The 63,913-nt window shown below is 42.5% G+C and overlaps 1 protein-coding gene across 1 annotated transcript; it reads right to left on the reverse strand.

Annotated features, from left to right (window-relative positions):
* Positions 1-14,680: 14,680 nt before the first annotated feature.
* Positions 14,681-38,126, reverse strand: kpna5 (karyopherin alpha 5 (importin alpha 6)). The gene is made up of 14 exons (XM_026293378.1): positions 37,976-38,126; positions 36,288-36,421; positions 36,087-36,188; positions 34,212-34,311; positions 33,914-34,008; positions 33,506-33,637; positions 21,006-21,094; positions 19,265-19,364; positions 18,928-19,091; positions 17,600-17,678; positions 17,350-17,475; positions 17,150-17,277; positions 16,825-17,003; positions 14,681-16,598 (listed from the first exon to the last, which is right to left on the reverse strand). The coding sequence occupies exons 2-14, from the start codon at positions 36,414-36,416 to the stop codon at positions 16,411-16,413; spliced, it is 1,611 nt and encodes a 536-aa protein (XP_026149163.1). The 5' UTR covers positions 36,417-36,421; positions 37,976-38,126; the 3' UTR covers positions 14,681-16,410.
* Between the last annotated feature and the right edge of the window lie 25,787 nt (positions 38,127-63,913).

A 63,913-nucleotide genomic window follows, 5' to 3' on the forward strand; every position in this document is an offset into this window, starting at 1 on the left:
CGAAATTACCTTTTCTAGTTATTATTATTATTATTCCGTATGTTTTTCGGTCGCTATCTTCTTCAGCATACTTTGTGCTAGAAAGACCGTTCAGGTATCAAAATGTTCAGCTTTTTAAGGACATTCCAGCTTGTATTCAGCTTTTTGATATCTTTCATATTTTTAAAGATATTCAGCTTTTTTCAAATTTTTTGTCCCATAGAAATGAATGGAGAGAATGTTCAAATCCTCTAAAACTTTGTCCTCTTTCAGCTTTAACTACTTCAGCATACTTTCAGCTAGAAACACCATTCGACTTTTAAACGGGTCAGAAGGCATTAATCTATTAGTCTTGTATTCAGCTTTTTGATATCTGTTATGGTTTTTATTTAATGGCAGTTTAAGTTTTATGGTTTTTTTAGGAAATTTCTGAATTTTACATTGGTGTGTATGGGAGAGAGCTAGAGCGCGTGACGTCACGGCTAGAGCGGGAGAAGCTGTTAAGTTTATTGAAAATTTTTCTCTCTAACTCGCCGTCACGGCCACAATTTTGACTCTTCATACACCATTTTCTCAAATGTAGTAGAGATTTTTGTCTTCTTTCAGGCAATGCTTTTCTTATTTTCATAGGACCTACGGTTTTTCCGCAACGTGGCCAAACAGGCAGAGAGTGACGGTTCAATCTCTCATTCACTCCCATTCTAAAACAGCCGTAGCGTTTTGGGGGAAAACGCAAATGAAGGCTGTTTCTAACTCGCTACGAATCCTTCATTTTTTGGAATATCTTCACAAAAAGCGGATCAGTCTCTTCGTTGAAGCCTCCTGGTTCTGTTAGTGAAAGAATTATTTCGATAGGTCTTATAGTTTTTCTGTAGTTCTCCGTTTTGTGAGGTGAAGTTTTGTTAACTTCTGCTTCACTCAGAGTGTGCTAACAGCTGCGTCAGTCCCCCTCCCACTCTGGGCTTTGATCACCATAGTAACGGCTCAAAACAAAGCTCCGTAGCAGCTGTCTGGTTCGTGAGACATTGTGTGTGTGTGTGTGTGTGTGTGTGCGTGTGTGTTCACAGATACTTGACGTGAACATCGGAGCACATTGACTGGCGTATTGTGAATTTTCATTAGCCGAATGAGAAACGTTATATTTCCTTTAATCTCATCCCGTATTGCCAGCGCTAGCTTGCAGCACTTGCTTCCTGCACGAGAGCGAGAGAGCTAGCGATTGCTGTAGGGACAAATTTAGACTATATGCACCTTATTATTTTGGTTTGTGTGAAGATAACATACCAGAAGGGATTGGAATTATCATTTGTCATTAACAAATAAAAGAAAATTCAGTTTTATGTTTACATTAAAGATCGATTTTTTTTCAAAGAAAACAACTGGCTTGTTATGGGTAATGCAGTCAGGTAGTGTCATTTTGACCTCACTTTCTCAAATGAACCTAGTTGTTTTCTGTGAAAAAAAAAAATCTATCTTTAATGTAAACATAAAACTGAATTTTCTTTTATTTGTTAATGACAAATGATAATTCCAATCCCTTCTGGTATATTATCTTCACACAAACTAGGGATGCTCACACTGTTAACTAGTGTTAACTGAACTATTCCCCCCCGGATGCCTGCCCCTGTCCCCCGCTCTCTCCCCCCCGATGCACACTTCCAGGACCTTCCAGAGAGCCCTGCTTCCCCCCGGAGGCCCGCAGCTCACTGCCCCAGGCCCAACTCTACTCTTCCAAGACCCTCCGGAGCCCACAGCTTCCCTCTGGAGGCTTGCTGCTCTCCCATGCTCTCTCCCACACCTCCGCTGAACACCTCCAGGACCCTCCAGGGCCCACTGCTTCCCCCTGGAGCCCCGCAGCTCACTGCCCCAGGCCCCACTCTACTCTTCCAGGACCCTCCAGGGCCAACTGCTTCCCCCTGGAGCCCCGCAGCTCATTGCCCCAGGCCCCACTCTACTCTTCCAGGACCCTCCGGAGCCCACAGCTTCCCTCTGGAGGCTAGCTGCTTTCCCATGCTCTCTCCCACACCTCCGCTTCAGACTTCCAGGACCCTCCAATTTTCTTTGGGCAATTTTCTGTATTTTACTCAACATGTGATGTATGTGTGTATGTTTTTTCAGGCCTTCGCCGCTTCATATTCTCTAAGAAAACCGTCCTTCAAATATTTGTGCTTCGCTTACACAGACTTTACCTTCTTTATTTTTCAGCAATATTTATTAGTTTTTAAACTATACATTGTTTCTGTCTATACAGTCTTTCTACAAGTTCACTTTTTTGCTGTTTCATTCTTCCCTTTTTTAACTCATATATTCAAATCCTTTAGTTCTTCCATCGTTCACTACACTGTGTCTTCTTTCATGTTAGTTTAACTTCTTTCTTTAGCAATTTCTACATCATATGATTTTCTTTCCAGCCTTTTCAGCAGTGTTGAGTAGGTTTTTAGTTAAGTTAAGCTTCCAACTTCAGTTTCACATTTCAGCTTCCAGGATTCTTCAGCATTGCATTTCAGCCTTCAGCTTATTCAGCATTGCATTTCAGCCTTCAGCTTATACAGCAATACATTTCAGCCATTTTCAGCAATGTTCAAAAGTTTTTTTTAGCTAAACGGGTTAAGCTTCGAACTCCACTTTTACATTTCAGCTTCCAGGATTCTTCAGCATTGCATTTCAGCCTTCAGCTTATTCAGCAATACATTTCAGCCATTTTCATCAACGTTCAAAACTTTTTTTAGCTAAACAGGTTAAGCTTCCAACTCCACTTTTACATTTCAGCTTCCACGATTCTTCAGCATTGCATTTCAGCCTTCAGCTTGTTCAGCAATGCGTTTCAGCCATTTTCAGCATCGTCGGGCAGCTTCATTCAGCTTTCAGCATTCACACGCATCTTCCGCAGGAAATGCATTTTCTAGTTATTATTATTTTTCCCCCCCCCTTTTTCGGTCGCTAACTCCTTCCGCATACTTTGTGCTAGAAAGACCGTTCAGGTATCAAAACGTTCAGCTTCTTAAGGACATTCCTGCTTGTATTCAGCTTTTTGATATCTTTTATACTTTTTGAAATATTCAGCTTTTTTCAAATTTTTTGGCCCATAGAAATGAATGGAGAGAATGTTCACATCCTCTTCAACTTTGTCCTCTTTCAGCTTTAACTACTTCAGCATACTTTCAGCTAGAAACACCATTCGACCTCTAAACGGGTCAGAAGGCAATGCGTTTCTGCCATTTTCAGCATTGTTGGGCAGCTTCATTCAGCTTTCAGCATTCACACGCATTTTCCGCAGGAAATGCAATTTTCTAGTTGTTACTGTTCTTTTCTCTCTCCTGTATCCACTCACCCCTACTGGTCAAGGCAGGTGGCCACCTAAACTGAGCATAGCAGGAAGCCCTGAGGCCCTGAGCCCTGAGACATAACTTGTCTTCAATCTACCAGGCTGCCCTTTCATCTGTTCCCAGGAAATAAAGGAGCACATCAAATGTCTTCCAGGGAGGACACACTCTGGGGCCAGTTGGTGAATCAGAGGGGTCACATGAGTCTACCATTAGATCCTAACAACCCTCCCCTGAGCTCACTGCTATTGTTTACCTAAGGAGCCTATTTGGGTTGGGGTGGAGTGAAACCACCCTGAAGGATAAATTTGAGATTCCGTACCAGCTTTATCTTAGACTGATGAAGCTACTCTGATGAGTGTGAAATGTTTCAGCTTATACTTTCTATACAAGTCCAGTTGCCATGACTCAAGCTGAAGATAACTTCACGTGGACGACTGAGAATCTTTACAGGCATATTTCTGCAGTAATTGCCCTCTAGAAACTTGCCAGGTACTTTCTCAGTCACAAATATATACCAAGATAAGAAGATGCTACAGTACAGCCACAGTGAGACTGAACTCTCGGCAGAAGATGGTTAGTTCATCAGTGAGCTTCTCATCAGGGCCTTACAGGTGAAGCAAATGGGCCATGGCTTCTTTGATATCAGTGTAGACACAAAGCAGCTGTGTTCTCTGAGGACCTGCTACTTCCACCATTAGTAGGTGGTCAGTAGTGTGGCCTCTAGTACAGCTGGATACAGGGGAAAGCTTTCTGACCCCAGAAAGAATGTCTATTGTCCTGTCAGTCTGGTTGATGTCCAGTTGCTCTTACAGTGGGTACGGAAAGTATTCAGACCCCTTTAAATTTTTCACTCTTTGTGTCATTGCAGCCACTTGCCAAAATCAAAAAAGTTCATTTTATTTCTCATTAATGTACACTCAGCACCCCATCTTGACAGAAAAAAAACAGAAATGTAGAAATTTTTGCAAATTTATTAAAAAAGAAAAACTGAAATATCACATGGTCATAAGTATTCAGACCCTGTGCTCAGTATTGAGTAGAAGCACCCTTTTGAGCTAGTACAGCCATGAGTCTTCTTGGGAATGATGCAACAAGTTTTTCACACCTGGATTTGGGGATCCTCTGCCATTCTTCCTTGCAGATCCTCTCCAGTTCTGTCAGGTTGGATGGTGAACGTTGGTGGACAGCCATTTTCAGGTCTCTCCAGAGATGCTCAACTGGGTTTAGGTCAGGGCTCTGGCTGGGCCAGTCAAGAACGGTCACAGAGTTGTTCCGAAGCCACTCCTTTGTTATTTTAGCTGTGTGCTTAGGGTCATTGTCCTGTTGAAAGATGAACCTTCGGCCCAGTCTGAGGTCTTGAGCAGAGGTTTTCTTCCAGGATATCTCTGTACTTGGCCGCATTCATCTTTCCTTCAATTGCAGCCAGTCGTCCTGTCCCTACAGCTGAAAAACACCCCCACACCATGATGCTCCATCACCATGTTTCACTGTAGGGATTGTATTGGGCAGGTGATGAGAAGTGCCTGGTTTTCTCCACACATACCGCTTAGAATTAACGCCAAAAAGTTCAATCTTGGTCTCATCAGACCAGAGAATCTTATTTCTCATAGTATGGGAGTCCTTCATGTGTTTTTTGGCAAACTCTATGCGGGCTTTCATGTGTCTTGCACTGAGGAGAGGTCTCCGTCGGGCCACTCTGCCATAATGCCCCGACTGGTGGAGGGCTGCAGTGATAGTTGACTTTGTGGAACTTTCTCCCATCTCCCTACTGCATCTCTGGAGCTCAGCCACAGTGATCTTTGGGTTCTTCTTTACCTCTCACCAAGGCTCCTCTCCCACGATTGCTCAGTTTGGCTGGACGGCCAGGTCTAGGAAGAGTTCTGGTCGTCTCAAACTTTTTCCATTTGAGGATTATGGAGGCCAATGTGCTCTTAGGAACCTTGAGTGCTGCAGAAATTCTTTTGTAACCTTGGCCAGATCTGTGCCTTGCCACAATTCTGTCTCTGAGCTCCTTGGGCAGTTCCTTCGACCTCATGATTCTCATTTGCTCTAACATGCACTGTGAGCTGTAAGGTCTTATATAGACAGGTGTGTGCCTTTCCTAATCAAGTCCAATCAGTTTAATTAAACATAGCTGGACTCCAATGAAGAAGCAGAACCATCTCAAGAAGGATCAGAAGAAATGGACAGCATGTGAGTTAAATATGAGTGTCACTGCAAAGGGTCTGAATACTTATGACCATGTGATATTTCAGTTTTTCTTTTTTAATAAATTTGCAAAAATTTCTACATTTCTGGTTTTTTCTGTCAAGATGGGGTGCTGAGTGTACATTAATGAGAAATAAAATGAACTTTTTTGATTTTGGCAAATGGCTGCAATGACACAAAGAGTGAAAAATTTAAAGGGGTCTGAATACTTTCCGTACCCACTGTATGTCGGAGATGATAGAGGTGATGACATAGTAGAGTCAGCCTGATATGTTGGAGTGATGCTGGAGCTGCTGGTGCTGGAGGGACACAGTTGAGGTCATGGTCAAAAAGCAGCTTTGTCTATTCTTTGTTTTCTTTACTTTTCTCTAATTCTGTTTTCAATTCAATTCAATTCAATTCAATTTTATTTGTATAGCGCCAAATCACAATACAAATCATCTCAAGGCACTTTACAAAAACTAAAACTAAAAACCCAACAATTCCCTTATGAGCAAGCACTTGGCGACAGTGGAGAGGAAAAAAAAAACCTCCAGCAGAACCGGGCTCAGTTTGGGCGGCCATCTGCCTCGACCGGTTGGGGTGAGTGGATAGAGCAGAGAGAAAAGAACAGCAACAATAAACAACAAATAGACACTGCAAGTTGGTGGGGCCAGTAACTGCACATCAGCGATAAACAGCTCCAGGACCAGGGACACCTGCAGAAGGTACAGAGAGAGAGAGAGAGAGAGAGAGGGAGGGAGGGAGAGAGCACAAACTAGGGTAGAGAGAGAGCACAAGGTTAGTAACATTCAATGGTGGAATATACATGAGGTGGGAGAGAAGGGGGGGGGTTAGGGTAGGGGAGCTCAGTGCATCGATGGTCCTCGGGCAGTCTACGCCTATAGCAGCATAACTAACTAAGGGATGGTTCAGGGTTGCCTGAAGCCAGCCCTAACTATATGCTTTGTCAAAGAGGAAGGTTTTAAGTCTAGCCTTAAAAGTACAGAGAGTGTCTGCCTCCTGAACCCAGGCTGAGAGCTGGTTCCACAGGAGAGGAGCTTGATAGCTAAAGGCTCTGCCTCCCATTCTGCTTTTGAGAACTCTGGGAACCACAAGTAGGCCTGCACTCTGAGAGCGAAGTGGTCTATTGGGATAATATGGTACTATGAGGTCTTTAAGGTATGAAGGAGCTTGATTATGAAGGGATTTGTATGTGAGAAGAAGGATTTTAAATTCTATTCTATATTTTACAGGGAGCCAATGAAGAGAAGCCAATATAGGAGAAATATGATCTCTCTTGCTAGTTCCTGTCAGGACTCTGGCTGCGAAATTCTGGATTAACTGGAGGCTTTTTATTAAGATATTAGGACATCCAGATAGTAATGAGTTACAGTAATCTAGCCTTGAGGAAACAAATGCATGGACTAGTTTTTCTGCATCATTTTGAGACAGGATGTTCCTAATTTTGGAAATGTTGCGCAGGTGAAAGAATGCAGTTCTAGAAATTTGTTTTATGTGTGAGTTAAAGGACATGTCCTGGTCAAAAATAACTCCAAGGTTTTTTACAGTAGTGCTGGAGGCCAGGGCTATGCCATCTAGAGTGGCTATAATTTTAGAAAAGTTATTTCTGAGATTTTTTGGCCCAAATATAATGACTTCTGTTTTCTCCGAGTTTAAAAGTAAAAAGTTACTGGTCATCCAGGCCTTTATGTCAGTTAGACAGGCTTGAAGTCTGGTTAACTGGTTTGTGTTAACAGGTTTAATAGATAGATATAACTGAGTGTCATCCGCATAGCAGTGGTAATTAATAGAGTGCTTCCTAATGATATATCCTAAAGGAAGCATGTACAGGGTGAACAGAATCGGTCCTAGCACAGAACCTTGTGGAATTCCATAACTAACTTTTGTTCGTGTGGAAGGTTCATCATGGACATGAACAAACTGGAATCTGTCCGATAAATAGGATTGGAACCACTTTAACGCTGTTCCTCTGATACCAATCACATGCTCCAGTCTCTGTAATAAGATGTTGTGGTCAATGGTGTCGAATGCTGCACTAAGGTCTAGGAGGACAAGTATCGAAACAAGTCCATTATCTGAGGCTAAGAGAAGATCGTTGGTAACTTTCAACAGTGCTGTTTCTGTACTATGATGTGCTCTAAATCCTGATTGGAAATCTTCAAATAGTTCATTCCTGCGTAAGTGGTCTGATAGCTGCTTAGCAACAGCTTTTTCTAGGATTTTAGAAATAAATGGCAGGTTGGATATTGGTCTATAATTAGCCAAGACACCTGGATCAAGGTTTGATTACTGCAGTCTTAAAGGCCTGTGGTACGTAGCCTGATACTAGAAATAAATTTACCAAGTCCAATAAAGATGATGTTTTGTTTAGACTTTCTTCTATCTCTGCATTCTGCTTCACTTTTCCATAAAGCCAGTGCTTTACAATGGATTTCCATTTCTGAAATTTTTTTTTTTTTTTATGTTGGTTTATGAATTATGAATATCATAAACCGGTGCATAGTGAATCAGGCAGTGGTCGAGGACGGGGACCTCGGCGACCCGATCCCTGGATGCTGAAACTGGCTCTAGGGACATGGAATGTCACCTCACTGGGGGGAAGGAGCCTGAGCTTGTGCGGGAGGTCGAGCGGTACCGACTAGAGCTAGTCGGGCTCACCTCCCCGCACAGCCTGGGCTCTGGAACCCAACTCCTTGAGAGGGGCTGGACTCTCTTCTACTCTGGAGTTGCTCGCGGTGAGCGGCGGCAAGCTGGTGTGGGCTTGCTCATAGCTCCCCAGCTCAGCCGCCACGTGTTGGAGTTTTCCCCCTGCGCGTCGTTTCCCTGCGCCTTCGGGTCGGGGATAGGTCTCTCACTGTTGTTTTGGCCTATGGGCCGAACAACAGTGCAGAGTACCCGGCCTTTTTGGAGTCTCTCGGAAGGGTGCTGAAAGGTGCTCCTACCGGGGACTCTATAATTCTGTTGGGGGACTTCAACGCTCACGTGCGCAGCGACAGTGAAACCTGGAGGGGCGTGATTGGGAGGAACGGCCTCCCCGATACAAACCCGAGCGTTTTCTGTTGCTGGCCTTCTGTGCTAGTCACAGTTTGTCCACAACGAACACCATATTCAAGAATAAGGGTGTCATGGCACATGGCACCAGGACACCCTAGGCCGGAGGTCAATGATCGACTTTGTAGTCGTGTCATCTGACCTTCGGCCGTATGTCTTGGACACTCGGGTGAAGAGAGGGGCAGAGCTGTCAACTGATCACCACCTGGTGGTGAGTTGGATCCGCTGGCGGAGGAGGAAGCGGGACAGACTTGGCAGGCCCAAACGTACTGTGAGGGTCCGTTGGGAATGTTTGGCCGAACCCACTGTCAGAGAGGTCTTTAACTCACACCTCCAAGAGAGCTTCTACCAGATCCCGGGGGAGGCTGGGGACATTGAGTCCGAATGGACCATGTTTTCCACCTCCATTGTCGACGCGGCGGCTAGGAGCTGTGGCCGTAAGGTTTCGGGTGCCTGTCGTGGCGGCAATCCCCAAATCCGGTGGTGGACACCAGAGGTAAGGGATGCCGTCAAGCTGAAGAAGGAGTCCTACCAAGCTTGGCTGGCTTGTGGGACTTCCGAAGCAGCTGACAGGTACCGCAGGGCCAAGCGTGTTGCAGCCCAGGCGGTGACAGCAGCAAAAACTCGGGTATGGGAGGAGTTTGGTGAGGCCATGGAGAAGGACTACCTGTCGGCCCCGAAGAAATTCTGGCAAACCGTCCGGCGCCTCAGGAGGGGGAAGCAGTGCTCTACCAACACTGTTTACAGTGGAAGTGGGGAGCTGCTGACCTCGACTGGGGATATTGTCGGACGGTGGAAGGAATACTTCGATGATCTCTTCAATCCCGTCAACACGTCTTCCATAAGGGAAGCAGGGGCTGGGGATTTGGGGGCTGATCCATCCATCACCCAAGTCGAAGTCACTGAGGTAGTTCGGCAGCTCCTCGGTGGCAAAGCACCGGGGGTGGATGAGAACCGTCCCGAGTACCTCAAGTCTCTGGATGTAGTTGTGCTGTCATGGCTGACACGCCTGTGCACTCCTGGATTGGCAGACCGGGGTGGTGGTTCCTCTTTTTAAGAAGGGGGACCGGAGACTGTGTTCCAACTACAGAGGGATCACACTCCTCAGCCTCCCGGGGAAGGTCTATGCCAGGGTGCTGGAGAGGAGGATCCGGCTGGTGGTCAAACCTCAGATCCAGGAGGAACAATGCGGTTTCCGTCCTGGGCATGGAACACTGGACCAGCTCTACACACTCTCGAGGGTGCTCGAGGGTTCATGGGAGTTTGCCCAACCAGTCCACATGTGTTTTGTGGACTTGGAGAAGGCATTCGACCGGGTCCCTCGTGACATCCTGTGGGAGGTGCTCCAGGAGTATGGGGTCCGGGGCCCTTTGCTGATGGCTATCCGGTCTCTGTACAACTGGAGCAGGAGCTTGGTTCGCATTGCCGGTAGTAAGTCAGACCTGTTCCCAGTGCACGTTGGACTCCGGCAGGGCTGCCCTTTGTCACCGGTTCTGTTCATTACTTTTATGGACAGAATTTCTAGGCACAGCCAGGGGCCGGAGGGAGTCCAGTTCGGGGACCACAGGATTTCATCTCTGCTCTTTGCAGATGATGTTGTCCTGTTGGCTTCGTTGGTGGTTTGCAACCGAGTGTGAAGCAGCTGGGATGAGAATCAGCACCTCCAAGTCCGAGGCCATGGTACTCAACCGGAAAAAGGTGACTTGCCATCTCCAGGCAAGGGGAGAGATCCTGCCTCAAGTGGAGGAGTATCTTGGGGTCTTGTTCACGAGTGAGGGAAGGACGGAACGTGAGATTGACAGACGGATCGGGGTATCAGCAGCAGTAATGCGGTCGGTTTACCGGTCCGTTGTGGTGAAGAAGGAGCTAAGCCGGAAGTCGAAGCTCTCGATTTACCGGTCAATCCACATTCCTACTCTCACCTATGGTCATGAGCTCTTGGTCATGACCGAAAGAACAAGATCGCAGATACAAGCGGCTGAAATGAGCTTCCTCCGCAGGGTGGCCGGGTGCTCCCTTAGAGATAGGTGAGGAGCTTGGTCACCCGGGAGGAGCTCGAAGTAGAGCCGCTGCTCCTCCACATCGAGAGGAGTCAGTTGAGGTAGCTCAGGCATCTGTTTCGGATGCCTCCTGGGCGCCTTCCTGGGGAGGTGTTCCGGGCATGTCCCACCGGGAGGAGGCCCCGGGGAAGACCCAGGACACGCTGGAGAGACTATGTCTCCCGGCTGGCCTAGGAACGTCTCGGTGTCCCCCCGGAAGAGCTGGAGGAAGTGTCCAGGGAGAAGGAAGTCTGGGTATCCCTGATTCGGCTACTGCCCCCGCGACCCGGCCTCGGATAAGTGGAAGAAGATGGATGGATGGATGGATGGATGGATGGATGGGGTCTAAGAGACACGTTGATGATTTCGAGAGAAGCAGTCTAAACATAACTGAGGTCCTACAGATGATTCAAAAGCTACTGTAGTAGAAGATTCATTTATTGCAGGTATAGGAAGCATCTGCTGAATTTTATCTCTAATAGTTGTGATTTTATTTGTAAAGAAACTCATAAATTCATCACTGCTGAGAGCTAAGGGAACACTGGGCTCAACAGAGCTGTGACTTTTTGTCAGCCTGGCTACAGTGCTGAAAAGAAACCTGGGATTGTTCTTATTTTCCTCTATTAGTGATGAATAGTATGCAGTTCCGGCTTTACGGAGAGCTTTTTCATGTGTTAGTAGACTGCTTTTCCAGGCTAGAAAAATTTCCTCTAAGTTTGTGGCACGCCACTTCTTTTCCAGCCTTCGCGATGCCTGCTTTAAGGTACGAATATGTAAATTATACCATGGGGCTAGTCTTCTCTGATTCACTAACTTCTTTTTCAGAGGGGCCACAGAATCAAGCTTTTCACGCAGTGAGGTTACAGTGCTGTCAACAATATGATCAATTTGTTAGGGAGTGGGATTGAGGCAGCTGCCCTCCACTATGTTTATACTTGGCATAGATGTAAATAAAGATGAAATCATTTTCTTAAATTTATTAACAGCGTTGTCGGATAAACATCTGCTGTAGTGGAATTTTCTTCCAAACGCTGCATGATCCATCATTTTAAATTCAAAAGTTATTAAAGAATGATCTGACAAAACAGGATTTGGGGGAAAAACTATTAGATGTTCAATTTCGATGCCATAGGTCAGAACAAGATCAAGGGTGTGATTGAAACTGTGGGTGGGTTTATTAACATTTTGAATGAAACCAATTGAATCTAATATAGAATTAAATGCAATACTGAGGCTGTTATTTTCAACATCTACATAAATGTTAAAATCTCCCACTATAATGACTTTATCTGAACTAAGCACTAAATCAGACAGGAAGTCTGGAAATTGTTAAAAACCCTCTTTAAGGGACAGGTGGAGGGTACACAATGACAAGTAGAAGTGGTTTTTGTGTTTTCCAGTTTGGATGTGAGAGACTAAGAGTGAGGCTCTCAAATAAGTTATAACTGTTCTGAGGATGAAAGTTTAATAAGTTTGACTGGAAGATTGCAGCTACTCCTCCACCTCGACCTGTGCTTCGAGGAACATGACAATTTTTATGACTGAGGGGGGTTGATTCATTCAGTCTGACATGTTCATCCTGCTGTAACCAGGTTTCAGTAAGATAAAGTAGGTCAATTTGGTGATCAGTTATCAAATCATTTACTAACAGAGATTTAGAAGAAAGGGACCTAATATTTAATAATCCACATTTGACAGCTCTGTTTTTCTGTTCAATAAGAGAAGTGGTCTTAATTTTTATTAAGTTTTTATGGATAACTCCTCTTCTGTTAACTTCTGATTTATTTGATTTATATGTTCGAGGGGCAGACACAGTCTCTATGTGGTTTGATGGGGGCGGCGGCTCTAAGGAAACTGCAGAGAGACGTTTTAGACTGAGTCTCTGCATCCCGGTCCCCACCCTGGATTGTCAGGCTTTAGGTCGGCTAATAAATTTGTAGAGATGAGAGCTGCACCATTCAAAGTGGGATGGATGCCATCTCTCGCTACCAGACCGGGTTTTCCCCAGAAAGTGGCCCAATTGTTTATGAAGCCCACATCGTTTGCTGGACACCACCTAGACAGCCAGCGACGGAACGACGACATGCGGCTAAACATGTCATCGCTGGTCAGATTGGGGAGGGGTCCAGAGAAAACTACGGAGTCCGACATTAATTTAGCAAAGTTACACACCGACTCAACATTAATTTTAGTGACCTCCGATTGGCGTAATCGGGTGTCATTGCTGCCGACGTGAATAACAATTTTCCCATATTTATGATTAGCCTTAGCCAGCAGCTTCAGATTTGATTCGATGTCGCCCGCTCTGGCCCCAGGAATGCATTTGACTATGGTCGCTGGCGTCTCTATTTTCACGTTCCTGACTATGGAATCGCCAATTATAAGAGTCGGTTTCTCAGCGGGTGTGTTACTGAGCGGGGAAAATCTATTAGAAACGTGAACAGGCAGGTGATGAGCCGTGGGCTTCTGCTTAGGAGTACTTTTCCGTCGGACCGTCGCCCAGCCTAATTCTCTGGGCCGCTCCGGAGCTGCCCTTGGACCGCTAACAGACCCTGAGTTCGGTGGCTCCACACCAGCTAACGGAGCTAGGCTAGCTGGCTTTTGTTCGAAGGTGCGGAGCCGCGCTTCCAAATCAGTGATCCTCACCTCCAAGGCTAACAGAACCTTACACTTATTACAGCTATCATTATCGCTAAAGGAGGCAGAGGAATAACTAAACATGTGGCACACCGAGCAAGAAAGAGAGAGGGAGAGGCCATGTTAGCTAAGCTAACTAGCTAGTTAAGCTAACTGGTAGGCTAACGAGCGCTAAGTCAGGAAATAGCAATAAATACCGGTCAAAATAGAAAGATACTTGACTTGTACCTGAATGTAGCAGTTAATGAATTGTTTAGAGTTTAGCTAGTTGGTTTTTAGGTGTGTATATAGCTAGTCTGTTGCTAGTCTGTAGACAAACTATACAACACACAAGACGACACGCTTGCAAAACAAAAGTGATTCGCTTACCCGGAGACTAACACCAACAGGGGGCGCCACCCAAACTATCAAAACAACCAAAACAACCACCAGCATGAGGTGGTTACTAAATATCTATGTAGGTCTATACCACGGCCATATCATAGCATTTCGATATGGTCACCCATGTAAATCACAAGGTGCATTTCATGGTGCTTTTCTGGATTGTAATGTTGTTTGTCATGCTCTCACATTCAGTTTCACATCTTTGTGTTCATAGGAGCAGCTGTGCTCCAGTTGCATAGCAGATGTATGACTAATATAAACACCTCTAAGCCATTTTACTCCCGTAAATTTTAACAGATTATGCTATTGATCCATTTGAGTGTTTTACCTCTAACTTTAACAGGATTAGACTTAGTCCTTGTCTTTTAACATTATGACTTAGCTCATTCCTTGTCATATTTCATTCAGTTCATTCATAGATCACTCATTTTCCCCATTTGACTTCAACAGATGTGTCATAAATGATGTATTTCTAATAAACAATGGCATCTTTTATAGTTGGGCCTGATCATCTTCACTTTCTCACCTTCTTAGGAAACGATTCTTTTTGTTTTTGCAGGGTTTTTGTAGGTATTCATAAATTACTGATCCAAAAGAGTTTTTTGGCAAGAGAGTTCAATCAAGTCATGGATGTATATACATTGATCACTAGTGATATCAAGGCTATCCTTAACTAGAAAAAGGAGGCATTCAAAGATAAGAGACAAAGAAAGGCTCAAACATGTCTAACATGAGCTGAACAGATTAAAGCACGCTGGTACAATTTTGAGCAGCACAGGGGTTCTACAGGGGACTGTTTTCGCTCAATTCCTGTACACACTGTACACAGGAGACTTCACGTACAATTCTGAGTGTTGCAGGTGTCAGGAATGGACAGGAAGAGGAGTACAGAGGCCTGATAAAATCCTTCAGTGACACTCTAAAACCAAGGATTTTCAAAGGTCTAAGTCCACTTTTATCTAGTCAACATCTGTGGTGGGAAGTATTAAGTGAACTGAAAAGTAAATATATTTCAGTATTTGAGAAAAAAAAAAAAGCAGTGACGCAAGTATGGCTTGTATTCAACAGATCAATTTATTAATTCTTATTAGACAATATAAGTGTGCATGCCCACACAGAAGAGCCAGGCATTATCAGAGAACATGTGCCAGCTTCACTGTCAGACCTCTGTGATCTAGTCAGTGGTAATAACTAGACTGTGGCTGCTTACAGTAATTTATAACTGTATATGGGCTGCTGGAGCTCTAACACACATTTCTACTGAGAGCCACAAGAACAAAACAAATTCATTCCCAAAAAGAGAAACCAAAAACACTATTGAAACCTAAAAAATATGTTACAATAATACAAATCAGAAATATTAGAAAACTATACACAAATTGAATGTGCTTGATGTATTTTCTGCATTACAAATATTTTCCATTTCACATAAATATAGGTTGATTTCATGATTGGTTCTCCACCAATTAATGTTACTGCTTTCAAAGTGGTATATAGAGAAAAAAAATCATGATTCAGGGATAAACAGCCAAAAATAGAAAAAGAAAATGCTACACTTTTATCTTCAACCAAAAATTGAGAAAATGAAAAAAAAGGTGTCAAAGGTGTTCAGAGGAGACACACCTCTTCAAAAAAAAGAAAAAAAGAAAAAAAAAAAGGTGTCAAAGGTGTGGAGAAGCAGTGATGGACTGGAAATGCTACAACTGCATATCAGCCAGAAAACATGCTTGCATATCACACCTTCTCTCAACCACTTAAATACTTTCTTTATGCTTTCTTACAGGTATATATAATATACAAAGTCCTCCAAGTCCGTCAACTAATCCAACCACATCAAGGAAATGATTGCAGGCAGAAAAAATAAGTTAAAGATCAAATTGCTAGTTCAGAACTACAAACTAGAAATCAGAACAGATATCTCATTTAGCTAGCAAGACCGATGTGCACACTCGTTCATGTAATATAGACATATAATACAGGAGGCAGTTGCCTTCAAAGTTGAAGGGGAAGAGACAGGAGGTCCACCACAGCTCTCAAAAGACAAATAAATAAGAGATAAAAACATGATTCTTCAGCAACTTATCCTTTTAAGTTGATAGGAAAGAAGAAAGAACCCAGAAAACGTGCGGCTGCTTCAGTACTTCACTTCAAGTACAGCAACACCAGGACATACAGTAGTACTGTATTTACATCCACTACGTGCCTTCAGACTGACAGGTCAGCCACTTAACTCCAACACCACTACTTGAATCAAGATTAGATTTAGCCATAGGACAAGGCTTTTCTTTCCCTCCTTCATTTATTTCTTTTTTCTTAAGAGGTAGTTTTACATTCAAAAATGAATATGGATGCTGATTTGGAAGCAACGGTTTCTAATTGTAACACAATTAACATCATTGAGACTGATGAAAAATAATATCACAGGAAGTCAAAGGAGCATTATATTGTGTTACTAAAGAGAAAAACTAGAGAATTGTTTCTTTAATGTTAGTTGGCTTTCCATGGCATAGACATCAATGGAATGAAAACCAGCAAGGCTGAAACCTTTATTCAGGTTGCCACAGCATTCAACAGCATTAAAGGACCAAATGTCCTCTAACTTTTCATCTCTATATACACAAATCTCTGTCTCACCAGAGCAGGTGTTGTAAAGGCATACTAGTGAAAGTGAAAGTCCATGAAAAAGCTGGTGGAGCTGGCCCAGCAGAGATGAAGTGAGATCCAAGGTGACTTTACAGGCTAGTAGACCAAGGTTTCAAGACCATGAAGAAGAAGAGGCTGTGTTAAAGCTGGAAACCCTCCATGGGTCCTTCCTGTTGCTGGAAAACAAATTGGCCTTGACTCTGGTCCACCTGGGGAGCTAGGCTGGCATCTTCTTCCTCCACACCAAAGTAGTGTTCAATCAGGTCAAAGGCCTTCTGGTAGATCTCCTGGTTCTCATGGCTCTGTAGGAATTCAATCTTGTCCAGACCTGCAGGAGTGTGCATGTACATATATATATATATATATATACACACACATACACACACACAAAATACCTGGCACACAGAATAATTGATAACTAAAAACTATGTACTTGAATGTAACACTGCAGAAACAACAATAAAATATGTAAATTCCTGTTACATTTGGTTAATAAGATGTTTGTGTGAAGAATTATGTTGTACACTGTTGTGCAATGTGTAGCAGAGGTGTACCATAGGCTTCCTCAATGAGAGCGCAGTATGGATTGATGCCTGTTCCATTCTGTTTGGCCTCCTGCTCTCCCAGTCTGAGAATGTTCTCCAAACCATTCAGGGATACCTGCACAATCTTAGAGTCCATCACTGTCAGCAGGTCACACATGGGTTTGATTGCATTCAGAGACACCAGATACCTATTCACATAAGGACAAATATTAAGTCATCTTTAATAAATAAACAAATTTCATTACTGAAATCATTAAACAAGCTTATAGCATTTTTCAAACAGTTTAAGCCTCTGTCATTCATAAAACAGAGTGGCAAAGTTTGTTAAACACACCTTATTTGTGCAGGGGTACCGCCAGAAGTGGCATTAGTAATAGCCCATGCTGCCTCTTTCCTTGTGCGAAACTCTGCCTTCTGAAGGATCTCAATCAGTACTGGGAAGATGTTGGCATCAATTACATTCTGACAAGAGAAGAAAGTTTGTCAGTCCTTCATCAGACATAAAACACTAAAATCCTGTGAGGCAGCCTTCACCTGAATCTGAGCTCGGTTTCCTGCAGTGATGTTGGACACAGTCCAGCATGCCTCCTTCTTGATGGACTCCTTAGGACTGCTCAGGAGATGGAGTAAACATGGCAATGCTGAACAGTTCAGGATTACCTGAGAGAGCAACAGATATCAAAGGGGAACATTTATATTTAATACTATATATGATTCCTTATCAAGAAATCAGTGAACAAATAAAGCGAGGAAATCTGTTTATACTGTGAGTAACAGATGTTACCTGAGTCTGAATGTCATCTCCCGTTACAATGTTGCCCACTGCACGTAGAGCTGGAGAAACAACCTTATAGTCACTGTGCCTAAAACAGCCACACAGCAACCAGCTTTGAGATCACAGCTAAAACAAGTGATGATGAAAATTTTGTGCTATAATTAAATTTTGGAATGTGACAGTTTTCACACTGAAAACAGAAAATTTTAAATAAAAATCTTGAGTTTGTCCAATAATGAGCATTTTCATTATCTGTAGTACCACTGTCCCGGAGAAACGTTGTTTCATTTCACTGTGTACTGCAACAGCTATATATGTTTGAAATGACAATAAAAACTTCTTGACTTGACTTGTACTCTACTCTAAAAAAAGAAGAAAAAACAACTGACCCCTACAACCCAGACTTGTGCAAATCAGTGTAAGTCATGGACAGTAACACAAGCCTCCTACAGCAACAACCATGTGGAAAACCATTGACAAAAACTCTTTGTTGATTCTGACCCAAAGTAAACACAGAAAGTACCCTCAATATTCGTCGGCACATGCAAGCTTCGACGTTGTTGGCCTGGACCAAAATGAAGGTACCCTTAATATTTTGTTGCACAACCTTTTGGGGAAATTGCTGCAATCAAGCTATTTCTGTAACTCTGAATGACACTTTTGCACCTGGTAATTTGGCCCACTCCTCACAAGCAAACTGCTCCAGCTGTCTCAGATTTGAAGGATGCTTTCTCCAGACTGCATGTTTGTAATCATAGAGCTGATGTGACTTGCCAAAAAGCTCCAACATTGTTTCATCAGTCCAAAGGACAGAAAATCAAGCTGCTTGGAGATGGTTTTAAAACCTTTACCTTTAACATGCTTGTCTATAATTTTCTTTCTAATCTCCTGAGACAACTCTCTCCTTAGCTTTCTGTGGTCCATGTTCAGCGTGGTACACACCATGATACCACACAGCACAGTGACTACTTTTCACCCTTTAAATAGGCTGACTGACTAGTTACAAGTTTGAAGACACCTGTGATGCTATTTACAGGACACACTTTTGTTTAACATGTCTCTATAGTGAAATTATTTTTAATCTTTTCAGGGGTGCCATCATTTTTGTCCAAGCCAGTTTCATTGGTTTGTTTTTTTTAAAATGCTTCAGTTGAACCACCATTCAAAAGCAATGTCTGATTTCATCCAAAAGTGTACTGCACTCAAGATTTTATTGTAAAAGGACACCTGGTCATTCATTATCACATACTTGTCAGTTTAACAGTGCAGCTCTGTTCTTCCTCAAGTCAAGCAGGAAATGCCTACTCTCCTATAATGTGAACTTGTCAGTTTCTTACATGAGCAGCTCCACCAGTCTGCGGCAGACCCCAGAGTCAATGACTGTCTGAATCTTTTCGTTGGGGCCATCAGAGAGGTAAGACAGAGCCCAGCAAGCATCAGCCAGCACATCTGGATCACTGCTGAAAAGAAGCCTGGACAACACGCTGAGACAAGGAGACACCTGATACACACCAGAGAGAAGGACGACGAAGACACAGGGACAGTTTAATACCACAGCTGGCTTTAAAAAAAAAACAAACAAACAAACAAAAAAAACACTATTATTGAATCTACAGGCAAAAATATGTCTAATAGGCTAGAGTATTCCAGTTTATTTGGAACAAGCAGACTCACCTTGACAAAATCCGGCGGTGGATTCTTCCCTCGACACAGGTTAGAAAGAGCCCATACTGCATTTCTGGTTGTTGTAAGACGGTTGGATTTAGTCAGTAGCCTGGAAATGACAAGACGATAGTGATGTTACACCCTTGCTGTGAGGCTTCTGTTGTTCTTGATTTTCATGTGACTAGTGACAAGACTTCACTTTGCCAGAAGGTTTGATTTGCAGATTTAAGTAAAGGCCCATTCACATGGATGTTTTTTTCTGCTCCTAGCAGCATACTGTGTGTACTTTGTAGCATAAGACAAGATGAACCTTATTTAACCCTTGTGCACTGTTCAAATTCACTACCCTTTTGTTATGTTCGGGATGAAAATATCCAAATAAACTGCTGTAAAAATATATCAGATAAATATTTTTTTCAGCTATTTTTGCATAAATCTGTTAATCAGCTTCAGTTCTGATCAACTACTAAATATTTTTTTTAATATTCCAGGATTTTAACCCTTTATATGCCAATTTCATAAGTGATGTCACCTATGGGGGACACACACACACACACACAAAATGACTTATTTTCAATATGAAATGATTATAGACTGGATATTTTTTTACCCCCTCTCACAGTCTTGGATATATCAAAGATTAGTAACAACACTGATTTTGATGCATTGTTAGTTTTTGTTTTTGACCGACTGACTACCATTACAATGACATTTTTTGACTGCACAGCCATGACACTATATAATCATGCATTCTTGATGTTTGGTGGTTTCCCATGTTGGGAAGAGGTAAAATTTGTGATTTTTACTGTTGACAACCAAGTGGTCCCATAAACCCTTTACACAGGCCTGTTCATAGAAATCTTAGTTTCTCAGAACTGAAATGATTAACAGATTTATGCAAAAAAAAGTAGAAAAAAATATTTATCTGATATATTTTTACAGCAGGTTATTTTAGTGGATGTTTTCATTCCAAACATAACGAAAGGGTAGTGAATTTGCCCACAGTGTATTATTGACCTATGGAAAATTTCTAAATCCTATTTCTAAACTTTATGTTAAATTAAGGTTTGTCACCAAAAATCATTCCATTTGGTGAAATACAGTGAAAGTTATGGCCAAATTAAGAGTGAAAAATGACCCTTGGTAGATGAAAACATCCCAAAGAGTACATAAAAGTTAAGGCCCACAATAGGGACTTTTTTTTTGTTTTGTTTTTGGGGTCACTGAGAAAAGAAGGATTTCCCCTATTTAGAGAATTTTGGACTGATTTCTCCAACTAAGGCAAATCATTTCCTAAATGATGAGATGAGCTTTATTAATTACTGAATGGAAATTAAGGATTTTAAACTGTAAAAACTCCTATTTATGAACAAAAATCTATAAGAATACCTGTCATGAGTAATACAAGCACTGTCATATGCAAATTAAGCATTTTTACTATCCACTTGACTATGTATATCTATTAAAACTTAAGTAAAGGTTATAATAACATTATCAACTGATGTTACATGTCCATAATAATGGTGCCGCGCAGGATGGAACCCTCTGATTTATCTTTCTGGTACACAAAATATGTCCACTAGATGTCAGTACTTAATTCTATAATTGCCCTTTAAACTAGGATTCGCAAAATGACTCTTTAAGGCTGGGAAGTCTCCATAGCTAGATGAGTTCAGCAGGCCATTAATACAACATAAACATAAACAAGTTATTGTTATTTTCATTCTTCCCAGAGGTGAAGGATACTTACTGCTGTAGAGATGGCAGAATGCCACTGTTAAGCACATAGTCTCTGCACTCAGCATTATCTCCTGCTATGTTTCCCAAAGCCCACACCGCCTGAAACACAACACACAATCAACAAACTTCGCATACATTAGACAACATACCCCTTTTCGAGTAACACAAACTAAGTACTACATCAGAGCTGATGCTAGACCCAGTGTGGAGCTGGTTCAACTTGCAAACCTTTCAAGAATCATTTTGCTTTCCCATGGGCTAGAGAGCCATCACAGAGCCACGTAATTATGTCACTGTATATATTCCAGTCAAACAAGCTTTACTGCATCTGTGTCTTCTACACTGAAATATTGGCACAGCAATTATGTTAGAATAAATTCAATTCAATTTATTTGTATAGCCTGAAATCACAATAAATTTAACTTGCTTTACAAAAACCCAACAAATCCCTATCGGCAAGCACTTGTCGACTGTGATGTGGAAAACCGCCCCAGTTTGGATGGCCATCTGCCTCGGCCTGGTTGGGGTGAGTGGATAGAGGAGAGAGTAAATGACAGCTATAAGAAACAACATACAATAACAACAGCTATAAATAGTGCTCCATTGCGCCAGCATGATACCGGCAGTCAATCAGACTGTCAGTTTGACTCAGAAGTGAACGCAGGATGTAAGTGGACGGGCTAATGTTAAAATTAGTTACCCATTAAAAGAAACTCTGCTTTGCATATTGCAGGTCAGACAGTAAAACAAAAGACAAGCAATATTATAATAGACAACTTCAGCAAACCAGGTAATGACAAAACTTAATCACAACAAAATAGTGTCATAGCAACATACTTTGATTTACCTATATTTTCCATCTCTGCTATCTCTGCCCCCTCTTTTCCCTCTCTTTTCTTACTGATGTTACGTGCCCGCCTGGACAGAACTTAACTTAACGTAAAAGGGAAGGGGAAATAGAAAGGAGAAGGCGAAAACAGCTTACGTAAGGTTTGGTGTTTATTTTAACAAGTGAAAAAAACGACAATAAAGGGACTAGTGACTATTTACAAACAATCAAACAACAAAACTAACATGACAATACGTAAGACCAGATACGTAAGACAAAACGGGAACAAAAACAAACCAATACTCAACAGTTAAAGTCAGTCCACAAGTAATTAGAAACTACTACTACAAATTGTACACAGTTGCATACACGAGTACACTGAACGGATCGGCAACCAGTTCAGTGTGCTTGTGTGCAAGTGTGCTTGTGATAACCCTGTCTTGAGCTCCTGACATAAGTGGTTCTTACTTCTAGACCAGCAGTGAGTATATGCTTAGTTAGAAACAGTTTTCCTTGACCAGAGCCACTTCTTTGCGTGCCAAAACACAAAGAACTGGTTCAAAATTAGGTACTGGCTCTGAACCAGCCCTAGAAATGCCTTGGTGGAAAATGGCAAACATAGTCACAGTGCTGAAGTGTTCTGTTTTTGTTTACAGTAAACCCCCGAAATTCGTGGGGGTTACGTTCCTAAAGCACCCGTAAATTGCGAAAATGGATGTGGTCCAAAAAAATGCCTATTTTTATAGTTTAAACCCTAAATGTGCTCCCAAATATGCTCCCAAAACACTTTAGTTTCATTTCAAATTCAGCTTAATACATTATTAGTACATAAATTAGTGACCTAAATTTAAAAAAGCCACAAAAAATTACTGAGGATATATGCGGTTTCCATGAACAGTTATTAGCTAGGTTCTAAGCAAAGATCCGCAAACTCTGAAACACGACACTCTATCACAGCCTCCAGTGAATCCAGCATCATTCCCGTCACTGAATCAGCTTTTTGCACCAGTTTGTCTAGCTGCCTTGCATCTTTGTCCTTTATGTTGCCTCCCCAATAGACTGCAGAAAAAAACAGCACACTTGCTACAAGTTACCATAGTAAAACAAGCGCAGGATCTTCTTGCAGATGTCTAAGTACCTAAGCCGCTTTAGGCAGAAAAGTCATTGCTACCATTTTTTTTTTTTTTTTTTTTTAATATTGTATGTCTGTGCTCAGTGACCAATCCAACTTATTGCCCAGATGAATGCCTAGATATTTGTAGGCTAGCACCACTTCAATATCCACACCACAGATGTTGATAAGGAGGGGACTTAGACCTTTGAAAATCCACCACCATTTCCTTTGTTTTAGATGTTTTTAGTAGGAGACAGTTTTTTTTTACTCCAGTAACAAAGATTTTATTAGGCCTCTGCACTCCTCTTCCTGTCCATTCCTGACACCTGCACAATCGCAGTACCATCAGAATACTGCTGAATGTGGCAACAAGACTCAGAATTGCATGTGAAGTCTGCTGTGAAGCCAAAACAGTCCCCTGTGGAGCTCCTGTGCTGCTCAAAACCGTACCAGCCTGACAACTATAGCCTTTCTGTCTTAGGGGGTGGCTGTGGCTCAGGGGGTAGAGCAGGTCGACCACGAACCAGATTCAATCCTTGTCCAGTGTCCAAGTTGCCCCCGGTGGCTCCACCAGTGTATGAATGTGTGAATGTTTGCGTGGGTAAAGGGACAAATAGTGTAAAAGCGCTTTGAGTACACTTGAGTGTAGAAAAGTGCTATACAAGTATAAGACCATTTAATCTGTGATCCAGGAAACAAAGGAGGGATTCACCCCCATTCCTTTGAGCTTGTCTGTGAGGATGATTGGTTGGATGCTATTGAATGCACTAGAAAAATCAAAGGGGGGGGGGGGGGGGTAGCTCCAGTGGCAGAGATGCACACAGGTGGAGGACATAGAGGAGAAGGAGACAGTGAGGAAGAGGGTTATAAAGCTGGACAGGCTGGGGTTTTTGTGGCAGTGTCAAACCTGATGAAGATGATGTTGAGTTCATTGGCTCTGTCCACATCACCAACTGGTGTCTGGATGTTTTTTGTAGGTATGTAGGTATGCAGTGGTAGCAGTTAAAAGCGGCACACTCTGCCACATTAAGGTTCCACTTTTATGGCTGTTGGTCATTTGTACCATGACATGGCATGTGTTACATTGCAATGTCTGTAGTTGGTGCTCAGTTTGCATTCTTAGAAACTGAAGTAAAGAAACAACCTGTCCAATGTTTGTTGTATCTATCTTGATATTGTCTGCAGATCTCGTGTTATCTCAATATTTTGGAAATTTTACTTGACTTCATGAAGACAATCAGCCAGCCTTCTTCTATATAAGATTTCTGTTCAACTAAACTGGAAACACAGATATGTCTTGTAAGGAAAAGGGAAAATATTTGATATATATACTATGATATAACTTGCTTTTTGAATAAATGACGTTTTCCTACAGTAACACCAACGATCTGATATTCGCCTCTGCCAAAAGTTTCATAACGCTGTGCTTTCTTACAGAAGGCCAGAGTTTTGCCATTTGAAGCTGCACTCTGAAACAGGAGTTGCTTTTAACTTTCACTATGAGACTCTGCACATAATAAAACTAACTAGATAAATTTAAGCTATAGTCAGAAGACGAGAAGAGGATCAAATATTTTGGCAGTTTGTGCATGTATATACAGCAAAATCACCAGGCAATGATAAAATGTATTAAAGTCTATATCTGAACAGTGACAAATATTTTATACATATATATAAATACAATATTTGTACACTTTTATGTACACACACACACACTTCACAGTAGGAGTGGGAATGTTTACAAATTATCTTAAATGAGAACATAAACATATTTTTAAGCATCTAGAGCAGGGGTGTCAAATTCATTTTAGGTCAGGGGCCATATGGAGGAAAATCTATTCCCAAGTGGGCCGGACCGGACCGACAAGGCAGCTAGCTCCGGGCCAGCTGACAGGTATAGGCCTACTTGCTCAGCCCCGGTATAAACAGTTTGCCTGCTTAAGATAATTGCTGTTGCGACACCCAGTGGACACATTTAGAACAGCAGTTTCTTTCATTGAAAAATTGCAGTTAATTTAAACTTTCAAATCCGTAAATTTGACACCCCTGATCTAGAGAGAGAGAGAGAGACAGAGAGAGAGAGACAGAGACATAGGCAGGACAGTCCTGCTTCAACAATGCAACACAGAGCACCACAGGAATTCATTCCTGCTGGTGGCCATTAAACTGTTTGACTCCTCCCTCCGACAGACAATCTGTCTGTTATTGAGGCTGTACACAACTTCAACCTGCTCAATCAACCTGCCACATTCATCTATTCATAATTTCAATCCATCTAGTTTGTTCAGTCTTAGCTGTGTACTTTATCTGCCGATCTTGACTTTGCCCATCCATGTTTGCAGAAGCATGAGGGGGACTTACAATGGAGGAGGTATTGCAGCTGAGTTTGCAACCAATGAGAATGCCTGGGAGAAATCGGGCCTGAACAGCGATAATTTCACTGGTCTAAACAGAAGTCTTTTCCTATTGATGCAGGAGTTTTGACAGGGTTGTACCGTGTGTGAGCAGAGCTTCGAGTGAGCGGAAGAAATCCATGTGAGCAATGAGATCTGTGTGTGAGCACAAACTTTTGAGCGTGAGCAGAAAGAATCAGTGTATGAGTGCAAAGTTTTGAGCGCAAGTTTTGAGCGGAAAATTACGCTCCCAAACTACCAGCTGATGCTCATGAATTTGGAAAGGATAACACCACGATATTTTATTAACTTATGGTGTTGGCTTCATGTTTAACAGAGTTTTCACTAGATACATGAAACCTGGTGTAACAGATTATAATTACTTATCTGCCACTGTACAGGTATATTTGCACATCCACAAACAGGCAAATAGGTTTGGTAACACCTGGTGACAGAAAGGAAAACTGAATGCTGGATGCTTTTTAGCCCAGTGCAGGATACAGGGTCCATGCTTGCAGTAAGACCAGGTTGTGATCTGACCTGCCAAGTGGTGGTAAGGCAGTAGAAGTATAGGCCTCCTTGACATTTGCATATAGTAGATGAAGTGTTTTACCTTCTCTGGTAGGACAGTTGACTAACTGGGAAAATGCAGTCAGGTGTGAGGTGAAAGTCACATTGTTAAAATCTCCTGATATGATAATGAGGCCTCAGAATGTCGTGTTTGTATCCTGGCAGTCTCATGGATGACTTCACATGGAACATTAGCATTTACTCTTGGCTAAATTTAAAAAATAAAAAATAAAAAATGACTGAACTCCCTGGGAACATAAAAAAGGCTGAGACCAACTCCCACAAGCCCAGTGTCCTGACAACATACAGTGGTGTGAAAAAGTGTTGGCCCCCCCTGTTAAAACATAACTAAACTGTGGTTTATCACACCTGAGTTCAATTCCTCTAGCCACACCCAGGCCTGATTACTGCCACACTTGTCCGCAATCAAGAAATCACTTAAAAAGGACCTGCTTGACAAAGTGAAGTAGACCAAAAGATCCTCAAAAGCTAGACATCATGCCGAGATCCAAAGAAACTCAAAAACAAATGAGAAAGAAAGTAATTGAGATCTATCAGTCTGGAAAAGGTTATAAAGCCATTTCTAAAGCTTTGGGACTGTAGCAAACCACAGTGAGAGCCATTACCTACAAATGGCGAAAACATGGAACATGGAACTCCTTCCCAGGAGTGGCCGGCTGACCAAAATTACCCCAAGAATGCAGCGACGACTCATCCAAGAGGTCACAAACAACCCCACAGCAACATCCAAAGAACTGCAGGCCTCACTTGCCTCAGTTAAGGTCACTGTTCATGACTCCACCATAAGAAAAAATTGCTAAATTAATGTCGGACTCCGTAGTTTTCTCTGGACCCCTCCCCAATCTGACCAGCGATGACATGTTTAGCCGCATGTCGTCGTTCCGTCGCTGGCTGTCTAGGTGGTGTCCAGCAAACGATGTGGGCTTCATAGACAATTGGGCCACTTTCTGGGGAAAACCCGGTCTGATAGCGAGAGATGGCATCCATCCCACTTTGAATGGTGCAGCTCTCATCTCTAGGAATTTGGCCGAGTTTCTTAGCCGACCTAAAGCCTGACAATCCAGGGTGGGGACCGGGATGCAGAGACTCAGTCTAAAACGCTTCTCTGCAGTTTCCTTAGAGCCGCCGCCCCCTTCAAACCACATAGAGACTGTGTCTGCCCCTCGAACATATAAATCAAACAAATCAGAAGTTAACAGAAGAGGAGTTATTCATAAAAACTTAATAAAAATTAAGACCACTCCTCTTATTGAACAGAAAAACAGAACTGTCAAATGTGGATTATTAAATATTAGGTCCCTTTCTTCTAAATCTCTGTTAGTAAATGATTTGATAACTGATCACCAAATTGACCTACTTTATCTTACTGAAACCTGGTTACAGCAGGATGAATATGTCAGTCTGAATGAATCAACCCCCCTCAGTCATAAAAATTATCATGTTCCTCGAAGCACAGGTCGAGGTGGAGGAGTAGCTGCAATCGTCCAGTCAAACTTATTATTAAACTTTCATCCTCAGAACAGTTATAACTCATTTGAGAGCCTCACTCTTAGTCTCTCACATACAAACTGGAAAACACAAAAACCAGTTCTACTTGTCATTTTGTACCGTCCACCTGTTCCTTACTCAGAGTTTTTAACTGAATTCCCTGACTTCCTGTCTGATTTAGTGCTTAGATCAGATAAAGTCATTATAGTGGGAGATTTTAACATTCATGTAGATGTTGAAAATAACAGCCTCAGCATTGCATTTAATTCTATATTAGATTCAATTGGTTTCATTCAAAACGTTAATAAACCCACCCACTGTTTTAATCACACCCTTGATCTTGTTCTGACCTATGGCATCGAAATTGAACATCTAATAATTTTCCCCCCAAATCCTGTTTTGTCAGATCATTCTTTAATAACTTTCGAATTTAAAATGATGGATCATGCAGCGTCTGGAAGAAAATTCCACTACAGCAGATGTTTATCCGACAACGCTGTTAATAAATTTAAGAAAATGATTCCATCTTTATTTGCATCTATGCCAAGTATAAACATAATGGAGGGCAGCTGCCTTAATCCTACTCCCTACCAAATTGATCATGTTGTTGACAGCGCTGTAACCTCACTGCGTGAAACGCTTGATTCTGTAGCCCCTCTGAAAAAGAAGTTAGTGATTCAGAGAAGACTAGCCCCATGGTATAATTTACATGTTCGTACCTTAAAGCAGGCATCACGAAGGCTGGAAAGGAAGTGGCGTTCCACAAACTTAGAGGAAATTTTTCTAGCCTGGAAAAACAGTCTATTAACATATAAAAAAGCTCTCCGTAAAGCCAGAACTGCATACTATTCATCACTAATAGAGGAAAATAAGAACAATCCCAGGTTTCTTTTCAGCACTGTAGCCAGGCTGACAAAAAGTCACAGCTCCGTTGAGCCCAGTGTTCCCTTAGCTCTCAGCAGTGATGAATTTATGAGTTTCTTTACAAATAAAATCACAACTATTAGAGATAAAATTCAGCAGATGCTTCCTATACCTGCAATAAATGAATCTTTTACTACAGTAGCTCTTGAATCATCTGTAGGACCTCAGTTATGTTTAGACTGCTTCTCTCCTATAGATCTCTCTGAATTTACATCAGTAGTTGCTTCATCGAAATCATCAACGTGTCTCTTGGACCCCATCCCGACTAGACTGCTTAAAGGCACCCTGCCATTAATGAACTCATCTTTATTGGACTTGGTAAATTTATCTCTAGTATCAGGCTACGTACCACAGGCCTTTAAGACTGCAGTAATCAAACCTTTACTCAAAAAGCCTAGTCTTGATCCAGGTGTCTTGGCTAATTACAGACCAATATCCAACCTGCCATTTATTTCTAAAATCCTAGAAAAAGCTGTTGCTAAGCAGCTATCAGACCACTTACACAGGAATGAACTATTTGAAGATTTCCAATCAGGATTTAGAGCACATCATAGTACAGAAACAGCACTGTTGAAAGTTACCAACGATCTTCTCTTAGCCTCAGATAATGGACTTGTTTCGATACTTGTCCTCCTAGACCTTAGTGCAGCATTCGACACCATTGACCACAACATCTTATTACAGAGACTGGAGCATGTGATTGGTATCAGAGGAAAAGCGTTAAAGTGGTTCCAATCCTATTTATCGGACAGATTCCAGTTTGTTCATGTCCATGATGAACCTTCCACACGAACAAAAGTTAGTTATGGAGTTCCACAAGGTTCTGTGCTAGGACCGATTCTGTTCACCCTGTACATGCTTCCTTTAGGATATGTCATTAGGAAGCACTCTATTAATTACCACTGCTATGCGGATGACACTCAGTTATATCTATCTATTAAACCTGTTAACACAAACCAGTTAACCAGACTTCAAGCCTGTCTAACTGACATAAAGGCTTGGATGACCAGTAACTTTTTACTTTTAAACTCGGAGAAAACAGAAGTCATTATATTTGGGCCTAAAAATCTCAGAAATAACTTTTCTAAAATTATAGCTACTCTAGATGGCATAGCCCTGGCCTCCAGCACTACTGTAAAAAACCTTGGAGTTATTTTTGACCAGGACATGTCCTTTAACTCACACATAAAACAAATTTCTAGAACTGCATTCTTTCACCTGCGCAACATTTCCAAAATTAGGAACATCCTGTCTCAAAATGATGCAGAAAAACTAGTCCATGCGTTTGTTTCCTCAAGGCTAGATTACTGTAACTCATTACTATCTGGATGTCCTAATATCTTAATAAAAAGCCTCCAATTAATCCAGAATGCCGCAGCCAGAGTCCTGACAGGAACTAGCAAGAGAGATCATATTTCTCCTATATTGGCTTCTCTTCATTGGCTCCCTGTAAAATATAGAATAGAATTTAAAATCCTTCTTCTCACATACAAATCCCTTCATAATCAAGCTCCTTCATACCTTAAAGACCTCATAGTACCATATTATCCCAATAGACCACTTCGCTCTCAGAGTGCAGGCCTACTTGTGGTTCCCAGAGTTCTCAAAAGCAGAATGGGAGGCAGAGCCTTTAGCTATCAAGCTCCTCTCCTGTGGAACCAGCTCTCAGCCTGGGTTCAGGAGGCAGACACTCTCTGTACTTTTAAGGCTAGACTTAAAACCTTCCTCTTTGACAAAGCATATAGTTAGGGCTGGCTTCAGGCAACCCTGAACCATCCCTTAGTTAGTTATGCTGCTATAGGCCTAGACTGCCCGAGGACCATTGGTGCACTGAGCTCCCCTACCCTACCCCCCCCCCCCACCTCATGTATATTCCACCATTGAATGTTACTAACCTTGTGCTCTCTCTCTCCCCTAGTTTGTGCTCTCTCCCTCCCTCTCTCTCTCTCTCTCTCTCTCTGTACCTTCTGCAGGTGTCCCTGGTCCTGGAGCTGTTTATCGCTGATGTGCAGTTACTGGCCCCACCAACTTGCAGTGTCTATTTGTTGTTTATTGTTGCTGTTCTTTTCTCTCTGCTCTATCCACTCACCCCAACCGGTCGAGGCAGATGGCCGCCCAAACTGAGCCCGGTTCTGCTGGAGGTTTTTTTCTTCCGTTAAAGGGAGTTTTTTCCTCTCCACTGTCGCCAAGTGCTTGCTCATAAGGGAATTGTTGGGTTTTTAGTTTTAGTTTTTGTAAAGTGCCTTGAGATGATTTGTATTGTGATTTGGCGCTATACAAATAAAATTGAATTGAATTGAATTGAATTGAATTGAAGAAAGAGACTGGGCGAAAATGGTCTGCATGGCAGAGTTCCAAGACGAAAACTGCTGCTGAGCAAAAAGAACATAAAGGCTCGTCTCAGTTTTGCCAGAAAACATCTTGATGATCCCCAAGACTGGGAAAATACTCTGTGGACTGAAGACAAAAGTTGAACTTTTTGAAAGGCGTGTGTCCCATTACATCTGGCGTAAAAGTAACACCACATTTCAGAAAAAGAACATCATGCCAACAGTAAAATATAGTGGTGGTAGTGTGATGGTCTGGGGCTGTTTTGGTGCTTCAGGACCTGGAAGACTTGCTGTGATAAATAGAACTATGAATTCTGCTGTCTACCAAAAAATTCTGAAGGAGAATGTCCGGCCATCTGTTCGTGACGTCAAGCTGAAGCGAACATGGGTTCTGCAGCAGGACAATGATCCAAAACACACCAGCAAGTCCACCTCTGAATGGCTGAAGAAAAACAAAATGAAGAAATTGGAGTCTGACCTGAAGTCCTGACCTGAATCCGATTGAGATGCTGTGGTTCATGCTTGAAAACCCTCCAATGTGGCTGAATTACAACAATTCTTTTCTAAGTGAAAGTGACTTAACTGGCCAAGTATGGTGACCCATACTCGGAATTTGTGCTCTGCATTTAACCCAATCCCAAGTGCACACACACAGCAAGTGAACACACGCACACACCCAGGGCAGTGGGCAGCCAGTGCTGCGCCGCCCGGGGAGCAGTTGGGGGTTGGGGGGCCTTGCTCAAGGGTCTCACCTCAGTCATGATATTGAAGGTGGACAAGGCGCTGGCTGTCCGCTTCGTGCCACCAACAATTTCCTGCCGGACCTGAGACTCGAACCTGCAATTTTCAGGTTACAACTCCAACTCCCTATCCATTAGCCAAAATTCCTCCACAGTGCTGTAACAGACTCATTGCAAGTTATCGCAAACGCTTGATTGCAGTTGTTGCTGCTAAGGGTGGCCCAACCAGTTACTAGGTTTAGGGCGCAAACACTTTTTCCACACAGGGCCATGTGGTTTTGGATTTTATTTTCTTTTAATAAAAACCTTCATTTAAAAACTACATGATGTCTTTACTTGTGTTATCAAGTCAAAGAATGGATGTGCCAGAATTTTCTCCAGCTCAATACAGACAAGACTGAAGTGATTGTTTTTGGCCCCAAAAATGAAAGGTCAAAGGTCATTGTTCACCTTGACTCCATGTCATTGAAAGCTACAAATCAAGCCAGAAACCTTGGTGTAATCATTGACTCAGACCTGAATTTTAACAACCACATAATATCCATCAATAAATCTTCCTATTACCACCTGAAAAACATTGCTAGAATAAAAGGTTTTCTGCCTAAACAAGACGCAGAAAAACTTGTTCATGCATTTATCTTCAGTAGGTTAGATTATTGTAATGGCTTGTTTACAGGTCTTATCAAAAAGTTAAACAGGCAGCTTCAGCTTATCCAGAATGCTGCTGCCAGAGTCCTTACAAATACCAGGAAACTGAACCATATCACACCAGTTCTCAGATCACTACACTGACTTCCCGTTAGTCAAAGGATAGATTTTAAAATCTTATTGCTAGTTTATAAAGCACTAAATGGTTGTGGACCAAAATATATTCAAGATGTATTAGTTCCCTATGAGGTTTCCAGACCCCTCAGGTCATCTGGGACAGGTCTACTGTGTGTTCCCAGAACCAGAACCAAACAAAGTAAAGCAGCATTCAGTTACTACGCTCCTCACTTGTGGAACAAAGCTTCCTGAACACCTGAGGTCTGCTCAAACTGTCAGCTCATTCAAATCAGGACTGAAAACACTGTTTTTTACTGCTGCCTTCAAATAATTGTTCATCCTTGTTTTCTTAATGTGCTTTTACATCTTATTTTAATTGACTTTATTTGATTTAAATTTATTTTATGTTAAATGTCTTTGTTTTTAGATGCTCTTTTCCATGCTTTTAATGTAATTACATGCCTTGTAAAGCACTTTGAATTGCGTAGCGTATGAATGGTGCTATTTGCCTTGTCTTGCCTTGCCTTATCTTTGACTAACATTTCTGAAACATTAAAGTGTGACAAACATGCAAAAAAATACGAAATCAGGAAGGGGGCCAACACTTTTTCACACCACTGTATCCTTTCCTTGACAGTGTTCCTTTTGTCTTGCCATTTGCCGCAGCATCTCTGTCTGCATGTATGAGGGTGAGGTTAGGCACATCCACATGAGTGTTTTGATTTAACCAGGTCTCAGAAAAACACACCATGCTACACTCAAGAAATGCTCTCTAGGTTTTAACCAGTGCCTCTGGCTCACCATTTTTGTTTAGTAGAGAATTAACATTCCCCATTATGATCGATGGTAGGAAAGGTTTGTATCTCCATCTCCTAGCCTTTAGTTTAGTACCAGCTCAGAATCCAGAGAGAGCGCTTCAGCTCAAATGGAATAGGGTGATATACTCCACATTTGCTCCACTGTAGTAAGTCATGTCTCTCTCTTCTCCACTCAGAAATATCCGTAAGTGATCAATCGAAACAGAACAGTAGTTGTCAAAAATAGTGAAAATTTCAGGAGCTACAAGACTTTGCTCCCATCTGCTCAGGTGCAAATTCTAGATCAAATTTAGAAAGACTTTGTGTTGATAAGTAAGTGCGGGACATAACTATCTGCCATCAGTTGTAGAGTTTGGCTCATATTCATAACTGTTCGTTTTTGTACGTTATGATCAGACTACATATAGTAGAAAAACTATTGTCTTGCAGTATGGGGTCAAAACTTCAAGTCTGCACATTGAAAGCATCTTTTTAAACAAAGATGTATTATAAACTAGTACTATTGCTTAATATGTCACCTGTTCCTGGACGTCCTCATACTCAGAGTTCAGCAATTCAATGAAAATGGGAACAGCTCCTGTTTCAATTACCACCTTGGTGTGCAGGAATGTACCAGAGGCAATGTTGGTCAGTGCCCAGGCTGCTTCAAACTGGAAAAACATACATAATAGAATAATAGACAGTGGAATTTACTAAATCCAACGTGAAATTAAGATAAGGTAAGATAAAATAAGACAAGCTTTATTAATCACCACAGTGATATTTCAGGTCACCACTTCATGTACTGTACACTAGACATGTTTTTAGTAACATCTATTACCCAACCATATCAAACAGATATCCATGTGATCGAACATATAGCCGATATGTCCTGCTCAACACAACTTCACAGGGCCTGTGTTGTGTTGTGCTGTGTGAAATCTCACCTGAAGTGTGCAGTTTTCACTCCTCTTCAAAAACTCCACAAAACGATTCACAACACCAGGAGTCGAAATGACCTCATCTATAGGCGGATTGGGTTCTGTACAAAAAATGTAACAATTCAGGTTTCACTGAACCTGGGTTAAAGAATAGTGTTCTAATGAACTAATGCTCAAAAACAGATTCAAAACCAGGAAGTCAACTCCTAATAGGACGCTGGCACAAACCAATACAGAAAAAGTGATTCCACTTTCTGTTGTGACTAGTAATTTATTTAAATATTAGGGTGCCCAGAACACAAACCTTTGGAGAGTAACTTCCTGAATTTCTGTGTAGCAATTAACTGCTGGTCTGGATCTTCAGAGAACATCATCTGAATCATATCTGGAGTTATGACTCCATCCTGCATGAAAATCAGCATTATATAAACGTTCAAAATTCTAATCATATTCAGATCACATTCTAGGCACAGTTACAGGAACATCTGTGAGCTAAGACAGGTCTCATATACAGTGGGTACGGAAAGTATTCAGACCCCTTTAAATTTTTCACTCTTTGTGTCATTGCAGCCATTTGCCAAAATCAAAAAAGTTCATTTTATTTCTCATTAATGTACACTCAGCACCCCATCTTGACAGAAAAAACCAGAAATGTAGAAATTTTTGCAAATTTATTAAAAAAGAAAAACTGAAATATCACATGGTCATAAGTATTCAGACCCTTTGCAGTGACACTCATATTTAACTCACATGCTGTCCATTTCTTCTGATCCTCCTTGAGATGGTTCTGCTCCTTCATTGGAGTCCAGCTGTGTTTAATTAAACTGATTGGACTTGATTAGGAAAGGCACACACCTGTCTATATAAGACCTTACAGCTCACAGTGCATGTCAGCGCAAATGAGAATCATGAGGTCGAAGGAACTGCCCAAGGAGCTCAGAGACAGAATTGTGGCAAGGCACAGATCTGGCCAAGGTTACAAAAGAATTTCTGCAGCACTCAAGGTTCCTAAGAGCACAGTGGCCTCCATAATACTCAAATGGAAAAAGTTTGGGACGACCAGAACTCTTCCTAGACCTGGCCGTCCAGCCAAACTGAGCAATCGTGGGAGAAGAGCCTTGGTGAGAGAGGTAAAGAAGAACCCAAAGATCACTGTGGCTGAGCTCCAGAGATGCAGTAGGGAGATGGGAGAAAGTTCCATAAAGTCAACTATCACTGCAGCCCTCCACCAGTCGGGGCTTTATGGCAGAGTGGCCCGACGGAAGCCTCTCCTCAGTGCAAGACACATGAAAGCCCACATAGAGTTTGCCAAAAACCACATGAAGGACTCCCAGACTATGAGAAATAAGATTCTCTGGTCTGATGAGACCAAGATTGAACTTTTTGGCATTAATTCTAAGCGGTATGTGTGGAGAAAACCAGGCACTGCTCATCACCTGCCCAATACAATCCCTACAGTGAAACATGGTGGTGGAAGCATCATGTTGTGGGGGTGTTTTTCAGCTGCAGGGACAGGACGACTGGTTGCAATTGAAGGAAAGATGAATGCAGCCAAGTACAGAGATACCCTGGAAGAAAAGCTCTTCCAGAGTGCTCAGGACCTCAGACTGGGCCGAAGGTTCACCTTTCAACAGGACAATTACCCTAAGCACACAGCTAAAATAACAAAGGAGTGGCTTCGGAACAACTCTGTGACCGTTCTTGACTGGCCCAGCCAGAGCCCTGACCTAAACCCAATTGAGCATCTCTGGAGAGACCTGAAAATGGCTGTCCACCAACGTTCACCATCCAACCTGACAGAACTGGAGAGGATCTGCAAGGAAGAATGGCAGAGGATCCCCAAATCCAGGTGTGAAAAACTTGTTGCATCATTCCCAAGAAGACTCATGGCTGTACTAGCTCAAAAGGGTGCTTCTACTCAATACTGAGCACAGGGTCTGAATACTTATGACCATGTGATATTTCAGTTTTTCTTTTTTAATAAATTTGCAAAAATTTCTACATTTCTGTTTTTTTTCTGTCAAGATGGGGCGCTGAGTGTACATTAATGAGAAATAAAATGAACTTTTTTGATTTTGGCAAATGGCTGCAATGACACAAAGAGTGAAAAATTTAAAGGGGTCTGAATACTTTCTGTACCCACTGTAAATAGCAGCCTAAACAACAGTAAAACACTTACACCTGCAACAGGTACTGTGGAGCTGATGTCTGGATCCTGGATTGGACATTCCAGCATTGACTCATCATTTGAAGGTACACATACATTTCTTCTCTTGAACAACTGTGGATATAGAGTCAAAGTCAAATTTGCATTTGTCACCATGTTTGTGCATTTATTACAGGATTTTCATTAGGTGGATCAAGGCGAAACAGTGTTTACCTGCTCCTCTCTTTTCTGTTTGCGTAACTGAACTCCCTCTTCCTCTCTCCTTCGACGCATCTCTTGAGGATTCAGTGCTTTGTTTTTATAGCTCTTCATCCTGTAGTTGTCTTTCGCTGGGCTCGCCATCACATCTGAAAAGTGAGTGTGAATAACAAGTGCATTAAATCAAGGTGCATTTTCTTACTGAATGGTGACAACTAGGACTGCATTTTGTTCCAGAAGGCAAAACTGATAATTATGTTAATTGAGATATACTGTATTTAAATATGTTAATACTATTACTATCAAATTATTATTTAATTTTTCAGGAATCAAGTCCAACATATATTAATCTCTAACAAGAAGTGGCGTTTCAAATTTACCAACTATTTACTTTTCACTTGCAGTCTTTGAGTAGATAAACATAATCATTACAACATACAATACAAACCTTTACAAATAATAATGAAACAATAACTGCAATGTATAGTAATGGTTACAATGTAGGGTAATGGTGTATTGGTTACACTCAGACATATTCAATACAAACCATTAAAATAAATCTTCATGTGGGTCTGATACAGAGTTTGTGAATCATCCATCACTCATATGAGTGAGTCCACAGGAAAAGTAATAAAAGATTACAGCTTGCCAATTACAAATCCAGTTATATACCAATGATTATCAATACATCAGATCAATACATTGTGTTTAAATGGGAGCTTTATTGCCCAAATTAATGATGGAAAAGTAATTTTATTTTAATACTAACGATGTACACTGAATGCAGAGACAATTTACTGGATATCATTTGTATGACCCGTGAACAAGACTGGGATCGATCCATGTAGATGGATCCAATAGCTCTGAGACCAATTTAAGATGACTGGGAATAAAGAATAATTCGTTAGCTTTTGATAAATCGAGAATTAAAGGATATATATTATTTTAAATTATATAAGTTACACATTATATTATTTATTTTTAAGTTGAGTTCGCCAAATGTTTGGTTCCAGAGTAGTCTGGAATTTACTACGATGATAAACAATGATAAACAATTTATAAAATTTGACAGGCAGCACAATGTGGATAGTACAGAACTTAATCGCCATCTCCAAAATATCTTCATCCTAATATATAAGGCCCACGACTAAATGTTTAGATCAAGAGGAATTGTGTTTATATAACTAACGTTGACGGTAACGATGAAAAACTGTATTGATCCTCCCAGTCCTTTACAGAGACGTCAGATTTTGTATTGACAGATACCTAGCTATAAATGCCTTACCTTAAAGTAGGCCAGGTATTCAGGAAACGTCTACCTAAGGTTACACTGGGTTAAACAACTTTATACCAACCGTGTTCCCGTACAGGAAAGTAGTTCTCTCTGAATTACTTTCCTAAGACTAGCGAGCTGTAGTGCTACATGCTCATGCTGCCTTGCCAGGCTAAATATCTGATGGATCATGAGCTGTTAAGCCAAAAACTGCATGTTCGTCCATTCAGAAGAATTTTGTCTGCTAAAATCTGATAACCTCTCCGTGCAGCATAACATCTCTGGACATTATTTGTTATCACTTACTAAACTAGCTTCACAGCTAAGTCCTCAGCTAAATGCTGCGTTGTGTCAGATACTTCGGTTGTACTCAGTTGTAGTGACAACAACATAATTTCCTATAGCACATTGTTATAACATTGCTTCTTACCAGGTGAAGTTTCAGTGTACGTGGAAATGTGTATGGCTGTTTTACAGCGTTACAATCTTATACTCTCCCTCTATTTCCACCAGCAAAATGGCGTCCTATTACACATTTCCCAACAAGCCCCTCAAATCAACGCCACCTCACGACACTTCCGCCAGCTGTCTTCTTCTTCCGTCAGCTGTTTTCTTCTTCATTAAACCATTGTATAACTCAAATAATAAAAGGACTGCTTGTTATAGGGGCTCAACAATTGCTCTAGCTTGTGGTGGTCACAAGATACGAATAACATGGAAACCTGCCTCTTTGAAGAGGCACTTACTCCAAGTAAGCCGCCAGCTCCCAAGAAAAAGACAAAACCTCGTGGTGTCATCCCCTGATGTTAATATCAACACTCAGCTTGCCAACATAACAAATCTCATCAACAACAGGTCGGACACTCTTGAGGATGAAATATCTGGTCTCAACAGAGAGGTGGCTCAGCAGGGGTAGTAGCCAAAAATGTGGTCTGTCCTGTCTGTAGCACGGACAAGGACCGACTCTTTTAATCACTTTTAAGTGGCAGTACGATGTTTAAATATGTTTGTCACCTGTATGGTAACTGTGTGGCAGCTGTGTAGCACCTGTCTTCTCTTTTAAATTTCATTTACTTTTCAAAAAATCTGATTTTGTTTGAATCCTTGTTACAATGTTAAAAATAATGTACATTGGTCTCTATGAAGAGGTGCATTCAGTGGCAGTTAGTGGTGATATAACTAGGGTGGGGAGAAAGTTGAATTTGTTTTTTAAAAAAAAGATCTCGAACTTGTCCTCATGATCGCAGTTTTTGATATGTTTTTCACTGAATGGTGGACAATTGTGAGCATTTCTATGGAATAAGATATGAGATATGATTCAGCATTCACAGTATTGTTATCCTCACTCTTTATTAGTGTGAATGCCGATTAAATATTCACAGTATTGTTATTATTATTAGTGGGAATGCTAAAGCAGCATTCACACACAATTATCCTGTGTCTTTATTATTATTAGTGGGAATGCTGATTCGCAGCATACACACAGCAGTGAACACACACACCGTGCACACACACCCGAAGCAGTCGGCAACCATTGCTGCTGCACCTGGGGAGCAGTTGGGGTTTCACACTATTGTTATCCTGTGTCTTTATTAGTGTGAATGCTGATTCAGCAAATCAATTAACATAGTATTCAGCTTTTTGATATCTTTTACGGTTTTTCTTTAATTGCAGTTTATGTTTTGTGGTTTTTTTAGGCTTTTCCTGAATGTTGTGTGTACGTGTATTGGAGAGAGTTAGAGTCACTGATGACATCACGCACTCTAGCAAGTGACAATAAAAGTCTAGTCATTAATAGGAAGATATTACATTTTTGTAAAGTATAAGGAATATTCAAATTAAAGTCCAGATTCTTGTATGAGTCTCCCGTAGAACTTTGTCCTTTCAAAATAAAAGCCTTGAAATAGCATTTTCTCAACAGAAAAGCCCTGAAACAGCAACTCAATATTAAAACGGACGTTGGTTATTGGCATACAGCTTCGGGCAACAAGTGAGGCCATTTTCCATGTCAGCCATAGTTTCTGACATGGGCAGACTTTCACAATAAAAGTCTACAGTTATTCATAGGGAGATATTACATTTTTGGAAAGTATAAGGACTATTCAAAATAAAGTCCAAATTCTTTTGTAAGGTCCCATGAGTCTCCTGCAGCTCTTTGCCCTTTCAAAATAAAAGCCTTTTATAGGATTTTCTCAAAATAAGAGAAGCTGTTAAATTTATTGAAAATATTTCTGTTCTCATTTTGATAGGACCTACGGTTTTTCCACCAGGTGGCCAAAGCCACAGAAAGTGACTGCTCAATCTCTCATTCACTCCCATTATAAAACAGCTCTTCTGGTGAAAAACACAAAATGAAGGCTGTTCCTAACTTGCCACCAATCCTTAATTTTTTTGAATATTTTCACAAAAAGTGGACCAGTCTCTTTGTTGAAGCCTCCTGGCACTGTTAGTGAAAGAACTTAGGATGTCTTCCACATCAACCATGGTGTATTCTCCCAGTAGGCCATGTCTGACCTTTGACAATAATCAGAATCAGAATCAGAATCAGAATGAGCTTTATTGCCAAGTGAGTGTGCACACACAAACACAAGGAATTTGTTTAGGTACAGGGGGGTACTCCAGTGCAAACAGACATAAATACAAATGCCACAAGGGTCAAACAGTAAACATAAATGCTACAAAAAACTAAAAGACTAAGATAAAAATTCACAGATAACCTGAGAAACAGGAAGAAAGGGGAACTAATTGGTGTGCAAAGAGCAAAAAGGTGCAAGTGTCGTAGTGCAGGTGGTGGAAGGGAATGGTGGAGAGCTACGAGTTTAAGAGTTGGATGGCCTGAGGGAAGAAGCTTCCTTTGTGCCGGGCTGTCTTGATGTTTGGAGCTCTGAAGCGCCAGCCAGACGGTAAGAGCTGAAAGAGGTGGTGACTCGGGTGGGTGGCGTCCAGAGTGATTTTCCGAGCTCTTTTTCTCACTCTGGAGGTGAACAGGACTTGGAGGGTGGGTAGGGTAACACCGATGATCTTCTCAGCGGTCCGAACTGTCCTCTGAAGTCTTTGGATGTCTGATTTAGAGGCAGAACTAAACCAGACAGTGATGGAGGAGCACAGGACAGACTCGATGACCGCTGAGTAGAACTGGGTCAGCAGCGTCTGTGGAAGGTTGAACTTCTTCAGCTGGCGCAGGAAGTACAACCTCTGCTGGGCCTTCTTCGTGATGGAGTCGATGTGGAAGTTCCACATCAGGTCCTGAGAGATGGTGGTGCCCAGGAACCTGAATGACTCCACTAGTGCCACAGTGCTGTTCATAATGGTGAGAGGGGGTGGGTGGGGGCATTTCTCCTGAAGTCCAAAACCATCTCCACTGTTTTGAGCATGTTTAGCTCCAAGTGGTTGTGACTGCACCAGCGAGCCAGCTGCTCCACCTCCTGTCTGTATGCAGACTCTTCACCGTCCTGGATGAGACCAATGACAGTGGTGTCATCTGCAAACTTCAGGAGTTTCACAGAGGAGTCACAGGAGGTGCAGTCATTTGTGTAGAGGGAGAAGAGCAGTGGGGAGAGAACACACCCCTGGGGGGCGCCGGTGCTGGTGATGTGGGAGCCAGAAGTAAATTTCCCCATCCTCACTAGCTGTTGCCTATCCGTCAGGAAGCTTGTAATCCACTGACAGGTAGAGTCAGGAACGGAGAGCTGGGAGAGTTTATTCTGGAGGAGTGATGGGATGATGGTGTTGAATGCCGAGCTGAAGTCCACAAACAGAATCCTTACATAAGTCCCTGGTTTGTCCAGATGTTGCAGGATGTAGTGCAGCCCCATATTGACTGCATCATCCACGGACTGATTGGATCGGTAGGCAAACTGCAGGGGGTCCAGGAAGGGTCCAGTGACGTTCTTCAGGTGGGCCAACACCAGTCTTTCAAAGGACTTCATGACCACGTATGTCAGAGCCACTGGTCTGTAGTCGTTGAGTCCCGTGATTTTTGGCTTCTTGGGGATGGGAATGATGGTGGAGCGTTTGAAGCATGCAGGGACTTCACACAGCTCCAGTGATCTGTTGAAGATCAGAGAGAAGATGGGAGCCAGCTGGTCAGCACAGGTTCTGAGGCATGATGGTGAAACCCCATCTGGTCCTGGTGCTTTCCTTCTCTTCTGCTTCCTGAAGAGCCGACACACATCGTCCACACTGGTCTGAAGTATCGGAGCGGGGGAGAGGGGGTTGATGGTTGGAGGTGTTAAAGGTTGCTCTGGAGGACAATCAGAGCGGGTGGGGGGTGATTCAAATCTGCAATAAAACTCATTCAGATCGTTCACCAGCGTTTGATTGCCTATTGAGGAGGGGGGTGGAGTCCTATAGTTATAGTTATTGTCCTCAGGCCTCTCCACACTGAAGCAGAGTCGTTAGCTGTAAACTGGTTTTCCAGCTTTTTGGAGTAGCTCCTCTTAGCTCCTCTGATCTCCTTATTCAGTGTGTTCCTGGCCTGATTATACAAGACTCGATCACCACTTCTGTAGGCATCTCCTTTGGCTTTACGAAGCTGTCTGAGTTTTCCAGAGAACCACAGTTTGTCGTTGTTGTATGTTAAGAAGGTCCGGGTGGGAATGCACATGTCCTCACAGAAACTGCTGTAAGATGTAACAGAGTCCGTGAGTTCGTCCAGGTTTGTGGCAGCAGCTTCAAAAACACTCCAGTCAGTGCATTCAAAGCAGGCCTGTAGCTCCTGATCTGTTTCCCTGGTCCATCTCTTTACAGTTCTCACTACAGGCTTAGCCGATTTAAGCTTTTGCCTGTATGTTGGTATGAGGTTGACCAGACAGTGGTCAGAGAGTCCTAAAGCTGCTCTGGGGACAGCGTGATATATATCCTTTATTGTGGTGTAGCAGTGATCCAGAATATTGCGCCCTCTGGTGGGGCACTTGATGTGCTGCTTGAATTTGGGCAGTTCGTGGCTCAAGTGTGCTTTATTAAAGTCTCTGAGGATGATAAAAACAGAGTCCGGGTGTTGCTACTCCGTGTTTGCGATCTCCTCAGCCAGCTGATGCAGCGCGTCGCACATGCGCGCTTGCGGGGGAATGTAAACACTGACCAGAACGCACGAGGAAAACTCCCGCGGCGAGTAGAAGGGTTTACAGTTAATGAAAAGTGCTTCCAGGTCAGGACAGCAGATCTTCCTCAACACTGTTGCATCTGTACAACACCTCTCATTGATGTAAAAGCATGTCCCACCACCGCGCGATTTCCCCGTTGCGTCTGAGTTGCGGTCCGCTCTGATCAGCTGGAATCCGGGCAGATGGAGCAAGCTGTCTGGTATGGCTCCATTAAGCCAGGTCTCCGTGAAACACAGAGCAGCAGAGTTCGAAAACTCCTTGTTTATCCGGATAAGCAGGTGTATTTCGTCCATCTTGTTGGGTAGCGAGCGGAGATTCGCCAGTCCTGAGGCCGCGCTGACGAAGTTTCACCTGCAAAAATTGGAGGAAAAATATCCTGGGAGTGCTGCCGAATGCTTAGCAGTTCAGCCCGAGTGAAACTTAATAAGTTACAGAAACAAAGTGCAGGACAAACTAACAAAAATAACAAAACAACTGGAGAGCTCCAGACCGAGGCAGCCATCCGCGGCGTCATCTTGGATATCCTTGGATATCTACAGACTACAGTTATTTGTAAGAAGTTATTACACCTTCATAAAGTATAATGAATACTGAAAATAAAGTTAGGATTGTAAGCTGTGATCACGTGAGTCTCCTGCAACATTCTCTCCTTTCAAAATAAAAGCCTCTACAGTTATTTGTAGGAAGATATTATGGTTTTGTAAAGTATAAGGAATATTCAAAATAAAGTCCAGTTTTTAACATAAAGTCCCACTAGTATGATGCGGCACTTTGTCCTTTCAAAATAAAAGCTGTTTTATAGCATTCTTTCAATATAAAGTCCCTGAAACAGTAATGTGACATTAAAATAGACTTTTGTAATTGGCATACAGCTTTAGGCACCAACTGAGGCCATTTTAAATGTCAGGTATGGTGTCTTCTTCAGGAGGACATGGCTGGACTTCCACAATAAAAGTCTACAGTTATTTACAGGAAGTTAATGCAGTGTTCCAAAGAATAACAAATATTCAAAATTAAAGTTCAGATCTTAACTCAAGGTGACATGGCTCTTCTGCAGCACACAGCCTTTTCAAAATAAAAGCCTTTTTATTTCATGGTTTCAAAATAGAAGCTAAGAAATGCTTTCCAGCACATTTTTCCCTTTCAGCCTTTTTATCACTGCACATCTGTTTATTCTTTATTCATACTGCTTCATTGCTTAATTTCTTCCCTTTTTTTCAGTCTTTCCTTCCATCTTCTCTTCTTTTTCTAGGAAAACCATCCTTCAAATATTCCTGATTCGACTACACAGCCTTTACCTTGTGTATTTCTCCAGCAATATTTATCGATTTTAAACTGTACATTCCTGCTGTCTATACAGCCTTTCTACAAGTTAACTTTTTTGCTGTTTCATTCTTCTTTTTTTCTTTAACTCATAGCATATTTAAATCCTTTAGTTCTTCCTTCCTTCATTACACTGTCCTCTTTTATATTAGTTTAACAATTATTTCTTTAGCAATTTCTACATCATATGATTTTTTTCCACCCTTTTCAGCAATGTTGAATAGTTTTTTAGCTAAACAAGTTAAGCTTCCATCTCCAGTTTTACCTTTCAGCTTCCAGAATTCTTCAGGATTGCATTTCAGCCTTCAGCTTATTCAGCAATGCATTTCAGCCATTTTGAGCATTGTTGGCCAGCTTCATTCAGCTTTCAGCATTCACACGCATCTTCCGCAGGAAATGCAATTTTCTAGTTATCTTTATTTTTATTCTGCCGTTTTTTTGGTCGCTATCTGGTCCTACACCGTTCAACATAGAAACATCATTCAAACACCGTCGCGTTCAGCTCGATGAGGATTATTTTGGCGATATCCTTTATATTTTCTGAGATATTCCAGGTTTTGTCAGAATTTTTCCCATAGAAATGAATGGAGAGAACGTTAAAATCCCCTTCAACTTTGTCCTCTTTCAGCTTTAACTGTGTCAGCATACTTTCAGCTAGAAACACCATTCAACCTTTAATGGGTCAGAAGGCATTAGTCTTGTATTCAGCTTTTTGATATCTATTACGGTTTTTCTTTAATCGCATTTACATTTTATGGTTTTTTTAGGCTTTTTCTGAATTTTTCATTGGTTTCTATGGGAACGGAATGTTCACAGCTAGAGTGGTTACATCATCGCTAGAGTGGGTTGTACTTCCTTCATACACCATTTTCTCAAAAGTAGTAGAGATTTTTGTCTCCTTTCAGATAATGCTGTCCTTATCTTGATAGAACCTACGGTTTTTCCACCAGGTGGCCAAAACTACAGAGAGTGACTGCTCAATCACTCATTCACTCCCATTATAAAAGAAGTCCAGGAATTCTGGTAAAAAACACAAATGAAGGCTGTTTCTAACTCACCACAAATCCTTCATTTTTTGGAATATCTTCACAAAAAGTGAACCAGTCTCTTCATTGAAGTCCTGGTTCTGTTAGTGAACGAATTATTTCGATAGGTCTTATAGTTTTTCTGTAGTCCTCCATTTTGCGAGGTGGAGTTTTCTCAGGTTATCAAGTATTCTGCGTGTGTAAAGCACAGTGTCACTGTCACTCCCTCTCTGGGCTTAGGTCACCATAGTAACAGCTCACAAAGCAATAGCAGTGACAACAGCTGCCTGTGGTTGGTAATTAAGAATGACTGGCTGCCTAACGTCCACTGCTCTTACACATGGTGACCATTCTCAGCTATTTAGAGCAAGTGACTCTGTGGCTGTTTTAAATGTACTCCCCCTCCCACTGTGGGCTTAGGTCACCATAGCAACAGCTCACAAAGCAGTGGCAGAGATCATAGCTATCTGTGGTTGGTAATTAAGAATGACTGGCTGCCTCATGTCCACTGCTGTTACACGTGGGGACCATTCTTAGCTATTTAGAGCAAGTGACTCTGTGGCTGTTTTAAATGTCGTCTCCCAGCAGGCCATGTTCAGACTTTCATAATACAATCTACAGTCAGATAGAGGAAGATATTACATTTTTGTAAATTATAAGGAATATTCAAAATAAGGTCCTGCTTCTAGTAAAAGGTCCCAAGACTCTCCTGCAGGACTTTGTCCTGTCAAAATAAAAGCCTTGAAATAGCAATATGAAAATGCATTTGGTGAAGCAGAAAGTGGTGAGTGAAAAACTCCCCCCAATGGCTCAACCTGGTGCTGTTTTGACTTATGAGCAGCAGAGAGAACTCTTAATTTTGCAGCATCAGCATGCTATAGAGCGTGAAGATCGTTCAAAAGAGTATGAGCTGGAGCTGGAAAAATTCAAATTAAATGTTAAACTTCGTGAAGCTGAGATAAAACAGGAACAGGAGAGGCAAAGTGTAGAACGGTATAGGCTGGACCTAATTAAAGAGGGTAAGCTTGCTGACCCCACACATTTTTTGACAGCGGAATCCAAGAAGTTTGATGTTTCTGTTAGTCTGAAGTTGGTTCCAAAATTTTCAGAAAAGGATCCAGACACTTTTTTTTGCTTTTTGAAAGGTTGGCAAAAATCAGGAAGTAGTCTGATCCTGAACAGACTTTATTGTTGCAATGTGTCTTGACCGGGAAAGCCCAAGAAGCTTTTTCTGCTTTGAGCGGGACAGTGAAAATTACAAATAAAGTAAAGATAGCGGTATTAAAAGGTTATGAGCTGATGCCAGAGGGTTACCGGCATAAATTTAGACACCATAAGAGACCCGAATCACAAACATATGTTGAGTTTGCCAGAGAATTATCAATTCTTTTTAATCGCTGGCAAGTGGCATCGGCCGTAAACTCCTTTTCTACATTATGTGAACTTATTTCATTAGAACAGTTCAAGTCAACACTTCCCGAATGCATTACCGTCTACTTTAATGAATGCAAGGTAAAAACGGTATCTGAAGCTGTGGTGTTAGCAGATGAGTATGAATTAACTCATAAGACTAGTTCGGACTGTAGACGTAGAAATAGTGCTCACCAAGCGAATCCCTCAGTAGTTCGTTCCGAAATGAACCAAGACCCAAAGAAAATTGGGTCTTGAAATTTGTAATTATTGTTTAGGACAAGGTCACCGGAAGAGAGAATGTCCTATGTTAAGACTGAAAAACAAACCTAAAATGAGAAACCCGTATGCAAAACCAGCTGCTTTACCTGTTTCGGACAGCTGCAGTACAGGTTCACACTAGGACTCAGACACGTTCTGTAGGTCCTGATTTGTTACGGCTTTCAAGTTCACCTGATGGGCTGTCAGGTTATAAATCATTTATCTCCAGAGGGTTTGTGTCCCCGGTCGGGAGCACAAACAGAGTGCCGGTAAACATTCTGCATGATTCCGGGGCACTGGATTCATTCATTTTGGACTCTGTATTGCCTTTCAGTGCAGAGACCGACACAGGTGGTTGCGTCAAAGTCCAGGGTATGACCTTAAACGTGTTGACTGTTCCTATACGTAGAGTTACTTTGTCTTCAGACTTGGTACAAGGTGATGTGGCCCTGGGAGTCTGTGCCAGCCTACCCGTAGAAGGAATTCAGGTTATTTTGGGAAATGATCTGGCAGGTGCTAAAATATGGGGAAGTACACAATCTGAGTCTCAGGTTCTTCCGGCATGTGTAGTTACCCGGGCCCAAAATTACGGGAAGTTAAACTCAACCGTGGTTGGAAATACTACAGAAAAAACTATACAAGCATGTTTTCCATTACCTGACTTCTCCTTGTCTTTTACACGCAGTGATTTGATTAAGGAGCAGAAAGAAGACCCTTCTCTTCAAGCCCTGTTCCAGCAAGTGTGCTCAGCTGATGAGTTGGAGAGTGCTATGCACGGGTACTTCCTGCAGGGGGACCTTTTGCTAAGAAAATGGGTTCCACCAGGTAATAGTTTTGTGGGGGAGGTCATTGTTCAGGTGGTGATGCCCAAAAAGCTGAGGGAAGAAGTGTTGCACACTGCTCATGACGCTGTGTCGGGGCACCTAGGACAGGGGTCGGCAACCCATCCCTACGGCCTTGGAAAATAAACAATGAGTATTTAATTAAAATGTATTTTAGTTTAGTTAGTTTTTAAAATGTAATTCCAAATTTGAAAATTACGGTGATCTTGTAAAATCTAAATAAAACATAATAAAAAATTGTGGTCGCTCTACTATTCGTCACAACCGCCAATGTGCAACAGCTGCCTGCACGCAATTTCTATAATTTTTCGACCCCCAGGTAAGCCAACTATGGAGAATTCTAAGAAAAGAAAAATATCTGAAGAAAACAGAACGTTTAATGCTACGTGGGCAGATTCATTTGCTTTCACTGCTGACAAGACTGGTTTACCAGTATGTTTAATATGTGATGAGAAACTAGAAAATAACAAAAAGTCAAATGTTGCAAGAAATTTCCAGAATAAACAAGCAGCCTTTGCTCAAAAATATCGGGATGGAGAGGAGAGAAAAAAAGCGTTTCAGAACCGATGCGGAAGGTTGATATGAGTTTTGTGGCCGCTCATGAAATGGCCAGGCACAGGAAGTCGCTCACAGACGGAGAATATTTAAAAGACATAGAATAAAGGCAAGAAACGTTTTATCCTGTGTTATTTTATTTTATATTTCAAAAGGGTTTTGCGGCTCCCGGTGTTTTGTTTTCTGTGGAAAATGGGTCCAAATGGCTCATTGAGTGTTTAAGGTTGCCAACACTTGACCTAGGAGTTCGGAAAACGTATGGCAGAATTTTGAAATATTTTTATTGGCCTAAACTTAAGAAAGGTGTGTCTGCCTACGTTAAAACCTGCCACACATGTGAGATTATTGGAAAGCCTAACCAATCAATAAAGCCTGCACCCTTATGTCCTGTGCCTGCAATGGGTCAGTCATTTGGGCTCATTGATTATGTAAATGGTTTTCGGAGACGACTGTATGATGTAGGAAAAATAGCATGAGCCAAGTTAGGAAAATGCCAGGGTAACATGAAGAAACTGTTTGATCGTAACGCAGAAAAATGTGTTTTCACTCCTGGTGATCAAGTATTGGCACTTTTGCCTTTAGTAGGTTCTCCCTTCCAGGCCCAGTTCACTGGCCCTTATACAGTTTTACAACAGATTTCTGATCAAAACTACATGATTTCTACTCCGGATCGTACGAAAAAGTCACAGCTCTATCATGTGAATCTGTTGAATGCATATTATGTACGTTCTTCAAAATCTGACACCCAAACAGGATTTAAGCCAGTGGCTGTAGCATCAGCAGTGGAGAATTTACCACCTGAATTGGATTTTGTAGGGGAAAAAGAGATTCGTGCTCCTGATGACTGCATTTTGCAAGGTCGTTTCAAGAATTCTGAATCTCTTACTAAACTGGACATGTTGTTGGGTCATCTGTCTGAAGTTAAGAAAAAGCAATTGAGCGATTTGATCTTGTCATTTCCGCTGTTGGTTACAGACATGCCTACTTGTACCCGACTCGTCGAACATGACATTAAGGTAGGGGATGCTGATCCAATTCGACAAAGGTTCTACCGCACTTCACCCGAGAAGCATGAACAGGTGGAATCAGAAGTGGAATATATGCTACAACATAACATTGTGGTCCCTTCAAATTTAAGTTGGGCTTCGCCGTGCTTGTTGGCTAAGAAACCAGATAACACCTTTAGAACCTGCACTGATTTCCACAAAGTAAATAGAATCACAAAACCAGATTCTTTTCCGTTACCTCGGATGAAGGACTGTATTGACCAGGTTGGATCAGCTCAATTTGTTAGCAAATTTGATTTGCTAAAGGGGTATTGGCAAGTACTCTTCTCCAAACAAGCCCAAGAGATAGCTTCATTTATAACTCCTTCAGGCTTGCATTCGTATACGGTAATGCCGTTTGGATTAAAAAATGCGCCTGCCACCTTTCAGAGGTTAATGAAAAAGGTGGTTGCCTTGGCAATGGCAGGGTGTCTTTAAACAGTCTAGTCAGGATGGGGTCTAAGAGACACGTTGATGATTTAGATGAAGCAACTACTGATGTAAATTCAGAGAGATCTATGGGAGAGAAGCAGTTTCAACATAACTGGGGTCTTGATGATTCAAGAGCTACTGTAGTAGAAGATTCATTTATTGCAGATATAGGAAGCATCTGCTGAATTTTTATCTCTAATAGTTGTGATTTTATTTGTAAAGGAACTCATAAATTCATCACTGCTGAGAGCTTTTTTATATGTTAATAGACTTTTTCCAGGCTAGGAAAATTTCTTCTAAATTTATGGAACGCCACTTCCTTTCCAGCCTTCGTGATAGCTGCTTTAAGGTACAAATACAGTGGGTACGGAAAGTATTTGGACTCCTTTAAATTTTTCACTTTGTGTCATTGCAGCCATTTGCCAAATCAAAAAAGTTCATTTTATTTCTCATTAATGTACACTCAGCACCCCATCTTGACAGAAAAAAACAGAAATGTAGAAATTTTTGCAAATTTATTAAAAAAGAAAAACTGAAATATCACATGGTCATAAGTATTCAGACCCTGTGCTTAGTATTGAGCTGAAGCACCCTTTTGAGCTAGTACAGCCATGAGTCATCTTGGGAATGATGCAACAAGTTTTTCACACCTGGATTTGGGGATCCTCTGCCATTCTTCCTTGCAGATCCTCTCCAGTTCTGTCAGGTTGGATGGTGAATATTGGTGGACAGCCATTTTCAGGTCTCTCCAGAGATGCTCAATTGGGTTTAGGTCAGGGCTCTGGCTGGGCCAGTCAAGAACGGTCACAGAGTTGTTCCGAAGCCACTCCTTTGTTATTTTAGCTGTGTGCTTAGGGTAATTGTCCTGTTGAAAGGTGAGCCTTCGGCCCAGTCTGAGGTCCTGAGCACTATGGAAGAGCTTTTCTTCCAGGAAATCTCTGTACTTGGCCGCATTCATCTTTCCTTCAATTGCAACCAGTCGTCCTGTCCCTGCAGTTGAAAAACACCCCCACAACATGATGCTCCCACCACCATGTTTCACTGTAGGGATTGTATTGGGCAGGTGATGAGCAGTGCCTGGTTTTCTCCACACATACCGCTTAAAATTAACACCAAAAAGTTCAATCTTGGTCTCATCAGACCAGAGAATCTTAATTCTCATAGTCTGGGAGTCCTTCATGTGTTTTTTGGCAAACTCTGTGCGGGCTTTCATGTGTCTTGCACTGAGGAGAGGCTTCCATCGGGCCACTCTGCCATAAAGCCCCGACTGGTGGAGGGCTGCAGTGATAGTTGACTTTGTGGAACTTTCTCCCATCTCCCTACTGCATCTCTGGAGCTCAGCCACAGTGATCTTTGGGTTCTTCTTTACCTCTCTCACCAAGGCTCTTCTCCCACGATTGCTCAGTTTGGCTGGAAGGCCAGGTCTAGGAAGAGTTCTGGTCATCCCAAACTTTTTCCATTTCAGGATTATGGAGGCCAATGTGCTCTTAGTAACCTTGAGTGCTGCAGAAATTCTTTTGTAACCTTGGCCAGATCTGTGCCTTGCCACAATTCTGTCTCTGAGCTCCTTGGACAGTTCCTTCGACCTCATGATTCTCATTTGCTCTGACATGCACTGTGAGCTGTATGGTCTTATATAGACAGGTGTGTGCCTTTCCTAATCAAGTCCAATCAGTTTAATTAAACACAGCTGGACTCCAATGAAGGAGCAGAACCATCTCAAGGAGGATCAGAAGAAATGGACAGCATGTGAGTTAAATATGAGTGTCACTGCAAAGGGTCTGAATACTTATGACCATGTGATATTTCAGTTTTTCTTTTTTAATAAATTTGCAAAAAATTTCTACATTTCTGGTTTTTTCTGTCAAGATGGGGTGCTGAGTGTACATTAATGAGAAATAAAATGAAGTTTTTTGATTTTGGCAAATGGCTGCAATGACACAAAGAGCGAAAAATTTAAAGGGGTCTGAATACTTTCTGTACCCACTGTATGTCAATTATACCATGGGGCTAATGTCCTCTGATTCACTAACTTCTTTTTCAGAGGGGCCACAGTATCAAGCTATGATCAATTGATCATATTGTTGACAGTACTGTAGCCTCGCTGCGTGAAAAACGCAGCGAGGCTACAGTACTGTCAACAATATGATCAATTTGGTAGGGAGTGGGATTGAGGCAGCTGCCCTCCACTGTGTTGGCACATGGCATAGATGTAAATAAAGATGGAATAATTTTCTTAAATTTATTAACAGCATAGTCAGATAAACATCTGCTGTAGTGGAATTTTCTTCCAAACGCTGCATGATCCATCATCTTAAATTCAAAGGTCATTAAAGAATGATCTGACAAAACAGGATTTTGAGGAGAAACTATTAAATGTTCAATTTCAGTGCCATAGGTCAGAACAAGATCAAGGGTGTGATTGAAACAGTGGGTGGGCTTGTTAACATTTTGAATGAAACCAATTCAATCTAAGATAGATTTAAATGCAGTGCTGAGACTGTTATTTTCAACATCTACATGAATGTTAAAATCTCCCACTATAATTACTTTATCTGAACTAAGCACTAAATCAGACAGGAAGTCTGGAAATTGTTAAAATCCCTCTTTAAGGGACAGGTGGAAGGTACACAATGACAAGTAGAAGTGGTTTTTGTGTTTTCCAGTTTGGATGTGAGAGGCTCAGAGTGAGGCTCTCAAATGAGTTATAATTGTTCTGAGGATGAAAGTTTAATAATTAGTTTGAGTGTAAGATTGCAGCTACTCCTCCACCTCGGCCTGTGCTTCGAGGAACATGACAATTTTTATGACTGAGGGGGGTTGATTCATTCAGACTACTGTAGCCAGGTTTCAGTAAGACAGTGTAAGTCAATTTGGTGATCAGTTATCAAATCATTTACTAACAGAGATTCAGATGAAAGAGACCTGGTATTTAATAATCCACATCTAACTGTTCTGTTTTTCTGTTCGTTAAAAGGAGTGGTCTTAATTTTTATTAGGTTTTTATGAATAACTCCTCTTCTGTTAACTTCTGATTTATTTGATTTATATGTTCGAGGGGCAGACACAATCTCTATGTGGTTTGAGGGGTGCGGCGGCTCTAAGGAAACTGCAGAGAGGCGTTTTAGACTGAGTCTCTGCGTCCCGGTCCCCACTCTGGATTGTCAGGCTTTAGGTTTTGTGCTGCCTTTAAAGTTAAAAGTAGTTAAGGTATGTTTAAGCTGCAAGTTCGTGAAAGGAAAAGAGACAGAGTGGGCAGTCCTGTCACTCGCTCGTCATTCTATCTATGTTTTGTCTTCCGGTTTTGCTGCGCTAGCTTAGTTTCAGTGGTAGCTAAACGATTCGAGACGCCTTAACAATTACGTGGGGCAGCTGCAATGTTTTCTCACGTTGTTGCCTCAGAAAGCCTTCGTCTGTAAGTTAATTAAGTAAACAAATCTGTTATATGAATAGGTGACGTTATATTTGGAACATCTAATTTGGCAGTCTGACCTGATTAGAGAGAAAGAATGGTTCATATTTTGAGTTTGTGTCACAGTTGTATAGCTACAGAAGTGTAACAGGTAGCCTACACATGTACTGAATTTATTTTTTCTGTAATGTTTCAGTTTTACATGCAAAGAAAAGGAAACAGGATCACACCAGTAAAAGATAAGAGAATCAACCTTGTGTGTGCTTATTGGAGAATCCTGATAAGTGTTCGCTGGCTGTCTAGCATCGCATGAGGTACGTGTTGTGAGGGCAGCACAGTAAAAAGACGTGATTACAACGGGCTTCAACCTTAGAAAACATCTGTCGGAGAACATGAGTCTTCGCTCCGGAAAACATTATCACAAGGAAGACACCAACATGCAGCAAAGTGACATTAGTAGAGGACAACAGGGGGAGGCTACAGAACAAATTTCAACTATGCAGGAATTCCCTCAATCATTTGATGTCAAATCACAGTCATCTAGAGCTTCTACTAGGCACTCCCGTCAATCATCATCATCAACAACCCCTTCTGCTATAAAAGCCTATGCTAAGGCAAAAGCAGCCCGAGCTCAATTAGCCTATGCAGAAAGAGAAGCCGACATGTTAAAACAAAGAGCAGACTTGGAAGCGAGCCTTCATCTTCTGCAGTGCCAAAGAGCTGTTGAGGTGGATGAAGTGGAGGTCGGAGAGTTCAGCAGAGAACCCTCCATCAAAGCTGGGCCTTCTGATCTCCAACGCACTAGTGAATACGTACAGCAACATTCAAAGTTGTTTTTTCCAAACATGTTTTCTCATCCTGGGGCAGTGGAGCTACATGGAGACAAAAATAATGAATTGGAGATACAAGGTGTAAAACCAACTTATTCTAATATGCAATGCAACTCATTACCAGTCCGAAGAGACATAACTAAGGAGCCGATGATGAATTTACGTCGGAACAACATTCTGCCTCCTAGCCTGTTAGATGTTGGCGCCCATCCTGGAAGAGTTGAGGTGCCGGAGGCTGGAGGTGCACAAGACTTTACACGATATCTCCTCCGAAAAGAAATGGTGAGTGCTGGTCTTCTGCAATTCGACGACAAGCCAGAGAACTATTGGGCATGGAGGGCCTCCTTTCAAAGTGTGACTAGGGATCTGAATCTTTCGCCTAGAGAAGAACTGGATCTGTTAGCAAGGTGGCTTGGACCCAAGTCTTCAGAACAGGCAAAGAGAATTCGTGCAGCGCACACCCTCGATCCCTCAACAGGTGTTGATACTGTGTGGCAACGACTCGAGGAGTGCTATGGGACGCCTGAGGTCATCGAAGACGCGCTGTTAAAAAAGATTGAGGACTTCCCGAGACTGACCAATAAGGATAATATAAAACTCAGAGAGTTAAGTGACATTCTCCAAGAGCTGGACTGCGCCAAGCGGGACGGGGCCTTACCGGGCCTCGCATATCTGGATACAGCTCGAGGGGTCAAACAAATAGTAGAAAAGCTTCCTTTTAACCTCCAGGAAAAATGGACAACCGTGGGGAGCCAGTACAAGGAGGATCACAGAGTAGCCTTTCCTCCCTTCTCCTTTTTTACCAGGTTCGTACAACACCAGGCAAAAATAAAGAATGACCCAAGTTTCATCATACTCACCACCAGCAGTCACGCTCCTCATGGGAGAGAAAACCCTGTTCAGCATAGCCGCAAAGCCACTGTAGCTGTGCACAAAACAGACATCCCAGTGGAGACACCAAGCGTGCAAACTAATCCTGAGTCAAAGAAATTAGAGGAACCAGATCGTCAGTGCCCTATACACAAGAAACCCCACCCACTGAAGAAATGCAAACTGTTTAGAAACAAACCTTTGGAAGAGCGCAGAGCATACCTCAGGGAGCATCACATCTGCTACAGATGTTGTGGGTCTGTCCTACATTTAGCGAGAGATTGCACGGCAACTGTCAAGTGTTCTGAGTGTGACAGCAATAGACACATTGCAGCACTACATCCAGGTCCTCTTCAAATACCAACACAAAATGTTGCAGCTGAAAAAGATGACAGCAGGGAGCCAAACGAAGGTTTATCTTCAGTAACTTCAAAGTGTACAGAGGTCTGTGGACAGGCTGTCGGGCCATGTTCTAAAATCTGTCTGGTGAAGGTGTATCCTGCAGGGAAAGAAAATGAAGCAGTCAAAATGTACGCTGTGCTTGACGAACAAAGTAACAGGTCTCTGGCCAAGACAGAGTTTTTCAACCTCTTTAAAGTGGAAACCAGCTCCACTACATACACTCTAAGAACCTGTGCTGGAAAAGTTGTGACTTCAGGACGGAGAGCAGCCAGTTTCTTCATCGAGTCCATGGATGGGAAACTACACCTGCCTTTACCTCCCTTAATAGAATGCGACATGGTACCAGATGACAGGTCAGAAATTCCCTCCCCAGAAATCGCGCGTCATCATCCTCACCTACTTCGAGTCGCTGACAGTATCCAACATGTAGATCCAGACGCTCCAATCCTCTTGCTATTGGGGAGAGACATTCTCAGGTTACATAAAGTGAGGGAACAAATCAATGGGCCTCATAACGCACCTTATGCACAGCGTTTGGACTTAGGTTGGGTTATTGTAGGAGAGGTGTGCTTAGGAACAGCCCACAAACCATTAGAAGCCAATGTCTACAAAACACACGTATTGAACAGTGGCCGTACATCCTTTCTCAAACCATGCCCGAACAACATCCAGGTGAAGGGAGTCTATGGGAGCTGGACACAATGCCACAGTCCACCCTTCCCAAAGAATGAGGAAGATGCACATCGCACACCAAGCATAGATGCTTTAGGATGTTCAGTGTTTGATCCATCCAAGAACGATAATAAAACTGCACTCTCCATAGAGGACAAGGCATTTCTAGTCATCATGGATGCTGAGGTCCGCCAGAATGAGGAAAACAGTTGGGTGGCCCCTCTACCCTTCCGCTCTCCAAGAAAATGTCTCCCCAGCAACAAAGCACAAGCTTTAAAACGTCTGTGTTCACTACGTAAGACTCTAGAGAAGAAATCAGAGATGAAAGATCACTATATCAGGTTTATGAAGAAGATGTTGGACAACGATCAGGCTGAACTAGCTCCACCTCTAGAGGAAGGGAAGGAGCATTGGTACTTGCCTACATTTGGTGTGTACCACCCACAAAAGCCAGATCAAATACGGGTAGTGTTTGATTCAAGCGCTGAATGCGCTGGGACATCTCTCAACAGCGTGCTTCTTGGTGGGCCAGACTTGAACAACACCCTGCTAGGAGTCTTGCTGAGATTCCGTAAGGAACCTATAGCCTTTATGACAGATGTGCAGCAAATGTTTTACTGCTTTGTCGTACGAGAGGACCACAGAGATTATCTCCGGTATCTGTGGTACAAGGACAATGACATTACCAAAGATGTGGTCGAGTACAGGATGAAGGTGCATGTATTTGGAAACAGTCCATCACCAGCTGTGGCCATTTACTGCATGAGGCGAGCAGCTCAAGAAGGTGAGCGAGAGTATGGTTCAGATGCAAGACAGTTTGTAGAAAGGCAATTTTATGTTGACGATGGTCTCACTTCAGTCGGCACACCAGAAGAAGCAATAGATCTTCTCACACGGACCAAAGAAATGCTAGCGGAATCCAACTTGCGACTGCACAAAGTGGCATCTAACAGCAGCCGGGTGATGGAAGCCTTTCCACTAGAGGATCGTGCAAGAGACCTGAAGGATTTAGACCTGGAAATGGATCCGCTCCCACTTCAGAGGAGCCTAGGACTCTTTTGGGACCTACAAGCTGACAGTTTTACTTACCGTGTGTCACACGAAGTCAAGTCATTTACACGAAGAGGAGTATTGTCAACTGTCAATAGTCTTTACGACCCTTTGGGTTTCGTAGCTCCCATTATAATGCAAGGGAAGGTATTAATGCGAGAACTGTCATCTGGGCAAAGAGACTGGGACGATACCCTTCCTCCAGGAAGGGAAGCGGAGTGGAGTTTGTGGAAGGATTCTTTGGAAGCTCTTGAACACCTGCAGGTACGAAGGTGCTATAGTCTAGGCTCTCTCTCTTCAATGAAGAGGAAAGAATTGTGCATCTTTTCAGATGCCTCCACTGTGGCTATAGGAGTAGTAGCTTACCTGAGAACCACTGATGTTGGGGGACAACATCACGTCGGATTCATCATGGGGAAGTCGAAATTGGCACCCCGGCCCGCACACACCATTCCACGCCTTGAGCTCTGTGCAGCTGTTCTTGCTGTCGAAATGTATGAGCTGATCAGGGATGAGATGGACATGAAAGTGGATGCTGTGAAGTTTTTCACAGACAGTAGGGTTGTATTAGGTTATATACATAATACCACAAGAAGGTTTTATGTGTATGTCTCTAACCGGGTAACAAGGATCACAGTATCCACACACCCCAATCAGTGGTATTATGTGCCAACAAACTTAAATCCTGCCGATCATGCCACCAGGTTTATACCAGTAGCCCAACTTCAAAACAGCAACTGGTTTTCAGGCCCAACCTTCCTATATTCAGACAAACCAGCTGAGCATCTTGAAGCCAACCTGTTTGGTCTCATTGAGCCGGAAGCTGACAATGAGATTCGTCCTGATGTTACTACGATGGCAACCAAGAATTCAGAGACTCAGTTGGGCTCTCAACGCTTTGAACGGTGTTCAAGTTGGAGTACACTCTGTCAAACCATAGCCAGACTTATCCATGTCGCTACATCCTTCAAAGAGAAGTTAGATGATGAGAGAAAAGGATGGAAATGTTTCAAAGACACACCCAGCACACGGGAGCTTTCACGAGCCAAAGCTGCGATTATTCATGCCATCCAGCATGAAGACTTCTGGGAAGTCTTCAGAGGTATTGAAGAAGGCAAACGAATAAGCTTGAAACACAACACACTCAAGAGGCTCAATCCGACTGTAGATGAAGATGGCTTGTTGCGTGTCGGAGGTCGGCTTTCCTATGCCAGCCTCACGGAAGAAGAAAGGCATCCACTGATCCTTCCACATGCCAGCCATGTTTCCACTCTACTTGTGAGACACTTTCACGAACAAGTAGCTCACCAAGGGCGACACATCACTGAAGGGGCGGTCCGTGGTGCTGGATACTGGATAGTGGGAAGTAAGCGCCTTGTGTCTTCTGTCATTCACAAGTGTGTTACCTGTCGCAAACTTCGAGGTAAGATGGAGGAACAAAAGATGGCGGATCTGCCTGCAGACAGAGTTGTTCCTGAACCTCCATTCACCACTGTTGGACTGGATGTTTTTGGGCCATGGACTATCACGACACGTCGCACAAGAGGAGGGAGCGCGGAGAGCAAACGCTGGGCTGTGCTCTTTACATGTATGTCGACCAGAGCTGTGCACATTGAATTGATTGAAACCATGTCGACCGACAGCTTTATCAACGCACTTAGAAGGTTCTTCTCTATTCGTGGCCCAGCTAAACTTCTGCGGTCAGACAGAGGAACTAACTTTGTGGGAGCTTGTAAGGAGTTAGGTATCAACTCAGATGACCCAGCGACAAAAAGGTACCTCCAAGAGAAAGGATGTTCCTGGGTGTTTAATCCACCTCATGCATCTCATATGGGAGGATCCTGGGAACGGCTCATTGGAATTGCCAGGCGCATTCTGGATGCCATGCTGCTGCAGAAAGGATCAATGCGCCTCACTCATGAGGTCCTGAGTACTTTCATGGCAGAGGTGATGGCGATCATTAATGCACGGCCTCTTGTGTCAATATCTACAGATCCGGATAATCCTACTGTACTTACTCCAGCGATGCTTCTTACTCAGAAGGCGAATGCCATTTCTGCCCCCTCCGGAAACTTTGCCATGGCTCAGCTGTATGGGAAGCAATGGAAACAGGTTCAGTGTCTTGCCGACACATTCTGGAAGAGGTGGAGAGGGGAATATCTGTCTACTCTGCAGAACCGAAGGAAGTGGACGGAACGCAAACCAGATGTCAAAGAAAAGGATGTAGTCTTGTTGAAAGACAGCCAAGCTCATAGGAATGAATGGCAAATGGGGCTGGTGGTCAAGGTTTTGCCAAGCAAGGACAAGAGGGTCTGCAAGGTAGAAGTGCGGACTGTAAGAGATGGGACAGTAAAAGTGTATCTGAGACCAGTCTCAGAGATTGTAGTCCTCCTTTCAGAGACTCATTAAAGGGTCTCTTGTTGGTCGTTGCCAGAATGTTATTATTATTATTATTATTTACATTTGGTTAATTCAGTAGTGATATAACGCTATTATATCAAGCGGGGAGTGTGCTGCCTTTAAAGTTAAAAGTAGTTAAGGTATGTTTAAGCTGCAAGTTCGTGAAAGGAAAAGAGACAGAGTGGGCAGTCCTGTCACTCGCTCGTCATTCTATCTATGTTTTGTCTTCCGGTTTTGCTGCGCTAGCTTAGTTTCAGTGGTAGCTAAACGATTCGAGACGCCTTAACAATTACGTGGGGCAGCTGCAATGTTTTCTCACGTTGTTGCCTCAGAAAGCCTTCGTCTGTAAGTTAATTAAGTAAACAAATCTGTTATATGCATAGATAACGTTATATTTGGAACATCTAATTTGGCAGTCTGACCTGATTAGAGAGGTAGATTGGTTCATATTTTGAGTTTGTGTCAGTTGTATAGCTACAGAAGTGTAACAGGTAGCCTACATATGTACTGAATTTATTTTTTCTGTAATGTTTCAGTTTTACATGCAAAGAAAAGGAAACAGGACCACGCCAGTAAAAGACAAGAAAATCAACCTTGTGTGTGTTTATTGGAGAATCCTGATAAGTGTTCGCTGGCTGTCTAGCATCACATGAGGTACGCGTTGTGAGGGCAGCACAGGTTGGCTAATAAACTTGGCCAGATTTCTAGAGATGAGAGCTGCACCATTCAAAGTGGGATGGATGCCGTCTCTCGCTATCAGACCGGGTTTTCCCCAGAAAGTGGCCCATTTGTCTATGAAGCCCACATCGTTTGCTGGACACCACCTAGACAGCCAGCGATGGAATGATGACATGCGGCTAAACGACATCGCTGGTCAGATTGGGGAGGGGTCCAGAGAAAACTATGGCAAAGTTACACACCGACTCAACATTAATTTTAGTGACCTCCGATTGGCGTAATTGGGTGTCATTGCTGCCGATGTGAATAACAATTTTTCCATACTTATGATTAGCCTTAGCCAGCAGCTTCAGATTTGACTCGATGTCGCCCGCTCTGGCCCCAGGAATACATTTGACTATGGTCGCTGGTGTCTCTAGTTTCACGTTTCTGACTATGGAATCGCCAATTATCAGAGTCGGTTTCTCAGTGGGTGTGTCGCAGAGCGGGGAAAATCTATTAGAAACGTGAACAGGCAGGTGATGAACCGTGGGCTTCTGCTTAGGAGTATGTTTCCCTCGGACCGTCACCCAGGCTAATTCTCCGGGCTGCTCCAGAGCTGCCCTTGGACCGCTAACAGACTCTGAGCCTGAGCTCGGTGGCTCCACACCTGCTAACAGGGGGCTAAGCTAGCTGGCTTTTGTTCAAAGGTGCAGAGCCGCGCTTCCAAATCAGTGATCCTCGCCTCCAAAGCTAGCAGAACCTTACACTTATTAAGAGGGATGCACCGAATATTCGACCACCAAAAATTTTCGGCCGAAAACCGAAAATGCACCTTTGGGCCATTTTCGGCCGAAAAGACTTTTATCACCGAAACATTACAACCGAAATGTTGTGATGACACAAACAGAAACCGTGACCTGCACGTGCTTGTCTGAAGCAACATGTCTGCGGTGTGGACGTATTTCAGTGTATTTGAGAAAGACCCACGGACAGCGATTTGCAAAACATGTAATGTCGAAATTTCAAGAGGGGGTGCATCTGCAAAGACTTTCTCCACATGGGGTTTAATTTATCACCTGAAATCCAACCATTCCGATCGCTACGCTGAATATGAGAGGAACGCGGCACAGAAAAGGAAAACGCCTCCGAGCACGCCCACTCCGTCTGTGGTGGACGTTTTTGAAAAGCCATAAATGCAATGGTACTAATAATTGGCATAATTTCTTTCGGGATTTTGGTTTTCAGCCTTGGTTTTCTTTTTCGGTTTTCGGTTTCGGCCAAAAATTTTCATTTCGGTGCATCCCTACTTATTACAGGTATCATTATCACTAAAGGAGGCAGGGGGGCACCACCCACCCCCCTCTCACCATCATGAACAGCACTGTAGTGGAGTAGTGGAGTCATGCAGGTTCCTGGGCACCACCATTTCTCAGGACCTGAAGTGGAGCCTGCATATTGACTCCTTTTGTAGCATTTCTGTAGCATTTATGTTTACTGTTTGACCCTTTGTAGCATTTGTATTTATGACTGTTTGCACTGAAGTACCCCCCCTATACTTAAACAAATTCCTTGTGTGTGTGTGCACACACACTTGGCAATAAAGCTCATTCTGATTCTGATTCTGAATAACTAAACATGTGGCACACCGAGCATGAAAGAGAGAGAGAGGGAGAAGCCATGTTACTAGCTAGCTAAGCTAACTGGTAGGCTAACAAACGCTGAGACTGGGAATAGCAATAAATACCGGTCAAAATAGACTACCGGAATGTAGTGGTTAATGAATTGTTTAGAAAGTTTAGTTAGCTTTTAGGAGCGTTAGACTAAGGCTAGTCTGTTGCTAATCTGTAGACGAACAATACAACACACACAGCATGACACGCTTGCAATAGGAAGTGATTCACTTACCTGGACATCCTCTCACGTTTCTCCACTTGCTGCAAAACCCTGTGAGGGGTCAAAGATAAAAGATAGAAAGTATAGAATCTTCAATAGGCTGCTGACTGATCTCTTCAAACTAACTCGGGGGGACACAGGTGAAGTTCTTGTCCCAACAATTGGGGGCTCGCCGGGATTTGAGGAGATCTGGGATTGGACATCAAAAGACAGATCAGATGCACTCCACTGAAAATTCTGGCCGGCCATAGAAAGGTAAGCAGAAACCTGTTTCATCGAATTCTGCATATTGGCTGAAACATGAAATTAAGAATTGGGTGGGTGAGTTGACCTGTTCCTAAATTACTGCATGAGCAAACAGTAGTAAATGTGCACATAAGTGATTAAAGGGTTAGAGTCCCTAAAGAAAAGGGTTGAAGTCCCCACCGGATCAGCGTATCCGGTGAAAGGTAGAGGTTAGAGGCCTTACCAGGTTAGTCTACTGGTAGAAGTCCTTGGTTTGGCAACCCCCACAGTACTTGACGAAGGCTGTTTTAGCTGGGACGGCTGGATCCCAGGGAATTCAGGACCCCCAAAGTCCTTGCGTTTGGGCATTTATCCAAATTGGGTGAAGGTTTGAAATGATAGTGTTGTGAATTTTTATGTTATGTTTGTATGTCTGAAACCACACAAGTGTCTTGAACACAAAAAGCCGGCCCTGTTGAGCTGTGAATACCTTGCGGTGTTAACTGAGCAGCTGATCAGGGAGTTGCAAGAGAAGTAGTGTTCAATTGGGTCAGTTGCTCTGGTGTACTCCATACAAACTGACTGGCTTGTGTGGTATAGGGAAAGTTGTTTTGAATTGAGAAAAGGTTTCATTTGCAGGAAAAATTCAAGGAGGTAAGTAAAAATGGACGGAAGCGGTGAGTGGAAGAGAAAATCCAAAAAATAGAGACAAAGCTAAAGAAGACATGAGAGTTTTGGTACAAGAAGTAATGAGGGAGAAAGGACTCGCCCCGTCCATGAGAGTGCCGCTGAAAAATACCTTGTGGAAAAAAGAAGAGGAGGTTAGAGAAGAAAAGGAAAAATTGGAAAAACATATTGGGGAAGCAGGAATGTTGAACAAGTCCAACTTAAAGAAAAAGGTAAAAGATTTAGAAGAATACAGAACTAAGCTCTATGATGCCTGGGTGTGTTGCACATGTGCAGACTCTTATAATCAGGAACAGAAACCAACGTCAAAAGGGAGGAATAGAAGCGAGCCTGCACCTCCTCCATCAGGACGTGAAACCCACCGCCCCCCCAGAGCTGCTCTACCCAGTGTTGACAGTTACAGGAGGAAGTTTAGATATAGAGCCTGCAGCAGCTGAAGGAAGACACAGAGTGAGAGAAAGAAAAAGGGACAATGGGGAAGACGCGCAGCCAGAAGAAGAGGCATTTGAGGCTAGGAAAATGAGAGAGCTGACAAAAGAAAGGGAAAGAGAGACTAGAGAAGCACAGATGAGATTGGAAAATAACAGAGGTCAGACTATGAGCTCTTTAAAAAAGGAATATAAAGGTAAGATATTGGCCATGGGAGAAATGCAGGGAAATTGGAAGGAGGAAGAGAGTGAGTGGATAGAACAGGGAAGTTGTATCAGAGAGCGAAGTAATTGGGAAGAACAGGAGGAGGACGACAGAGAGGTCCTCTATCAGTCAGGCCAGAAACCAGGGCATACTACTCAGAACGTAGATCAGTTCTGGGTGGATGAGACCACCCCCATGCGAGAAGTACCGCCCAGAGGTAGACATCGCATGAAGCTGAGATCCCAAGATAGTCCCGAAGGACCGGCGAGACCTGGCCCTTCAACACCGGCAGGGAATTTCCCTCTCTTTAGAGGAGACGGAGGTAGAGATAGATATAAGCCATGGGCCTTAGGAGATGTTACTAGCCTGGTAGAGCAGATGCCCCCTCCCTCCAAAGGAGGTGGACTGTGGCTTAAGAAGTTGGATAAAATGACTGAAGGACAGAAGCTTGCTTTAGGAGATTTCAAGGCTGTGGCTAGTAGGTGTTTGACTTTCAGGGACCTTAAGGAAGTAGAGGAACAGGCTGGGACAGATTGTGAGTCAGATGAAACTCCGCTGGTTAGGGTGATTACAGAGATAGTTGAATGTTTGCTTGACCCTTTCATGGTATGTGGTTCTGTCTGTTTTATTGGTTT

This window comes from Mastacembelus armatus, chromosome 16 (genome assembly GCF_900324485.2).
Source record: "Mastacembelus armatus chromosome 16, fMasArm1.2, whole genome shotgun sequence".
Taxonomy (NCBI): Eukaryota; Metazoa; Chordata; class Actinopteri; order Synbranchiformes; family Mastacembelidae; genus Mastacembelus; species Mastacembelus armatus.

Bases quoted from the DNA above. Each gene is read 5' to 3' on its own strand.
- kpna5 (XM_026293378.1), bottom strand. From the start codon at position 36,416: ATGGCGAGCCCAGCGAAAGACAACTACAGGATGAAGAGCTATAAAAAC. The intron at 36,189-36,287 runs GTAAACACTGTT...CTATATCCACAG, and splicing joins AACAGAAAAGAGAGGAGCAG to TTGTTCAAGAGAAGAAATGT. The intron at 17,278-17,349 runs GTGAAGGCTGCC...TTCTCTTGTCAG, and splicing joins GAAACCGAGCTCAGATTCAG to AATGTAATTGATGCCAACAT.